The sequence below is a fragment of the Anser anser genome, assembly GCF_964211835.1.
Source record: "Anser anser genome assembly, chromosome: 10".
Taxonomy (NCBI): Eukaryota; Metazoa; Chordata; class Aves; order Anseriformes; family Anatidae; genus Anser; species Anser anser.
In genome coordinates this window covers 20587586-20659674 of record NC_139730.1, presented here as the reverse complement: position 1 = coordinate 20659674, position 72089 = coordinate 20587586, and the positions used below count along the sequence as shown (strand labels likewise).

General features: G+C 36.9%; 2 protein-coding genes across 5 annotated transcripts in view; one reads left to right on the top strand and one right to left on the bottom strand.

The window, feature by feature from the left end:
• Positions 1–20846, bottom strand: part of GLDN (gliomedin) — a 26833-nt gene extending 5987 nt beyond the window's left edge. Inside the window, exons 1-9 of one of the 3 annotated variants that reach the window (XM_083850096.1) lie at positions 20332–20846; positions 18394–18445; positions 17844–18038; positions 13538–13645; positions 11256–11402; positions 10377–10496; positions 2494–2574; positions 2280–2405; positions 1446–1596 (exon numbers count right to left, since the gene is read on the bottom strand). In XM_083850096.1, the coding sequence (XP_083706222.1) occupies positions 1446–1596; positions 2280–2405; positions 2494–2574; positions 10377–10496; positions 11256–11402; positions 13538–13645; positions 17844–18038; positions 18394–18445; positions 20332–20661 (1310 nt within the window). In that variant the 5' untranslated portion in view covers positions 20662–20846. Of the gene's footprint in view, positions 1–1445; positions 1597–2279; positions 2406–2493; positions 2575–10376; positions 10497–11255; positions 11403–13537; positions 13646–14669; positions 14688–17843; positions 18039–18393; positions 18446–20331 lie in introns of all 3 variants that reach the window. The other 2 variants (XM_083850097.1, XM_083850098.1) reach the window with 2 other exon arrangements.
• Positions 20847–49324: 28478 nt separating this feature from the next.
• On the top strand, positions 49325–69487 carry CYP19A1 (cytochrome P450 family 19 subfamily A member 1). Of its 2 annotated transcripts, none has more exons than XM_083850104.1 (9): positions 49325–49687; positions 51200–51350; positions 54744–54898; positions 56655–56831; positions 57547–57661; positions 59535–59649; positions 60273–60435; positions 63304–63572; positions 66500–69487. In XM_083850104.1, exons 1-9 carry the CDS (start codon positions 49546–49548, stop codon positions 66749–66751), a joined length of 1539 nt encoding a protein of 512 aa, XP_083706230.1. In that variant the 5' UTR covers positions 49325–49545; the 3' UTR covers positions 66752–69487. The 2 variants fall into 2 exon arrangements, with proteins under 2 accessions (XP_083706230.1, XP_083706231.1); XM_083850105.1 differs by having other exon boundaries at positions 49327–49687; positions 63304–63545.
• The last annotated feature ends 2602 nt before the right edge of the window (positions 69488–72089 follow it).

The following is a 72089-nucleotide window of genomic DNA, read 5'->3' as shown; positions in this document are numbered from 1 at the left end:
TGCAGCCCAGAAACAAGGACTTTACTGTAACAAAATTCACAGTGCCTAATCCTGTCTATGCTGAAGGTAAATGAAGTGAATAACTGAAAACAGAGACCATCTCTCAGCAAATTCTTAGAGAGGTTTTGAAAATTCCACAAATAGCTTGTGTTTGTCTGTATATGAAGGCAGTTCCAAATTAGTTGTGCCCAAGCAACAGCAAGGAACTTCTGTCCCATCACTGTGCATTGCTTAGACAGAGATGGCCATTAAAAAGGGTTTAAACAAAAAGTCCTACAGATATTTAAAGGAGGTTACCAAAAATTGAGCTTGTCTTTGGCAGAATAAATATTATAGAATCCAAGCAGCTTGCTCACATTCCTCGGCATCCAAATGAATATAGGAAGAAGGCACTCACACCTGCTTGGGTAGAGACATCAAAGTATAGTAATGTTCTTGGCTCAAACATCAGTCATGTAGTGGAGCTTGAAAGCAGTTGCAATCTTTCACTTGCCCTTGGACTGCCTTTCTTTGGCTCTCCCCACAAGATGAGATTTTGGTTTTGATTTGTATTGTCTGTCGTCAGTAGAAAGTGAAGAAATAAAGGTGTAATTCCCAGTTCAAATTCAGAAAGACGCGAGAGTTACAGAAACTTCTTATTATGAAGGAATCAAACAGCAGAACCACTCCTCCACAGTGGAATGTACAGTAGGTCGCTACATCCTATGCTGATGCCTTAGTGCATTCCTCTGCACTAGCAGCATTAACTCAACTCCTACCAGCAAAGAACAGTGCTATTTGAGAATAAGGCATGAGTGTCAACCCAGCAAGAAGCTCTGGAAAGCCAAAATGTTCCGTAAGTGGGCTTCAGTCATGGAATCCCATATCTGTGCCCCCCAGACTGCAGCTGAACCAATTTCCACCCTGATGCAGGTACACATGCACAGGTTTTCTTCAATTGTGCTGTTTTTTTCTGAGCCCCAAATTCGTTAGTCAGTTCCCACTTCTTTCTGGCAATTATGAACACAGCAAAGAATCCAAGTGCAAGAACACCCAGAGCAGTGTAATGTATAATACAAACCTCATGGACCCCAGGACAGCCAACAGAAAAAATACATTGTCATCTCAGCATCTTTTCAATCTGGAGGCCCAATTGTCCTATATATCTCATGTATCATGTAGCAACTGACATAGAGCTGAACAATGCTTAAAAGAACTGACCTTCACAGCAGAGTAATGGTTGAAGACTACCCTCCCAGTTCCTCTGCCCCCACAGATTCTGCACGCACAGACTGTATGGAAGGCCAATGGCCAACATTCCAGTTACAGACAGAAAAAAAAGTTAGTTGTTCTGTCCTGGAAAGAACTCTGAACCATTTCCTCTATTCTCCCTATTTTTGATGGGACCAAAAAGAAACAAATGGTACAGAAAAAAGGTTGTCTTAATCTAACTATATTTGACTTACTTCAGAATGACGTTGGTTCCTCCCTTTTGATAGTACAGATGATTGTTTTGTACTGCGTGACCACATCCATAAAAGAACCCTGTGATGTTAATGATTCTGTAGCTATCATTCAGCAAGGCATTGGAATTCTCATATTCTTTGATAGAGTTTCCTAAACGAAGAGAAAAACGACTATCATTTGGTTTATCTAGTTTCTGAAATCTCTACTACAATTCAATCAGAATCAAGTTTGTGACAGACAACAACCTTATTTGTGTTTTCAACAGTGATTTAATGTGCTGGAATATGCTAAAATAACCCAGAGACAAACACCAATAACCTACAGAGGTGTTCAAGGGCCTGCTTTCCACTGAATGTGCTGAGCCCTAATTCTGAACATAGTTCGTAAACTGTCAAAATATTTCCTTTTTCCACTTAGGTCCTGGAAATTATCCTGCAATAAACGTAGCTCATGCAGCATCTGATTCATTTTCATGCTTTCCTAAATGAAAAGGCAAAAGTACTAGCTACAATTTAAGGAATTAAAACTATAAGGGAACCATTGAAAGAAAAGAATACAAAGACATGAACAACAGACATTTAAATTTCGTTTAAAAAAAAAATCCTCAAACTATTTTCAGAGTCAACACTAGATCCTGAAAATGTCAGAAAATACTACAGATGTCTATAGCCATATGTATAGTTAAGTATTATATTGGTAACATGGAAAATATTCTGAAAAATATGTGAGTGAAAACATCATACTTTATGAGAAATATTAATTTGGATTGAAAGAATTTAGAAAGCAAAATTAATATAAAATTGACTTTTGATCAGTAAGTACTACTACTATACCTGAAAAATGCATGGTAAGCCAAATCCTTTCATCGCTTACATTTGCAGGTTCTCTCATCCAAGTTCCAAACGTTTGCTGTACACTGACAAAGTGAACAGGACTTCCTACAGATGTTATGACACATTCTAGTAGAGAAAGAGCACACATGCATTATTTGTTAGACTACAAAAACAGTAAGGAGCAGTTAGTCTTACCCCCTCTGTAATAGGTTACCAGCTTTTTTTGAATGATCAAGGGCTCTGTCTTCAGCTTTTCCAGCCAGAGTATCATCATTTGGTACAACACACGTCTCACCTAGAGTTGAGAGAAAAGGTAAAACATGACATCTTTCTATATTCAACATGACAGATATATAGTCACTGTCTTCAACAAACTAAAGGAATAACAACTGGGATTTTATTTCACCTGGAAAAAAGTTGTTCTGGTAAAAAAAAAAAAAAAAAGACAGAGAGAGGGGGAGATTTAAAAAAAGGCATTTGCTCTCACTTCTGCCAAGGAAATGAAGTGTTTGGGCTGGTCTGTTCCCTTGAAGTTGTTGAGCTGACAGACAACTTTGAGCAACAACTAATTCTGCCAACAGATTTAATTCTGTAGCTGTGAATTCCTGAGCAAGTGCTTAGAAAGACTGTGTTGTCCCTTTCCTTAGATAACAATAGATAACTGAAAAAGCTGGCAGCTGGCTGACTTATCAGTAATACCAAAAATGCTTCCTTGAGAATGTGTGATGACTAAACTCAAAAGTTTCATGCCCAAATCTAGATACACCAGCGGAGGGGGTGTGCTCTGTAGGCAACTGTGGAAGTTTTGTACTTGTCATTAATTTCCAGAACAATAATGTACTAACACACATACTGAGCACTTTATGCATAAGAATGCAGGTCAGTCATCCATGCCGTTAAAGTAGCAGAGGGAAGTTATACGCCACATTCCATATAGAAAAATGGTTCACAGAAGCAACAAATAAACACCTGCAAACAATTTCCCCCAGCCCTCAACTATTTTTTAAAGCTTAACTGATTGGGTTTTCTCTAACATTTACTGTTTAATCAATGCCTTAATGAAGTTATTTATAGAACTTCTTCTGTAAACCCTTCTTTAAAAGATCTCTGCTTTAAATCAGTGCAACATGTTTCATTTTACTTAGAATTAGTAATCACAGAGAAGAGTTCTCAGTTCTGTGCTGGAGATATCATGATATCATGAAGGATATCAAACGGGACTTTAGGGGACTGGGACGGTTAGTGGATGGAGTGGGAGTACAGGTGGTGTTTTCATCTATCCCTGCAGTAGCAGAGAGGGGTACAGAGAGGACACGGAAAGCCCACCTGATTAACACGTGGCTCAGAGGCTGGTGCCAAGACAAAAATTTTGGGTTTTTTCACCATGGGGCGCTTTACTCGGCACCCAGCCTGATGGCCGCAGACGGGTCCCTATCTCTAAGGGGAAAACGGATCTTAGCCCAGGAGCTGGCAGGGCTCGTTGAGAGGGCTTTAAACTAGGAAAGAAGGGGGATGGGGCTGAAAGAAGGCCTGTTGGAGCTGTGCCGGGGGGAACAATGGCAGAGCCGGGGAAGATGGCAATGGCCCAGCTGAAGTGCATCTACACTAATGCACGCAGCATGGGTAACAAACAAGAGGAGCTGGAAGCCATCATGCAGCAGGCAGGCTATGACTTGGTTGCCATCACGTAAACGTGGTGGGACCACTCTCATGATTGGAGTGCTGCAATGTCTGGCTATAGGCTCTTCAGAAGGGACAGGCAGCACAGAAGGGGTGGTGGTGTGGCTCTCTATATTAGAGAGTGTTTAGATGTTGAGGAACTTGAGGCTGGGAATGATAAGGTTGAGTCCCTATGGGTTAGGATCAGCAGGAAGGCCAACAAGGCAAGCATCCTGGTGGGGGTCTGTTATAGACCGCCAAACCAGGATGAGGAGACGGATGAGGAGTTCTACAGGCAGCTGGCAGAAGCCGCGAAATCATCAGCACTTGTTCTCGTGGGGGACTTCAACTTCCCAGACATATCCTGGAAGCACAACACAGCCCAGAGAAAGCAGTCTAGGAGGTTTCTGGAGAGCGTGGGAGATAGCTTCCTGACGCAGCTGGTTAGAGAGCCTACCAGGGGAGATGCCCCACTAGACCTTCTGTTCACAAACAGAGAAGGACTGGTGGGAGAGGTGGTGGTCGGGAGCTGTCTTGGGCAGAGCGACCACAAAATGGTAGAGTTCTCTATTCTTGGCGAAGTCATGAGGGGGACCAGTAAAACCGCTGTCTTGGACTTCCGGAGGGCTGACTTTGAGCTGTTCAGGACACTGGTTGGCAGAGTCCCTTAGGAGGAGGTTCTGAAGGGCAAAGGAGTCCGGGAAGGCTGGGCACTCCTCAAGAAGGAAATCTTAATGGCTCAGGAGCGGTCCGTCCCCACGTGCCCAAAGACGAGCCGACGCGGAACTAGACCGGCCTGGCTGAGCAGAGAGTTCTGGCTCGAGCTTAGGAGAAAAAGGAGGGTTTATAATCTTTGGAAAAGAGGGCGGGCTACTCAGGAGGACTATAAGGATGTTGCGAGCCTGTGCAGGGACAAAATTAGAAAGGCCAAAGCTCATCTGGAGCTCAATCTGGCTACTGCCGTTAAAGATAACAAAAAACGATTTTACAAATACATGAACGCAAAAAGGAGGACTAAGGAGAATCTCCATCCTTTACTGGATGCGGGGGGAAACTTAGTTACAAAAGATGAGGAAAAGGCTCAGGTGCTCAATGCTTTCTTTGCCTCAGTCTTTAGCGGCAAGACCGGTTGTTCTCTGGATACCTGGTACCCTGAGCTGGTGGAAGGGGATGGGGAGCAGGATGTGGCCCTCGCTATCCATGAGGAAATGGTTGGCAACCTGCTATGACACTTGGATGTACGCAAGTCGATGGGGCCGGATGGGATCCACGTGAGTGTACTGAGCGAACTGGCGGAGGAGCTGGCCGAGCCGCTTTCCATCATTTATCGGCAGTCCTGGCTATCAGGGGAGGTCCCAGTCGACTGGCGGCTAGCAAATGTGACACCCATCTACAAGAAGGGCCGGAGGGTAGACCCGGGGAACTATAGGCCTGTTAGCTTGACATCAGTGCCAGGGAAGCTCATGGAGCAGATTATCTTGAATGTCATCACGCGGCACTTGCAGGGCAACCAGGCGATCGGGCCCAGTCAGCATGGGTTTATGAAAGGTAGGTCCTGCGTGACGAACCTGATCTCCTTCTATGACCAAGTGACTCACTTGGTGGATGAGGGGAAGGCTGTGGATGTGATCTACCTTGACTTCATTAAGGCTTTTGACACCGTTTCCCACAACATTCTCCTCAAGAAACTGGCTGCTCGTGGCTTGGACTGGCGTACACTTTGTTGGGTTAAAAACTGGCTGGATGACCAGGCCCAAAGAGTTGTGGTGAATGGAGCCAAATCCAGTTGGAGGCCGCTTACTAGTGGAGTCCCCCAAGGCTCAGTGCTGGGGCCAGTCCTCTTTAATATCTTTATTGATGACCTGGATGAGGGGATCGAGTGCACCCTCAGTAAGTTTGCAGATGACACCAAGTTAGGTGCGTGTGTCGATCTGCTCGAGGGAAGGAAGGCTCTGCAGGAGGATCTGGATAGGCTGGACCGATGGGCTGAGGCCAACTGTATGAAGTTCAACAAGGCCAAGTGCCGGGTCCTGCATCTGGGGCGCAACAACCCCAAGCAGCGCTACAGGCTGGGAGATGAGTGGTTGGAAAGCTGCCTGGCAGAGAAGGACCTGGGAGTGTTGGTTGATAGGCAGCTGAATATGAGCCAGCAGTGTGCTCAGGTGGCCAAGAAGGCCAACAGCATCCTGGCTTGTATAAGAAGCAGTGTGGCCAGCAGGTCTAGGGAAGTGATTGTCCCCCTGTACTCGGCTCTGGTGAGGCCGCACCTCAAGTACTGTGTTCAGTTTTGAGCCCCTCACTACAAGAAGGACATGGAGGTGCTCGAGAGAGTCCAGAGAAGGGCAACGAGGCTGGTGAGGGGTCTGGAGAACAAGTCTTACGAGGAGCGGCTGAGGGAGCTGGGGTTGTGTAGCCTGGAGAAGAGGAGGCTCAGGGGAGACCTCATCGCTCTCTATAGGTACCTTAAAGGAGGCTGTAGAGAGGTGGGGGTTGGTCTGTTCTCCCACGTGCCTGGTGACAGGATGAGGGGGAATGGGCTAAAGTTGCGCCAGGGGAGGTTTAGGTTGGATGTTAGGAAGAACTTCTTTACTGAAAGGGTTGGTAGGCATTGGAATGGACTGCCCAAGGAAGTGGTTGAGTCACCATCCCTGGAGGTCTTTAAAAGACATTTAGATGTAGCCCTTAGTGATATGGTTTAGTGTAGGACTTGTTAGTGTTAGGGCAGAGGTTGGACTAGATGATCTTGGAGGTCTCTTCTAACCTAGACGATTCTGTGATTCTGTGATTTCATTGTAAGCTTGTTTTCTAATCTCATTTCTAACACTCATCTCCTTACACATTTTCACTGCGTAACATGCAGCCTGCAAATTCTTTCAGACATGCACTTTCATCGTTGCTTTCCAATAGATTTCTGGGCTTCATGGGGCTGTGATGAAGTTTAAATGTGTAAAATAGAAAAAATATGAAATAACTAAAGTAATATAGTAATATAGTAATAACTAAAGTAATGCTGAAAGGGTAGTGTGACATTGAGGAAAGTAAGGGCAGATTGCACTGCATTGTTGTTTTCTCCTTAAAGTTATATCCTGTCTTTGTTCACAGAGAAAGAAAATATTCCAAGATAGAGCAAAAACAACACACATTTCTCCCATCCGTTTATCTAGGACATTCACTGATATGACATTAAATGTTGTAATTGATCACAACTTATCTCTCAAAAAAGGCACAAACAGTCAATCCAGCTGTAGGAAGATGTATGCCTATAGCTGGAATCTAGCAATCCCTCTAGGTCCCTTTCCAGCTTCTGATCTCAAAATATTCTCAAAATATCTCAAAGAAGGAATCCACTCAGCAGAAATTATAAGTTGAAATGCACAAATGTATTAGTCTCAGCCCAAGAAAACTGATAAAGTTAACTGTGTGAGCAGTTCCCTATACAGTAGTTTATCTAAGAATATGGAATAATCAAGGACCAAGCCTCTGTTTCTGGTGAAGCTGAATGCACTATTCGGATTTGAGAATGTTTGCAATACTCTCTGAGAATTTTCAGCTGCAGAAAACAGTTAACAACTAAGATTGAAAAGACCGTTTTGTTTTGTTTTTAATCAGAGACTACTATGTGAAATTTTCATTGCTTTCTTTCCACCAAAAAAAAAAGATAAATATCCTACTGATTCTCATCCTAAAATATTCTGGATGAGAGTTAATGGAGTTTACAAGATATGAGAACTATTGATTTGGTTTATCTGGGGGAGGGTGTGAAGGACAGATTGAGGGATATTTTGTTTCTTTTAGAATTAGCTAACAGTACCACTGAGACCAAACACACCTGAGCTTGCAACTAATTATTGTATTCTCTTAAGGAAATTAAATTTTGAAAAAAGTAAAACTTGATTTATAGAAATCATTCTTATATTCTTATGCAATAAGTTAATTACAGTTATAAATCAACATGTGCATTCTCTTTTCTTCAAAGGGATATGAAGATTTAGTTACAAAAGATGATTTATTTTTGCATTATGGTGACACAATCTACTGGCTCATAAAATGTAAATGCTCACAGAGGAACACCTCTTCTCTGCAAAGTTATATTCAAATAACTCCTATTTGCACACTGGGATTTCAAATCCATTAGAAATCCATGCAATAAAGCTTATCTCTCCAAAGCACTTCAGTCTGTTTCAACACTTGAAAAGAGGCTACCTGAGTAAATGGTCCGATTATATCTTGTACCACAGTTCATGCATTTCTGAATTTCAAATAGGATCAGATTTCTGTTCAGCTATCCACTTTCCACTGTAAAGAGACTCTTTGGGCTCCATTCTGATAATTCAGTACCCAGCATCTCCCAACTGAGATTCTCACATGCTACTACATTTACAGTTATATTCTACATTAAGAATAAGAGGCAGAAATCATTGGTGTATGTTCCATCTAGTATTAAATATTCTCTAGTTAACAGCACTTATAAAAAAAAAAAGAAAATTTTCTTTTTACCAAACTGGAGAGTGATGGTTAAGGGGAAAAGATGATGCTAATGCAGGTACTAGTCTTAGCTCACTTGAAACTACTCTTAGCTAAAACAGACATCACCAACAGCTAATCACTAGTTATCTCCTTGCAGTAGACAATGTAGGTGCTAGACATCTTTAGTGCTGTATGCTGCTTTGCCTGCAAGATGAAGGGCTACTAGTGTCAAACTGGAAGAAGGGAGAACTATTTCAAGTCCGTTACAACTGAATCCTTTTTTCCCAACATGGAGAACTGTGCTCTCCCTCTGCAACTTTACTATCGCAACATAAGATCAATATCACCCTATTAACGGTGAGATAAAAATCAAGGTGCATGTTTTACACTTAATAACTGCATGAATTTCTTGGTCGATTCCCTTTTGATATGCCTCTCAAGAAGCCACATTCCCAATTACAAAAGAAATGCCACTCAACCAAACACTGTCACAGAGAGCTGCCTTCTTTTATAGAAATATGAAAGAAGAAAAATTAGGAACTGAGACATTCTTTGTTATTCTTTTGTTGGATCACTATGACCTCCCTGGAAACAGATTTCTCAGCTAAAGGGAAAATTCAGAACTGTAGGGATAGTAACAGTCATTGAAAGCTACAATCATCTTTGACATCAAATGTAATTCCATTGAGGGGTAAAGGATAAGGACAACAGGGGCCAGATCCAGTATGTAGATCCAAGCCCAAAGGTTTGCTTCCATTCTCAAGCTAGAGTAAGCTAGAAATACAAAAGCTGTTCTAGCATGAGCTTCTCTTTGCATTTTATTATCAGTTAATAGCTTGAGCCAAATTTTCCAGTTATCATAATACAACAGTGTTTGTAGATCCCGTGTTCCAGACATCCAAGGCCAGCAGCTCGTCTCACCTCCCCTTGTTTCACTGACCAATAAGAAATGCTCTCAGATAACATTTCTGGTCAAAATTTTCTAAAGTTCAGACATCCATCTTGAAATACTTATAAAACACAACTGCTGAGTTTTACAATAAAATGAGTGAGAACATCCCTGATTTCCAAGCACCAGCGTGTCCCCTTCCCCTCCTCCCCAATATAAAAAGAAGGGAGGAGAATAGAGGAGAGGAGGAGAGAGAACCGGATGGCAGCTCCTACATTTCAGCAGACGATCTATGAATTGGCATTCTAACCAGCTGAATGGGTTCTAACAGTATTTGCTGTGTAATTTGCAGCCAGTCACTGCAGCAGTTTGAAGGAAGTCTGCTCTGTTTTTAATTTTTACTTTCTGTAGCTCACCAACACAGATACAGTAGAGCAAATAAGAGAGTCATGATCATGAATTGGGATGCAATAATGATAAGAAGCAAAAAATGGAAAACAAGTCAAGATCACCTTGCTCCAAAAACTTCCATAATCAATTAGACATGAAGCCTTTTGCCTTCCTCCAGCTAGTCTGGCTTTCATTGGTTCTGCCAATAACCAGGCAATTTAATTTTGTAGAATACAGTGAAATGCAGCCTGGTTAACAGGTGTTGTATTTACACGTAAAATTAAAATTTGCCTTTAAAAGCTAAAAAACTCAACACCACTTCTCTTATTTTCCAAATACATTGGATACAAATACATAGAGGTTGGACGAGGTGATCTAGAGGCTGGACTAGGTGATCTTAGAGGTCTCTTCCAACCTAGATGATTCTGTGATTCTATCTAGCAGAAAAACCCATTTGTAAACACTTTGTTTTAGCATTGGAATAGTATGAGTAAAAGACAAATATTATAGATAGCTTGCTGCCTTACCAAGGGTGCGTTTCAACAAAATATTTAAGTACATACGCAGCTTTAAGTTTTTTCAGTTTTACTTATGCCAGGAGAATAAAATACATGCTTGTTGTTTCATGAGTCTTGGAGCAATGGGTTTTGAACTGGCTTATAATATCAAAAAGAACAATGGAAAGAACTAACCTGTGCATTTGTTGCTGTATATGTTCTCCTGAAGCTGTGTTTTACCTTTACGTTTTCTTGGAGGTCCTGGGGGTCCAGGTGGTCCAGGAGGCCCTGGGGGTCCAGGTTCACCTTTTGCACCTATGTAAAAAATGAAGTACAATGTTGCAGACCCTGCAGGCAAGCAGGCAATCTGCAGAGAACCGTACGTGTCCACATGATGGACTTTTAGAGATCTCTGAAAGAGCCTCTGACTTCCTAAGAGGTTTTTGTGTGATCAGTAAACTCCCTGAAATGCTCTTTCTTAGAATGTGAGCCATCCAGAACTTCACAAATTCTAAGACATGAATGCAATTTAATCTGTCTGGATTACAGGCACATTAGAGAGTTATAAAGCACTATTGCCTTTTATGTAGTGTTTTTTAGGACTTCAACTTAAGAGGCTACAGTGTTTAAGAGGCTACAGTTTTAGCAACTTATAATGTGGCTGCCATGATGCTTCTTTCATATATTCATGAGCGGAAATCTGCTCTCATTTTCTAATACATAAATAAAACTACACTGCAAGAAAGAGCAGAAGGAGATCAACTGTCTTGAATTGTACTGGAAAGGGTGGAATTCATGTACACCTCAAACCAAAGACCAAATAGAAGAGTATTTGTGAGGAATTGCATTATAAATGAAACATACTCCCCTAGGCAGTCCTTTTAATTTTTGGAGCTGCACACACCCTTGAGACTATTACTGACCAATACTAATATATAAACTGTAGCAATACCCAAAAACTTCACTGTGGATAACATGGTTATGTTAGTTGGTCCTACTTTTGCAGAAGCAGAGTGTATCTTTTTCTGTCATGTATGCTATTGCAAGAGAGCTCTTAAGAGTACTTCTTCTTACCTTCTAATACTACATCATTGTTTGCATCCCCCTTTTCACCCTTTGCTCCTCTTGCGCCTTTTCCACCTGGCATACCATCTTTGCCAGGTAAACCCATTTCTCCAGGTTCTCCTTTCTGTCCTTGATCACCTTTTTGTCCTGGCACGCCTAGAAATAAAAAGCATTTCAGTACCAAGAATGTTGTTGAAGTATTAATCACACAGTTCCTAAAATCAATGCATTTTGTTGAAATACAAAATGTATTCACCCTTGTTGTTGGTTTTGTTTTGTGTTTGTTTGTTCTTTTTCACTTGTATTTTTCTGTATTGTTGTAATTTGCTTTGATTTCAAAGCAAATTTATAACCAAATAAGCAGGGAAATGGTGTACAATTCATTAGGTGTGAAAAATATTTTCTTTACCTAGTAATCTCTGAGTTTAGAACATGAAACATGGAGACCTCAGCCTTGCCAATGCTGGCTAGAGCATTTCTGGACTAGGAACACTAAGGAAAAAATGTGAAGTCATTTATTTTACATTTGTAGGGCATTAAAGAAGAAGTGCATATTCATAGCTCCTCTTTTCTTAAAGCCATTATGTACTAACATTACAACACATTGTACTTTCAACATTTTCCTGTGTCCCAGCAGAGCATAGACTCAGCTACCCAGTAACCTTTTCACGTGGCTACTATTCCCTGCCCCTACACTTGTTACAAGCATGATCAGTCCAAATATTTTTTGTGCTTTATCATTTAGCAAAGTAGCATTTTTAACAGGACGTTCGTTTGTCCTGTGTAATCTCAGCTGGAATATTTTGCAACAAGGAAAACAATGCTGTGTTTGTAAAACTGACATATCAAAACTTTCCACCCTCTACCTTTGCGTCAGTTAGTATTTTCATGCTTTAGGAGAGAAGCATTAACCGTCATAAGACTGGAAATATAAGTGTTCTTGCAGGCATGGGTTTCAAATACATTACACTTGTAAGTACTTGAGAAGAAAGTGCTTGTTCTTCTACTTAGAGTTTTACTGTTTAAATTGACTCTTTGAAACCAGAGACAATTACTCTTTTGGGGTGAAATCTGAAATGCATCTTTGGCACAATTGCCATGTGAATCCCTGAAAACAGGTTCTCTGTTTCATTTCCAATTTAAAAAATAATTGTTGGGTAATAGTGATGTGACAGACCATGTACTGTCTCAAGCAGTCGTAGATGGTTGTCCCATTCGTACGTGCCAGCAGGCCCATGCAATAGGGTGCAAAAGCCAGACTAATAGGTGGGCCACTATAAATATCTATGTGCTAGCATCAGCCAACCTACTCATTAACATACACTTCTCTATCCTCCCTCCCCCCCCAAGTATTATCCCTTCTGATGCCCTTCTGTCTCCTTACTCTCCTACCATGTGCAACCCAGTGTTTTGTCACTCTGCCTTGAAGAACCAATTATCCATCAGTGTTTTCAATTAGCTATGACGCATCAGATATTTCTGTAAAGCAATTACTGTTTTACACCTTTACAGTAATTTACAGCCTCAGAGCACAGTAACTGTCACCCACCGCACAGTGATTTGTTGAATCAAGCATCTGAGAGACAACAGCACTTCTCTGTGTTCTTAGCAGAGACATGTCATGGTGAAATCAGTAAGTTAGGACAATTTCCTTGACCAGCACAGAAAACTGCTTGTGGACTGCATGCAGTCTATGGGCTATTTAGCAGAGCTGCTCTATTTGTGTAGATTATATTAAAATAGTACCTAGAGACCCTGCTGCATTACAGAGTCCATCTGCAACTCAAAAAAAGCTGCTCCAAGAGTTTCCAGCCTAAACAGACAGTTTAGAGAAAAAAAAAGAAAAATATGGAAATATACTTTCCCCACCATGATTATTATGTATCTGAAAGCAAAACTATGGTAATGTGAAACTCCCACTCCCAAACTCTGGCTCTGCTGGTTGGGTTTTTTAAGCCATCTGAAGTCAAAGCGTACTTCAGTTGGAAGGTTGAGGAAATGGAAATATTCTTGTAAAGACAGTATTTAACAGCAAACTCAGAATACTGAGATGCAATTAATCTCATTCAATAGCTTTAATTTCCATTATTCAATAGAATATATATACACTATGGAATAAGTCTGAAGTAATCTACAAAAACTTAGAGTAAGAAAAAGAATTTTACAGAATTCTGCAATGTACAAATTCTTTGTAAACATTAAAACCCTTCTTGTAACAAAGGTCTAAAAGTAACTGCATTTGAATATAACAGCAAGAAATGATTTTTTAACAGAAAAAAAAAAATAAATACCTATTTTTCCTCTTTTTCCATTTACTCCGGGTTCTCCCTTTTGACCTGGTATACCTGGGACTCCATCTGATCCATTGTAGCCAGGCAGCCCATCAAGTCCAGGAGGCCCTGAACAAGCCAAACAGCATAATTGAATTTTCACTGTTAAATGCAATTTAGCCTTAAAATCACTAAATCTATATATACTATGTTTATGTGTATATATTCTTTAGAAATACAAGATCCTTTAATTTGCCATTATGCTCTCCATGCCAATACAGTATCCTCCAAATAAACACCCACAAGCACAAAAAGTAAGTGAGCATTTGTCCTGGCCTTAGCATAAGAAAACTGACTGAACTGAATGCTGCACATATTTTGCACAAAGGCCAGCACAGATCAGCCTTTTAGATTCCACTTGAAGGATCAACACAGTGGAACCCATTGTTACAGTCACTGTCAAAGTCAGAAATACATCTTCCACAAGCCACAGAAGCTTTGACATTGCTTATGATACAGGCTAGACTAATCTAACACAAGAGGAGCATTTACCTACTCATCCAGAATACCATAGTACCAAACTCTGGCTTGATACAGAAGGTATCATTCCCTTTGTCACTATTGAATCCCCGCAAAAAAAAGTACCCAATACTTTTCTGACAGAATTATTCTAAGCAGACCCACAGCCAAAGAAACCTGGAAAGCAAGCAAGTAACCATTCATATAGGCTAGCAACCATGAGTGAGAGCAGAAAGAAACAAAAATTATTAGGGAATTGGGGGGGGGAGTCAGAAATCAGTAACCAACAATTTTTAAGAGATATTTATAGTGTTATATTAAAATATCAGTTTGCTCTTTTATATATGTTCTTCACCTAAATGCTACTTAACATCTGGTTTTGACCACATATGTTTCAATAAACATTAAACTATTCTCCTCTTCCCTCTGATACAAAAGCCTCCCTCCCACCCCTTAAAGGGGCATAGGTTGATATAAGTATAAAAGTTATAAAGGCAGTCATTCAACTCTCCCCTATTCTAATAGGTAAAGAAAGACAACTATTCTATAAAGATACATTTCTATATTTCAACATTCATACCAACTTCTGTTTCAGTTACCCAAATACATTACTGCAATTGTCAAAGTACCTTACCTGGTGGACCTGGGGGGCCTACATCAAGAATATGCAAAAGAACACAAGAAAGAGGAAATGGTGAGTTTCTCCCAGCAAGGAAACAAAAAACAGTTCCAAATAGAACTGATTGGCATTAGCTCAGGACAATAAAAAGGGGGAAAAGTCCATCAGATTTCAAAATGAACACCTATGGTTTTAGCTGTTTTGTATTAAAAATAGACATTTGAGTATGAGCACAAACTCACCTAGACTTACTGAAAGAGTATCCTTAAAAGCAGTTACATATACATACATGGTCTGCCTTCTACAAATTTCAATTGATAAAGATTTGACAAACAGCCACCTCTACAATATAACCTCACTCGGTTTAGGTGCCTTTCCAGTGCCACAGACCCAAGCCATCCAACAATTATTACATTTCCTTTATATAAGTTTTTTCCAAAATCTTCTTACACTAGAAAAATAGCTTAATAACACTGGTAAATGGCATGATCCTGTTACACACCATGCTTCCTTGTGTTTCTCAGATATTCCATTACAGTTCAGGATTCAGACTATTTAGATAGGCAAAAAGGTCTTGTCATTCCTATGAACTACATCTAAACCACAAACACTATTTTTTACATGTGATTGGTCTCCAGACTGGACCAAGCTTCCCACAGAACCTGGTTAGTGAATTGGTTGGTGCACTAGAAATTGGACTTGCTTCAGTTATTCTGCAACATGTAATACAACAAAATCTGTCTTATCCTTTCTGACTTAATTCAAGTTTAAGGCCTTAATGAGAAGAAAGCATAGCAGGCAGGAGTAAAGCATTACCTGAAAATGTTTCTGTAACAAGATACATCTTATGTGATTCCCAATACATATTTTAAAAAAAAAAAAAAAAAAAAGGAAAGCAGGTTAGGAGAATATAAAGAAAAGTGGGGTTGTTGCAATTAAAGAACTAAATTAGTGCTGTGAACACTTTATTCAGTTGTGTCTTGTTTCAACAAGAAGTCTCTAAAACAGAAAATAACAGTAGTTGCTGGATTTCCCTAAAGACGACAGTCTTCAGCATTAATTAGAAAGCACTACAAGTAAAGGGAAAATCGTTTTATAATACCATTACAGTGATTATTCCTTTTAATCAGTACAGGCAGTAACGTCACTTAACAACTCACTCCCAATTTTCCAGTAAATGAACATTTTTTCCACACTACAATGTTATGTGCATTAGTACCTACAATTACTTTGTCATCTGAAACTAAGGATCTTGAGTATCCTTGTATAAGCATAAGATAAATGAGAAAGGTGCTCGAGAAGTAATAAGTATCACAGAGGGCTACAGCAGAGAAAGCCACTACTAAAGAAACAGTGTAGTAGTGTCAGGAAAGCAAAAAGCTGCGCTAAGTAGCATGAATTCAGAACTCTGGAGCCCAAAGAAATAAATATTTAGATTGCCTGTGGTTCGGCCTTAGTTGCAATCGGAACTGGTCAGCAATTTCAGAAGTAGTATTTCACATCGGTGTACATTACGGTAAATCTCTTGTATGCTGAAATCATCTGAGCCAGTTAAAAATATGAACAAGACAGCAAGTGAAGTGTTTTATAAACTCCTAAGAAGTGGCTTATTTCTAATCTTCTCATTTCCAAAGTGAACACGATTGAGTCTGTTACAGTCTTCAAACTGGACCATACCCCTTCAGTTGGCTAGTGCCTGATGTTCTCTTCAAGACACAGAAATTGCTCACATCATCTTGTGTCCCAGCTGTTCTAACTCCAGACTGCTAACAAGTGAAACCCAGCGCCCTGTTAACATGTTCCTAAGGCAGGGTAGGTTAGCACTTTGCTCTTCCAAGTCCCACTACTCCACAGACGTTACAACGATGAGAGAACACACATTTATCCCATGGTAGCCTGGAAGTGTGGGGACACATACAAAAAATACCAAGGCTAAACCTCAATTAGTATTTTCACAGAATCACAGAATTGTCTAGGTTGGAAGAGACCTCCAAGATCATCTAGTCCAACCTCTGCCCTAACACTAACAAGACCTCCACTAAACCATATCACTAAACTCAACATCTAAACATCTTTTAAAGACCTCCAGGGATGGTGACTCAACCACTTCCCTGGGCAGCCCATTCCAATGCCTAACAACCCCTTCCATAAAGAAGTTCTTCCTAATATCCAACCTAAACCTCCCCTGGTGCAACTTTAGCCCATTCCCTCTCCTCCTGTCACCAGGCACATGGGAGAACAGACCAACCCCCACCTCTCTACAGCCTCCTTTAAGGTACCTATAGAGAGCGATGAGGTCTCCCCTGAGCCTCCTCTTCTCCAGGCTAAACAACCCCAGCTCCCTCAGCCGCTCCTCGTAAGACTTGTTCTCCAGACCCCTCACCAGCTTCATTGCCCTTCTCTGGACTCGCTCGAGCACCAACATGTCCTTCTTGTAGCGAGGGGCCCAAAACTGAACACAGTACTCAAAGTGCGGCCTCACCAGAGTTGAGTACAGGGGGACAATCACTTCCCTAGCCCTGCTGGCCACACTGCTTCTTATACAAGCCAGGATGCTGTTGGCCTTCTTGGCCACCTGAGCACACTGCTGGCTCATATTCAGCCGACTATCAACCAACACTCACAGGTCCTTCTCTGCCAGGCAGCTTTCCAACCACTCATCTCCCAGCCTGTAGCGCTGCTTGGGGTCGTTGTGCCCCAGGTGCAGGACCCGGCACTTGGCCTTGTTGAACTTCATACAGTTGACCTCAGCCCATCGGTCCAGCCTATCCAGATCCTCCTGCACAGCCTTCCTTCCCTCGACCAGGTCGACACACGCACCTAACTTGGTGTCATCTGCAAACTTACTGAGGGTGCACTCGATCCCCTCATCCAGGTCATCAATAAAGATATTAAAGAGGACTGGCCCCAGCACTGAGCCTTGGGGGACTCCACTAGTGACCGGCCTCCAACTGGATTTGACTCCATTCACCACAACTCTTTGGGCCCGGCCATCCAGCCAGTTTTTAACCCAACGAAGCGTATGCCAGTCCAAGCCACGAGCAGCCAGTTTCTTGAGGAGAATGTTGTGGGAAACGGTGTCAAAAGCCTTAATGAAGTCAAGGTAGATCACATCCACAGCCTTCCCCTCATCCACCAAGTGAGTCACTTGGTCATAGAAGGAGATCAGGTTCGTCACGCAGGACCTACCTTTCATAAACCCATGCTGACTGGGCCCGATCGCCTGGTTGCCCTGCAAGTGCCGCGTGATGACATTCAAGATAATCTGCTCCATGAGCTTCCCTGGCACTGAGGTCAAGCTAACAGGCCTATAGTTCCCCGGGTCTACCCTCCAGCCCTTCTTGTAGATGGGCGTCACATTTGCTAGCCGAAACACACCCAAATCTGTAAGATATGATTACAAAGGAAATATAGGAAATTTCCTTTGGAAATTTAGGAATTTTTTTTCCATACATAGGAAAGTAATAGCGCCAAGTAATATAAACTGAATTCCTTGACTTCCAGCATTTATAATAAGTAGGTATAGGTAAGCCCCCAAATAGCACCTGTTACTTTTTTTTTCTTTTTTTTTCTTTTTAATAAATAACCCAACTGATTTATAAATTCTGATAAATACCATAATTCTTGGACATTTTAAACTCTATCTACCTCAAGTTCTTTGAAAACATGAAAACTTTGAAAACATGGTAAATCTGTATTCTTGAAGGTGTAAGTGTAATGTTTATAGTAACAAACATACCTGTTAAGCACACCCCTTTTGTGCTGTTACATAAATCCACCATCACCCGGACCTAATATTGCAAAGAAAGTAAAGTTTGAAACAATGCATGCCATAATGATTCAAAGAAAGTTATCTGGTTTAACTTTGACCACAGAAATCATTTTCCTTCTGTCATAAGCCTTTCTGTCAGTTTTGTTTTCATGTTGAAGTTTCAAACATTTTGTCCCCTGAGCAGCCTGATCTGACATCAATATCAGCCCTGATCTGAGTGGGGACTTGGACCAAATGACCTCCCTAGTCTCAGACATTCTGAGAAGTTTTAGATCAATTTAATGTAGCTGAGAAGAGCTAACTGGTTTTGAATATCAGAATTTGATTGTTCTCTTTTCCTTCATCTCTCAAAAATTTTGGCTTCTACACTGTAATTTGTAAAATACACCTTTCCCGAGTGTTCTCTAATTCAAACTGCATTTTAATCTAAATGGTTTTGATGAGACTGCTGAAAAGATTACAACTTGCTTTGGAGCCCTCCAATTATCTCTGCATTGTATTTGCCAATCAGTGCGATACAGCTGACAGTTAAAAAAATATGGCATTCAAGGGGCGTGTTGTAGCAAACAGCCTACATCAGAACCACCAGCTTAACTATGAAAAGATTAGCAATACAGCCTTCCAATCAGCCAGCCTCACCTTTGCCAAGAAGAAAAGCTACTCATAAAAGTACTTTGTTTAAATGCTAAAGGCTTAGTTTTCTTCAGAGGGAGAAAGGGGAGCAGGGGAAAGACGAAATAAAACATGAAGTAACTTCTCAGGAAATTAGAGAGTGATACGTAAGCCATCAACTTTTGCGCAGTTTTAAATCTCACTTTCAAACTTGGTGCTTACAAAATTATTGGACTGTTACTCTCTCATCAGTCTTTCTACACTAGTATATGTCCTAATTTCCTATTTTAATTCCCACACAAAATAAATACATATGTTTATAAATACATAAAAATAAACAAACAAATGCCAGAACCTAAAATATACTCATGCTATTAATGCTAAAATAAGATTTTTGATGCCTAAAGTTATTTCAAAGATTCTTGAACAGTGGCCATCCACAAAACAGAATAGGTTCCCCCCAGCCAGCTGTTGTGCAGAGCAGTAGGATATTAGTACCCATAGCACCCAACCACAAAAATCTGTGCCTCTACTGCAAGAGAAATCCTGCTTAGACAAAACCTCCAGTCAAGGCCCACATTCAGCAGAGACCTGGAACATCATAGCTGGGAACACCTATGCCCTACAATCTCATTAGCTCTAACATTAATGCAGATGTTATCACTGTAAAGTTATCACTGCAATGACTTACTGACAAAAACATCCATGGGACATTACTGAAAAGGTATTTCCTGTGAGAAGTTTTTGGAACCAAAATCAATAGCCACATCAGTAGGAGCCTTTTCTGCTTTCTTTGTGGGCTTAAACCTGCAATCTTTATTGGGACAGACTTTCCATTAAGGTTCCTTCAACAATAATATCTTTCTTGCATTTCTTCAGACTCGGAACTTAAAAGCTTCTAAATCAATCAAAAGTTTTCAGCTATTTAACTGTTCCTACATAGCAAGGATAATTTTTCACTGAAGTGCAAAAAGCTATGCCGTTTTGCCAGATAAAGGGCATTCTCTTGCAGTTACAGTTCTCCTCTTCTGACCCTTCATGTAATACCTTGAATTTAAAGCTCACTAAAAGGGCACGACCTATTTCAGAAAAGCACGATGTCAAAATAACGCCTGGTAGCGTCCTGGTGAGACGCAGGACAGAAAGAACACGGGCGGTTCCACCAGCGGAGCAGAGGTTTGAAAACCTGACACCTCCAAACCTGGCGGGCTGACCTTTTATTCCACCCCTTTTTGCAGGAGCTCCACTAAACCTACTAGCGTTTCAAAGTCTGAGAGCGCCCCTCCGCCCTACCGGCACCAGGGAGTAGGTGAGCATCATCAGCAGCTCGTCCGTCTCGGCGCGAACGTGCCCGCGGGCGCGCTCCCCGCGGCGGCTCCGCTTGCTGCGGGGGGCGCCGGGGGGCGCCCGGGGAGGCCCGGCAGTGCCGCCCAGCAGGTCCCGGCCGGAGCCGGGGGCCGGGGGGGGCCGCGCCGCCTCCAGCCCCAGCTCCAGCTCCCGCAGCGCCGCGCCCAGCTCCCTCCACTGCGCCAGCAGGAAAAGCGTCCCGGCGGCGCTGAGCGCCGACAGCAGCCCCACGGCGGCCAGCAGCGCCCGCAGCGCCCGGCCGCCCGCAGCCTCCATCGCCGCCGGGTGGCCGCTGCCGGCGGGGAGGGCTTTATGGCCCCGCCGCGGTGGGCGTTGTGGCGGAGGGGCCGGCACGGGGCAGCGCGGCCGATCCGTGCCCCCTCCCCGCCCCCCCCCCGGGGGCACCGGTGCCGGCCGTGAGGCCTCCCTCTGCGGTCCCCGGGAGCGGCCCTGGGGCGATATCCTCACTGATTTCCTTCCCGGAGGCCGAGATGCCAGCCGTCAGGGGTCGCAGAGCAGGAAGATCCCTCCCGGTGTGCTGCCAGCCTGCAGCCCCAGTGGGCTCTTTGCACTCTTAAGAACAGTGTACACAAGAGAGTACCAAGAGCACTACCTACAGCTTTAGATGTCCAAGCGTGGCTGGAATTTTTCAGATTATTCCTTGTGTGACACGGGATATCATGTTCTCTCTCTGATACAACCAATTTCGACCCTCATTAATTAACAGTAAAGATAAGAAAAGAATTATACAGAATTGAACTGTTGTGAGGAACAGCAGAATTTGCCTGAACACAAAGAGTTCATGAAGACCACGAAAGTTACACAACTCAGAAGAACATTTGTAGAAAAGCTGTTTAAAATGATGAAATCTGAAGTTCAAAGACAAAGTCCTTGTGCTTTCTTTTGTTGTTGCTATGTCAAATCGATCTCAAGAAATTCAGACACTTTAAACGCCAAGTTCCCTACAGGAAAAGGTTCTTGATTCTCAACAACAGTTCTCTGCAGACTTCTGTAACTGGTTGGGTATCACAGTTTGACACTATTCTGACTATGCCCTTGACATGCTATTCAAGTTAATCCCATAGTGCACTAAAGAATAAACTATTAGGTCAAATCAAATTTGAATTTAATATATGTAGTTCTGTTCCATCCAGTTAAACACAGAAGAGATACCGAGAGGAAAACACCTCTATTACATTAAAGTCCTCATCTCTCTGAAATAAAAGAAATACTACAGAAAGCATTGGTGTCCTCAAGCATCACACTGGAGACGGTTTTCTTCTGAAACTCTCCTGATGGATTTAGGTAGAGAAGGGTAAAAGTAGAGGGGACAAAAACTTTGTTCCACCTCATTCCACAATGACAGATGAGATATAAAAAAAATTACCATACAGCCAAAGGAGCAAGGCTCACCAGCACGCTAATCTCTCAACCTTCTCAGCAGTTCTCCTGGACTATCACTGCACAGTCATAGAAGTCTACTGTGCCGTAGTACAGGATAATAGGGGTCTCTCTGGTAGCTCATACATATTGCAAAAATAAATAAATAAATATAATGCCTTTTTATCCCTGTAGGTCAGACAGATTTGGAAATTTGGGCTTACTGTGTTGTGTAAATATTTCCTACCTTGTGATTTAGGAACAGGTTAGACCACCTCACATCCATTGTGCTCAGCTTCTTCCACATCACAATAAGTTTTTCAGCTTTCTCTGTTTGACAAATCAGAACAAGGAATTTGATCCCCTTAATGAACAGGTATTTTCAGAAACCAGCACACTATTTAAAACTTAATTCATCCATTTAAAAAAAAAAAAAAACTATGATGGAACTGCAGCTTCACTGTCTGATTCTATTTATATTCCTACTACTAGCCTCCAATGGAGCATTCAGCAAAGAAAGAATCTCAGTGAAGTTTAAATTACTGCTTGAGCTCTACCTTAGTTTTGCAGATAGTCTGTTGTAGAAAAGACAATTAGTGTCATACAGATGTGCATACCTTTATGCAGGATGAACAGTCTTAGAATGTGCTCCATCAGTAAAATAGTGACATTCTAAGGAATAACAACACAAGCAAACATTCATAACCCCCCTGCAAATCACTTCAGAGGCTTTGGCCCTTGGCAGACTATTCTAAAGTTATCAGAGAATTAAACATAGATAAAGTGTTTCTGATGCCAATGAATTTACAAGAATAATCGTTCACTCTCCAGTTGATATCCTAGCTTATTATAGAATTACTTTTTTAAGTTTTGCTTATACTATTAAACTTGGGAAGGAAAAAAAAAAAGAAAGAGAGAGAGAGAGAGAAATATGGCCTTGCACAGAAATTCTCAGAAGACGCTATATCTTAAGCAAGCTTAGTTTATAATTTCATACCTATAATAAAACCAGTAAGAATCTATCATAAGAGCAAACTAAAGCATTTTTCTGTTTTAGAAAATAAATAGAACTGCACTCCAGAGACCACAGAGCATAACAGTTATCCTTCCTCTTTATTGTCCATTCCAGAGTATAATGATCAAGCAAAAAGAATATAATAATCATGAGCTACCATTTGGAGAATAACAGAGGTAACACAGCACTCTGTTTCTCCACCTGTCTAATCTTGTAGGATTTTCTCTGTATTATGAATAAAAAGAAGCTGAACATTGTTCATTAAAAATAGTGGGCCATTGGATCACTGTGAACACCCTATCCGAGGCTGTGATATGGAAGCTGCTTAGCTGGCAGAGCTGCAGGACTCTTCCCCAGCCTGTTAATTGCTCAGAGCTGCTATCTATAGCAAGGGCCGTACAGCAGTCTGTGCTGCTACAGTGCTTAGCTTGCTAGGACACAGGGAATTTCACCTCTGTCAAGAAAATGCCCTATTTTTGATAGTCTGGAATCAGTTGAAAGCACAGTTTTGTGGTTAGAGGGCTCCCAAGCATAGGCTGCTTGGAAAGTCCTATAAGCTACTCCAGTGGCAGACCAAGCCATCTTACTGAGCTGTGGACATGCCTTTCCTAGCTTTCTACTGCATCTGTCTCCATACCGTATAATCAGCACTCCATCTAAAGGTCTCCAAATCTGCTCATGCTCTACTACCCCCAGCTTAGGGCTAATTCTGTGTCTTCATCTAGATCTCCCATCCCAGGATAACACACCTGAAGTATTGGTCCATCCATACAGCGCTCGTCACCAACTGCAATGCATCCTCATGCTTGATGACTGTTCCTTCTTCATGATGAAAATCAAAGATCCCTATGGTAGACTGATGAACAGTGAAGCCGACTGAAGGTTTGGGAGTCCTGCTGATAAGTTCTGGAGACATTACTGCAATTTCCTTATCAAAAGGACAGAAAAAATGTCCTCAGCAGCAATCTAAACTAACATAAGAAAACTATTGTCCCATATACCCATTTGGTCTTCTTATCCAGGTAGACCAGACAGATGCCAACAAGTAACACTTCAGTTATTTTCTGGCATTTCAGGATTTTTTGATTTTCTAATGCATGCCCTAATGCAAATGTGCATCATAGCTTGATGCAGAGAAGCATGGCGTATAAAGATGATGTAGATCTGCCTAATTTATGTGTGAAGTAGAATCAAACTATCAATATATATACACAAACTGCAGAAAAAACATCACATTTATTCTGTTCACAATTCCAGCTTAGTCACAGAGTTGAAATAAATTGTTAGGAGATAAAACATAGCCTTACCACAAGAGCTATTTTTGTATCCAAATTACAGACCACGCATGTAATAAGGAATATCACTTGATTATTCTGAGGCAGAGAATGTATTCAGATGGTGTCACATTTAAGTAATGCTACCACTGATTTTTAACTTTGCAAAAAATTGTCATATCTGAAATCCCAACTATTTAGGCAGCTCTCACAGCTGCCTAAATAAGAATAAGAATAAGAATAAGAATAAGAATAAGAATAAGAATAAGAATAAGAATAAGAATAAGAATAAGAATAAGAATAAGAATAAGAATAAGAATAAGAATAAGAATAAGAATAAGAATAAGAAAAATGTCTTTTTCACTTGGATAAGTGATGCTGAAAGATGGACAGAGTTGCTGAGGTTATGTTGCTCTTAAAAGACAGATAACCAAACACCCTCCAATGATGCTATTACAATGAGGATGCTAAAACAGACTAAAATTTTTATAAGCACTATTAGAAAGAAAGTAGCCTCTTTCCCTGAACTAGTTAAAGTGGGGGAAAAAAAAAAAAAAAGTTTTTTTAAAGCTTTCATAGCCACCTATGATAACTGTCATATAACTGACATATATTGAATCCTCTTCTTATCAGGAAATATGGTATATGCTTAATATTTTAGTTTTAGGATTCCAAACCTACTCTACAAGCCTACAAAGTAGGAGGGGAAGAGGATTTTTGAGCTCAAACCCATGGAGAGTTATGCTTTTCAGTGAGTTCTTTGTGCTTTCCTTTGAGATATTTGATACTGATAACCACTGCAACTGTAGGTTCAGCATGGATATAGTCAGGAAGGCTAGCAACACTATAAGCCATGAATGCCCTTTCTCTTTGTCTCTTATCACTGCTCAAATCACATGACACATTAGCAGCCAAGCAGCTGTAGAGTTCCTCCATCCAAATCACAACTGCAATTCAATATTGGCACTGAAACCAACATTGTTTCACTATAGCCAAAGCCTATCTTTAGAATGTTCCAAGGCTTCTGACCACATGCAAAAAAAAGGCTTGATTTTGAAATTCATATTAGGTTCTATTCTATTCATGTTTGGAAAAAAATGGAATACGTAGGTTTGAAATGTTTGTGCAATAACTGTATGGTCAGCGACAATGGCAGACTTGAGTAATTTAGACTTTGCGCTAAGCTTCATGATTAACCTCACCCCACAGAACTACTCCAGACTTGTATTGATGACAGACACCAGAACACAGCCCACTCCAGTTCTGCACATACATTCCACATGCATGTAGCATATTGGATACACAAGCTTTCAGGGAGAAACAAAAACAAAAAAGGAAAATAAAATATACAGTAAATAGTAGAATTATGTTCATTTTGTATCAAAATAAGTCCCCTCTTTTTTTTTTTTTTTTGTGGGAGAATCCTTGGATGCTTCTATAAAATATTGCAGAATGGTTAATGTTTTATGCAGTTTTATTAGTAGTAGAAAGAAATTTGTGTAATTTTTTTTCACTGCTATACTTTGGCAGGATTAATAAATCATGAATTCATGAATTCAGCTCCAGCAAATGGATGAACCCTCAACAAATGTACTTTATTACCAAAACAGCAACCAATTAAAAAATGCCACAGATTGAACAGTACTGGAATAAGTACTTTTGTGGAGGGACTCTTTATCAAGGAGTGTAGTGACACGGCAAGGGATAACAGCTTTACACTAAAAGAAGGTAGGTTTAGATTAGAAGTTAGGAAGAAATTCCTTACCATGAGGGTGGTGAGGCACTGGACCAGGCTGCCTCGAGAAGCTGTGGATGCCCCATCCCTGGCAGCGTTCAGGGCCACCTGGATGGGACCTGGGCAACCTGGTCTAAAGGTGTTGCTACCCATGGCAGGGGGTTGGAACTAGATGATCTTTAAGGTCCCTTCCAATGCAAACCATTCTATGATTCTATGTGAAATTAATCACAGGTAGGACAAATGGTATTTAGTTGGATTAGGGTAACATTATTTTAAGCAGTATTTTACATATTTAAAAATATACAAATTCTGCATGGAAAGATTTGGGATTGTTAGATAATTCTCAACAAATTACCGTCTAAAAAAGCTGGATCTATACCCCAACCCATTCTAGCTTCCACTGTATATTTTAGAGGCAAAACAATATAAAACTCCTTAAAGCATCAGCAACAGATACCTTAGGAAGTTCCCCTGATTTTAGGGAACTTAGTACAGAGTGGTAAAAATAAATACATTTATGCAAAGGATATACCAGCTACTACTTTGGAATATTCGGTCAATGACAAAAGTAAATTTAGAACCAACAGAATCAATTTCTTACTAGGTCAGCCAAGCTGGTGTTTAAAGCACAAAATAAAACCCACAAACATCTGCAAGTAGTGCAGCACAAAGAGTACTATTCAATGGCACCAGCAGAATGTTTCATTGTCTTACAATGACCATTCAATAACCTTGGCAGAAGATGCCTTAGAGATGCATTATTAGGGCACTGTCAGCTAAAGAAGACTTTCCCAGAAAAATGCTCAAAATTCCTCTAACACACATATGTGTGTTAGAAAAATCAAAGCTGAATCATAGACAAAGATGACTTAAGGAGCAAAGTCAAACAGAGCAATTCAAACACCATGGCTACAATTGCTCATTCATAATTTAAACTACAGGAATAAAAAACAACTGATCACAAAACACATGACAAATGGTAAGTGACTCAACAGATCTATCACATTCTCGTAATACCACCAGGATCTGAAAACAATAAATACAGCTCAAAAAAATCCACAAGATAGCTACCATTGAAAAATAGTCCTGGCTTTTTGCAAAGGATCCTGCGGTTCAGCAAGCTATCAAAGCAAGAAGGGGAACTCCCCAACCACTCCAAAACCCTGCCAGGAATTATATACTAAATATTTATTACCAAACAAATTTTATCAAACCTGAATTGCTTCTAGGTTGAGAGTGAAACACAAAACACCACCAAAGAACATTTTCTGATAAAGGCATTCCAACAACACAACTCCCAGAACTTTAACCCAATTCTGAGTTGTATGCTATAGACACTCACTTCATCCACTTCCCACAGATCTGTCGACGGAACCAAAGTGAATGTCACTGTGGCCCAAAGGTACCAGAATGGAAGAAGAAAAATAGCTGGATATCAAGTAGAGCAGCCTTAAGGTTTCCTCTCTACTTCAGACATTTCTCTTTCTGTCCACACTAGATTGGGTGTACATTGCATCCATTCCTCTTACTGCTAAGCATCAAGCACAGTGCAATCTTACAAAAAGCCAATTACAGCTAGCTGTATCTCTTGGTAACTTTCAATCAGAAAGGACTGAACACCAACAGAATTCTGGATTGTTTCTTCTCAGTATTCCATCATTCATTTTATTTACCATTATGATTCACTGGAAATTAAAACCGTATTTTCCTATTTGAACACTTCTACTTATTCATTTGTTATTGCACGGTACACACTTTAAACATGTATCTTAATACTATGTATAAAGCCAAGAGAGCACTCAATAGTCTGTTTAACAAATCACAAAAGAAATCTCAAATCACGTATTTACTACATGTATCTACCACTTTCAGAAAAACAATACCAGTAACAATCACAAAGACAGCTGCAAGAGAAATGCACCAACTGCACTGGAAGATTTTATAAGTGGAGGAGATGGCAATGTGATTTCAGAACATTTGCAAGTAAAGAACTGCTAGGTGTATTCGGTAGATTATTATATGTACTATATATTAGCTTAAATTCAAACCACAGAACAGATCCTTTGAAGTCTTTGTAGTAAAACACACTGCACTTTTAAAGATTAAGAGGGATAACTGAAAGGCTATATTAAACATGGCTGTAAAAATCACACATTAGAATGACACTAAAAAACAACTGTCTTAATATAATGTGCCGTTTTCATCTTCAATGTCCACCAATATCCTAGAATAAGATTTTCTTTAGTCAGAAGCGTAGTTTCTATTAGTAACCAAATAATTACCAACTACATTTCTACCTATAAACAGGACAAAATCATGTACACTGGACCAACTAAATAGGAATTTTAAACTAACTTATCCATAGCACCTGAGTGCCTCTTACAGAGGGATGCGGAAACTAAGTCACCACACAGACTTCTACACAAGACGAATTGCATTCTAGAAATGATTGCCTTTCCTCTACTGCTAATGGAGCAGATATAGATAGTCCAGATATACCTGCCTGAGGTTAAGGACAATGCACCGTGCACACAGTAATATTGCCACTCAGGGAGAGGGGGATATTACAGTAGTCCTTATTCAGACACACTTCATAAAAGATCATCTCTATTTCAAAGATTTCGTAATCTCATCTCTAGTCAGCACACAACAGGAGTAGGAAGCAAATGAAGATAGAGATGGAGTGCTTTTTATTAGGGCTTTATTACTAGATTTTAAGGAGATTTTTAAAATAGATTATCTAGTCCTACAATTTTCAGTAAAGCTACTCATGTAACTTAGTTACAGAATGTACACTCATAAAACTATTTTGAATATTTTGCCTTATTTTGGGAGAAAGTGCAGAAGGCACTGAGGTTTTACTGGCAACAGGGCACCCCCCACCCCCAGACACCCTATTTTCAGAGCTCTATACCTCTTCATTTTCAGAATAAAAAATTTGCAAGCCCATGCAGATCTCAAAATGGCACATAGCTATGACACAACATTCAAATTGTTCTGGGAATAAAGGATGGAGGGAGCACTCTGGCAGAATACTTAGTGCCTTTACAGGCATTATAGCTACTGCCCACATCAACAGCAAGCAATTTCGCACATTCCACATCTGGGAAGAACCCTCTCAGCTTGCACTGTCTGAATTTTTGTTCCTGGTCTCCATAGGAAAAGACCTGAAGGTACAACAAAGGGCCAAGAAATGCCACAAATCATGACTTGAGAAATAGTACTTTCATAAACAAGTAGATTAAGTCAGAAAGAAGAAATATTTAAAAATAAATAAAAAAGAGTAATTTTATCAGACTTTTGAATGTGCATGACAGACTGGATGCTATAGGACTGCAGTCTCTAAGGTGCTGACTATCTATACCTTCTGCAGGTGCAGAGGTCTTGCAATAACCAGATCTAACAATATTCTTCGTAGCTGTTAGATGTTGTACTGGCAGGTACATTTTATATTGCAGATGGTATATTTGGGCAGCTGAGCTCAAACTTTTCTACTATACAGCCTTTTTTTTTTTTCCCAGCCTTAATCTAACAACTTTTGTTATGTCATCTATATTATGTTAATTCAGAGTTTCCAAAAAAGAGGAACCATCGAGCTAAGTATAGTTGCCAGTTGTAGTTCAGCGTCTCAACAACCAATATGTAAAAAGGATGTATTTACTGTTTAACAAAAGCTATAAACTAAGGATTTAACCTCAGATAAATAAGTGCATCTGGCACAGCAACACAGTTTATGTTGATTTCTACCTATATATTTTCTAATATGTTAGTCAATTAGTAGGACATTCAGGAAACTCTTTAGAGTAGAGCTCACTGCAAAGTAAGTTTAGAAACATATTGGTAACTTGCCTTTTCTTCTTACACCTTTTTTTGTCACATGAAATTGCATGTTCAGTCCACTTTCGTTCTTCCTTCTAAATCAAGATCTGGATCTTTATGTCCACAATGACAGGTAGACCTAAAAAAAAGTATTTTGCTCTCAGAAACACTTTGTAAATTCCCAAGGCTCTTTTTTATTGCTTGTCTTTTATTGATTTTTTTTTTCCTTGAAGGTGCATAAAAAGAAACTGCATCACAAGCAAGAAGTGCTCAGGACATTCATCCCTTCTATTTGTTTCCTTTGTTTCCCAGCTTTATTACTCTGTGGTTATTTTTGCATTGTGACTTTGAAAATTTTGTATTGTTCCTGCATTAACTAGTTTACTCACATATTTCAATAAAATTCTATTTTATACAAGCTTCTCCTCATCTACTCTCACTCCCACCTCACCCTAAAACAATAATAAAAAATAAAGAGAACTCTATGGGATGTGGTACTAACTTTTTGTTGTATCAAAGCAGCTTTATTAAGAATGCAGAAATAAACGGTACTGACACTGACCCAGGGCCTTGTATTTGTGTCCTGCACTTTATAAAGAAAGCAATTTGAACTGCCTATTCAGACTAAGTTTTTTTTAGAACCCTGTATTTATGTGTCAGCTATACCTTGAGGAGAGTTTAAGAATTCCTCCATGACAATTAAAAGGACTGCTAGGAAACCAGACCAAATATATATAACTGAGGATTTGGCAGAACAAGGAGACATCTTTCTTAAAGCATTGCTATTCATTTGCACTCTTTGTTATGTTTCAACTTCAAATAATATCAGGGGACATTTTGATTCAAAATTGACTCAACTGCCCATAGGGCAAAAAAGCTTCACATCCTTGTCTCCGCATATCATATCCACATTTCATAATGAATATTATGAAAATAAGCAAAATGGGAGTTTAAGTTGTAACAGTATTGATTTTTATTTCCATGAAAGTTTTGGATTATATTCCCCTTGTTACACACTGGCTAAAATAAAATAAAAAAGAAGAAAATCACTGCACTTCTTTAAATGAGTTGTAGCATTTCCTCCATAACAGAAAAAGCACAGAATTTAATGTATTTCAGATTCAGATTTTGCAACTAACATTAGCATATGTTTAATGCCAATGCAATCCAATGTGATTATACAGTTTCTTTCAGGTGGGAAAGCCAGGTATCAGTACTTAAATTATTTGGAAAAAGGAGGTTTAGCAGTGAGAAAGAATTGCAGCATCCCCTCAGGCAAAACAGCTGTTGAGGTTGTTTTTTTGTTTGGTTGGATGTTTTTTGTTTGGTTGGTTTATTTAGGTATTTTGACAGTTCTAGAGTAATTCACTACAATACATTACTCTTCCAGCAGAGAGCAGATGCAGCATGATCTTGGGCTAATTCTGAGATTATTTTCATCATTCTTTTATTGACAAAATTTGGAAGTTGATGAATACGTTTGAATGCTAAGAAAAGCTGTCTATCTATTTAGATATTATTTTTTAAATTAATGATCTTATGCATGAGTGATTTTATCATTTTTGACTTGTAGAATTAAATCAGAGTCTGTTAAAGGTCAGTAAGGAACCTGATGTCATGGAGAGATGAGGATTACTCAACAATTTTTATATGAAATAGAGCTACAATGACTGGTTTGCTTATTCATTATAAAAGAACATTCATCATTTACAACACTCATAACCTGATTTCCCTGCTTATTACTCAAGCTTCTAATCAATTATTTTTATTTTTTTAGTAGAAGATCTACTGAACTTGACATCTCCTGAGCCTAAAAATATAAAAAACATCATGAAGAAAAATAAGGGCCAGGAGATTTCCTCTTGAATACATATACCAGCCATTTCATCTTTAACAACAGAGCCAATGGTTTCCATCATACAACTGCAGCAGAGAAATTTCCTTCCAAGATCTAAACAGCAGAGTAAAATACCCCAGGCAGAGTACCAAACTACCATGGTCATTCTGCTAGCAGTTGCCAAGATATTTCCTTCAGTTAACTTAGGTATTACTGAGGAGTATGGCACTGAACTTTGCAGTGGTGTGAGATAATCTACAAAAACTTCATCAAGAACTGCCAATAATCCTCAGTGTTTCAGATATTAAAATTGACTCAATCCCAAACAACGAATCTGAGAGGATTCTGCAAAAATTTTTTCCATTATGCTGTTTTCTTAAACAATCTTCAGCAAGCATGTCTCTTCAGGGGAATAAATTTCAGTACTGCTAAAGTTTGGGCTTATCTTGCTATAACTTGCTCTTAAAAATACATTGCATTTTACTTGTATACACACAACACTAATTGTGAGCAGCTACATAATGGACAAGTTAACATTTCATTCTAGGGCCAGCTGCTAAACTTAATTACAGATGATTCAGAGGTCTGACCTTTGTAGGCTATGACAAATTCTGCTTTGTCTGCATTTCACAGCTTATTAGGACGTACCCAGATTAAGCATATTTACTTCTCATAACTTTAAAAGTCAAAAATAATATTAACAATCACAGCTTTGGGGAAAAATTCTGAGTCACATGCTGGATTCCCACAGAACTCCTGAATTCTGAGCTCTCAGCTAAAGAGGAATTTCAGTTGCTCTAGTCCATAATCACACACAACTATGTTGCTTTTGCCAGCAGCTTCTTCTGCAGACAACTACAATTACTGCCCAGTGTCGTGTAGCATGAAGTTGTAATATTCCATCAAACACTTACATGAGAGAGCTTAAAAAGAGAGCATGGTTTCTACATTTCTACACAACTGGCTTGCAGGCCTTACAAGATGGAGGAAATACAGAAGCTTAGAACAATATATTATTTCAACACAGAGGGAATTATTTTAAAGGAGCATTTCCAACCTGAAATTCTACTTAGCTCTAAATTGGTTTAAGCTAAGACTTCTGGCATTATTTCTCCATGTATCGCTTCAAAACATTTGCTTCTTGTATTTGAAAAAAAAAAAAAAAAAAAGCACAAACAAGGGAGAAAAAACAAAACAAAGAAAAAAACCACCATAACATTTTAAGAGAAACTGATCAGTCACAAAACACTCCATAACTTGGACAGATATACAGGAGAATTTATATAACTGTAAAACTCACTTTCTGAAAATCCTTCTTCTTACATCAGCAATCAGTCCTATGCACAGAAAATGTTTTTTGCAAACCTGCTACATCTTCAAGCAGTACGATGGTTAGAAAGTAGGTGCAGAGAGACCTCTCTGAATCCTGTCCACTTCAGAGCTTATGCAGTCAAGGCCACTGTCTTGACTGAGAAATCGGTACCATTAGCAAAATAAGCAACAGCACTTGAAGAAGCAGTTTAGAGGATTCAAAACAACTACAAGTGGTTAGTAGAATTTTCATTTGATTATTTTGTACCTTCTTGCCAAGTTAAATTTGAGTATTGTGTATTTTAATTCTTCTGAATACTGAAATACCTTCAGTACCTTCAGCATTGAAAATATTCTGTTCTGTAAGCACTCTTAAAATGTCTGTTTTCACTTTGGGGATTGCATGCACTAGAGTTTTGGCTATATTTTCCTTTTAGCAAAAGTTTAATATTTTTGTTCCTATCTTTTTGTGGAAAACATTTCTATTTATTTAAAAACACTTAAGACTTCCTCCAATTTATGCAAGTGACCACTAGAAAGGATTCTATATGATACAACAGTACAGTGGAACCCTCTTCCCGCTATAATTACCAAACACAAATCTGCTTGGGAAAGTTACGTGGATATTAGACAGCTTGTCTGCAAGTGGCACCAAAAGACAGTAAGTGCGTTCAAGATGCTGAAGGGAGAACATGGAAGTCCATGGTGGCCTTAATGGACCGCTGTCTCCTACCATACCTGGAATGATCCCAAGGAATAGGAGGGTAGTGCCTGAACCTGGCTAGCACAGTGATTGTCTGGCCAAACAGCAAGACATGAGATCTCAGGATTCCTGCAAGATTGCAAACCCATTTTTCCCCTTTAATAACAGGCCAGGCAACTGGAATTACAGTACAAAGAAAGCTCAGAGAGGGAGATAATCCCAACCTTCCCTAGATCTCTACAGAGAGAGCAGACATTGCAAACAATTGAATATTAGCCTGATCAATGCTCTCAGCTAAGACATGGGATCAGAATGCAAGGCAATGAAGTACCTCACAGAGAGGGGATGCAAGGCACCAGGAGAAGACTGGAGAGGTCTCTCCTGCAAGGGTTTTCTTCCTGTTCATTGAGAGAAAGAAGAGCAGAATACCCAGCTGATTACTCCTCTCAACAGGTTAGCCCACTTCTTTTTAGATCATTGTCCTATAACTGTTTGGGGGTACTTGTGACAATAGTTACAGGAGTTACTGCAGTGGCAGGAAGAGGGGAAAAAAATGGTAGGAGTTAGGGAAGAGAGGAGGTTTCTTCAAATGTCCTTCAAGTAGGAATAATTTGAACAACAGAAACAATGCTTAACAATTTAAGCTTTCCAAAAGTTAAGGTGCAACATACAACAGAATTAAGGAAAATCATAACAATGGAAGAAAGAGAGACCTAGCTCCAATGTGTATTATCTTTTTGGGAACTTTCCCTCAAAGAAGACAGAAGAACCTAAATTCTATAAAAAGGTTGGGGGAGAAAAAATCAAGCTATGCATTACAGAAAAGGAGGGTGCAGTCATTTCAGTGGTCACATTAGTTGTATTAATGTAACACAGATCAGTTTTGAACATAAGTATATATGTACTCACATACACGTATACCATTTTTATAGATGAAAAAAGTTGACTATAAGAACTAAAAGTTCTAAATAAAAGATTTTACACTCTTGCAGTTTCCAACTGCAATTTGAGGAATTATTTGAAACTTCATTCTGTGCAAAAGAGGAAATCAATTTGCTGGTATGAACCGCTCAAGCATTTGAGCAGTTACAATGTAAAGTAGTCAATATTAACCTTGAATCAATGTGATAAAATGCTGAGTGAATCAGCTTCTTATAAACCATAATACTTGTAGAATGTGCATATTACTTCAAAGAAATTAAAATGGGGGGAAATGGTTTAAGTTCAATAGGGTGTGCTCTTCCTCTGCAGCTGCACTTCCAAATGCAAGTTCTCTATCAATTTTATTGCAGTCACAACATTAGGGAATGCTGTTCAAGACTTGCTGAGGTTATTAAAAAAAAAAAAAAAGTATTTAGTTGTCAGATAAGTCTATAGAAATTTGAAGACTCATGCTAAACTACTGCCCATTTTTCAGGTACAACGGAGCAGATGCTCTCTTGAGATGCTTTTACCCCATCCTGAAAAGCTGCTCTCAAATTGCATTATTATATCCATGGGCAAACAGAGAAAATCTGAGATAGTCCTCCCTAGTTTCTGCACATCCAGAAGGGGCAAAGAAGTCTTCACATACCTCTACTTTTTTTCTCGCCAGCTTCAATACCAGTTCAAGAGAGGGGGAAAAAAAAAAAAAAAAAGTAAATAAGTTGAACAGCTAACAAGCTAAAGAAACTGTAGATGCCCAGATAGTTAATACAGACTTAGTTTTAGATGGCACATCCATGACCTGTTCCTGTTATATTTCATTACAGCTGCTTCTGCGTGTGACAAGAACACACTGTCCCCATCTTCAAAATCAGAAGCACTTCTTGAATTAACAAGTGTAGTCTACCATAGTCTGAAGATCTGAACTTATGAAGAGAGACTAATAGGAGAAAAATACCCATATTGTTAACTTTTTCCATTTTGACTTTCACTGGCTGTTTTTAATGCTATTTTATCAATCTTATGTGGACAGAATGGGAAGAGTGTTTTGGTGGGAAGTCACCAAGAAACTACAGCTCAATTATTTTTTTCTTTACAAGGTTTAAATCCTCTTAACAGGCAAAAGCAGTACTTAATAACAGCTATCTAATGCCTATTGCAAATGCAAAAAAAACCCTGCATTTATTATTATTATTATATTGCTTCAAGGATCTCAAAGCCCAATACATCCATTTAGCCCTAGTTCATGCAGTAACTGTTGAGGTAGATGACTGTCATGTAACAGTTAACATGATGATATTTACACAGTGCCACTGTAAAGTACACATTTTTATCAGCAACTAAAATATCTTTGTGCCAAAACCACAAACTGGTGTGTGCAGCTCCTCCTCTAGGCTTAGTGATAAGGGTTTGGGGTGATGACAACCCTAAAAGTAAAGCTGAGCTAGTCCACTCTCTCCACATGCACACATATATATTCTTCAGGGAAGGAGTGGTTTTAACGAAGCACAGAGCATACAAACACCAACTGAGACCAAATAAAAATGGTTCCTGAAGAAGCTGCAGTCAGCCACAGCACTCACTAGTGAGCTTTTCTTACAGTTGTTCCAGACAGACAATAAAAATTACTGAAGAGATCTTTTTAGGTATTCAAGCCCACATAGAACTGCTTTCATAAAGATGTTTCCATAAATAAAATAATAATAAATAAATAAATGAAACACACAAACCAAACCAAGAAGACTTCCAAAGGTCATAATCTCTGAAGATTTGTATCTATCTCAAGATCGCAGTACAAGCAGAGGCACTTTTTGACTGTACCTGAAGGTATAATGAGCTTATCCCAAAGCTCTTCTATCTTTTGGTAGATAAAAAAATATCTCCCTTTCAACATTTCCGAGGAACTTGCAGCAAGCAGATATTCTGAGGAAGTACCCTGTAGCTGGTGGAAGCATGTGGAAGACCTCTTTAAGAACAAATGCACTAAACACACAGATGTTTGATTTTCACACGTAATGTATTATCGGAGTAGCAGCCACCCCATTTACTTAGCCACATTGCATAGCAGCATTTAGCATACAAGCTTATACACAGACTTTCTCTTTCTCAGTTAAAGAGGCAGGATTATGACATGGAAGTCAAATTTCTTGACTAAGTTGAGTCCTGGATAATGGCTGACAGAAAAATGGAATTTAAAATCCTAAATTTACAGGACAACATCCTGGAATCATGCACGTTGTGTCTAATAAAGATGGATCTAATGACAAGTCAATGTTATACACTTGTGACTATTTTCTTAACTGACTTCTATAAAAGCTCATTTTCTGCATTCCCACCATAAAGCATATTTGCCCAGAAGGCCTGACAGGAGGTGGTTACGTGTGACTCACTCACAGTTAATTTAGTAAGCCAGGCAGAGAAATTCCACCAAGAATGCTTTCCATCAGAATTTCTCAGTACCGTTAAAGCAGGTGGCTTGATTTTGATCATGTTTGACAGAACAAGAAGAACTCTGCTGGCTTTCTACCAGATCACCTGCTCTCCTTCAGGCCTTGACAGGAATTGACCTTGTGGGCTGAAGCAGAGCAATACATTCCTTAATCTAGAGTAAGCTACCGCACGAACTGGCCCCGATTCGGAGACCCTAATTCTTTTCAGCAGAGCCCCAGCTGGGGATTTTGGAGTTTACTGAGAGATGGAATTCCCTACAGCTACGTTATGCTCTAAAATACATGCCTTTATTACTCTGTTCACCCTGCACTAAAAATAAACAAACAAACAAACCAATAAAATTCATTTCCTAGTACCCAACATCCAGAATAACAGCTAACGTACTTTGCTGAAAAAGAAAGGCAACCATGACACTCTGGATGTTGAACACTGTTCCCAATGCCAAAGCACGTGATCTCTCTCCCTCAAGCCAGCAGAGTTCTAACAACATGAAGCTGGGGATAGCAATTAAATTTAGACCTCAAAGTTACTCTAAAACTTGGGGCTTTTGGAAGATACCTGGAAAGTGAGTTGTGAAGAACCGAGAAGCAGAATCACCAAATTAACCATGGTGTTAGAACTGACAGCAATACAGGTCTTCTGAAGATAGTCTTAAAAGAAAAACTCTCTGCTAGTACCACATACTTCAACAGTGTCCTGAAAGAAAATCAAAAGAAACTAAAAATTCAAGCCACTCACTCAATACAATTTTAGGGAATTATAAACTTTCTTGTATCCAAAGTATGTTTTGTTGAAAAAACACTTTCTCACCCGTGAGAACTTCACACTTTTAATGTATGGCTGATACATACTTTTAAATTAGAAAGCAAGAAAGGAAGCACTTGAGCACACAGGCACTTGCAGTAGTCTTAGCTCTCTTAGCAGTACTTGACAACTAACTTGTTTAGGATAACAGGAAGACAGTACATATGAGAAGTTAAGAGAGAAGGCGTGAGTAAAACGCCTCAATAAAAGAATTACAAGGTCTTTCTTGAAGTGTCTAGAAAAGACAGGTAGCCATTACTGCAAACATAGGGATGGAAAGGACTGTCATTTTAAATTCTTTTATCCTTAAATAAAAGTAGAGGAAAGTACTACATATATTTGTCCAGTGCTTATACTCTGCACTTAGCAGCTGGTTTGGGCCACTCTGTGAGGTGCGGCGCTGAGCTAGATTGTTCTTTAGCCATGCCCTGACAGTATACATTCATACAGATATCTCTGTTTCCTTCTATCCTAAAATAACATGTAGTAGATTAGGGACAGATTTACCAGTGGCTATGCACTGTTGGTATAGGGAGAGCATTTACCTCATACCCTAACAAATGCACTGAAACCATCAGGCTGTAAGAAGAATTAAGATCTGAGCCTGATCCCATCCTACTAGTTTCACAGTACTGATGTTTATATCAGTATTTTTGTTTCCACTGATTTAATTGAAGTTATTTTCTTTTTACGTATGCAGTTGCTACATCAGATCCAAGCCCCTAGTAAACCAAAATTCTAATCGATGTTGTCATATGAACCACAGGGACCCTACAAGATTGTGGACCCTTCTGCTCAACTATGAAGATCATTTTGCATCCTCTTTTCACAAAAGGCTATTGTAAAATATTTAGAAAAAGCCCATGCCTTATTTTTAATTGTATAAAAAAGAACTTTGTTAATTCACTGAATGCCTACTCAGCCACTGAAGAATTTGTAGTATTCAACTATAGATCTTTGTAGCGAACAACAAGTCCAATCATTTTGGTTGCATTATATGGAGTTCCGGGAATTCTTTGGCATGAAAGAAACTGAAATATATTTTCTCTGGTATATGGAAATAATACTTGATTTAAAGATATATCCCACAGAAGTCGGACTTGACAAAACCTAATTTAAATATAAACAAGTATTTACACGTAATTCAACTCTTCTTGTGCCCTCTTGATGACCAATTCAACAGGCCTCTTGCTCCTGAATTATGATTCATGCACTAATTCTTTTTATTACTGAGTAGATCCACAGTTCTGTCAGAAGAAGAAGCCCCAACAAAACATTACCAGATTTTCCATTTTTAGAAAGCAGTCCTTTTGATTAAACAAAGGGATCGTGGTACAAGGAATCAAAACATCTATTGGTTGGAACCTGGCTAGATCATCTTTGACTCCCCTAAAACTCAAGCAACTCATGATAACAAATATAAATTGTATTGGTTTCACCTTCCTTACATTCACTTCTTGTTGCACCAAACTCTTAATTCTGAGACTTTTAAAAAATGTATGAATACTAAAGTGGTTTACTCTTATCATTTGCGCATAAAATAAAGAATATCTAAAGATATATGTGCTTCTAAATTGAGTTAATCTTTGTTTTAATTGTGATTTAGCAATAATGATTGTGATGCCTCCCTGAGCACTTTCTCTAATTGCCATGTTGTTTTCCAGTGCTTCGAAGTGACCTACATAATATGCCGTCTCCAAAGTCAGTGAGCAACAGCTGCAACCACTCAAGAGGGGTGAGGTATTAAACCTTACCTTCATGGAAAAAGATGTTTGCACTAGCACCAAATAATGAGTTTGACTTTTGCTAAAATACATGATGAACTCAAGGAAAAACACAGTAAGAAAATTAGCAAGTTCAACACAAGCTGTTATTCTTCTTGGCTACTAAAACAAAGCAACACTGAACTCAGTAAACCAGATTAAAATCATGGGAAAGAGATGGAAACTTTCTATGGTAACTTCTTTGTACTGATATATAAAGCTCTTTTCACTTGGTACCCATGGAATAATCCATCACCTTCAAAACTGACCATTCGTATGAGTTCAACCACATTTACAACGTACAGGAAATATACCATGAAATGGATGAAAATCAGCCTCAAAACCTATCTCCTCCAGAATATAAATATCCTTAGTTTACAAGTAGTAAGAACATAGAATCAGCTTGTTAAAACAAACAAAAAAAATATTAATGCATGATTTCCCTGTGAATTTTTAATTAGGCTTAAAAATTGAAAACAGCTGTCATCTCTTTTTAAAATAAATAAAAAAAAGAAATATTTTCAGAACATAAGATACCATGCATCAGAATTTAATCATTATTGTGACCAACTCTAAATACAGGACACAATAGAATTGCTCACTAAAGTTCTGACCATTCTGCTTGTACTTTTGATTCCAGGAAAATTATACAGTGAAATCATTCTGTAAACAAGTCTCTGCATAATAAATAGATGTGGAAGGGTGTATGCACATGGAAAAAGAACAAGAGTTCAGTTTTCAGATTGCAATTATTTTGGCTTCTGGTTGTGTAAGCTGTGTACCTTCAATGAGGTCACAGTCATGCCGGAAGCATTTCCCTATGAATTCAGTCCTTATTCTCCCCAAAATGCCTGCATTCTTTATTTATTTATTTATTTAAGAAAGGCTTCTCAAAAGAGATTTCGCATTCAATAAAATTCTAGGCCTCTTCCAGCCTTCCCCTGAGTTAAAAATATTCTATCACTAGAACTATTGTACATAAGTCTTTAATACGTTTGTTCCAAGTGAGATCATAGTCCTTTACATATAATTCCCTTCCACCCAGTTGATGGGTTTTCTTAGTAAAAGTGCTTGCTTACTTTTAAATGCTAATGCATTGAGTGAATTCATAAAAAGAAGAAAGAAAACATTTTGTGAGAAGATTTCACATTTGTGGCCTGACAGCAAGAGACAAGGATGCATAACATCTTACCACCACAGGACATAACATAGCCTTGCTGAAAACAGACTTGAGTGACTGGATTTTCTAAACTTGACAGCATTGAGTAAAAAGATGATTCTGACTTATTCCACAAAACGCTCCACTGGGAATCATAGAGGTAAATTTATAGAAAAGGCAGCTGAGTCAGGATTTACCATAGCAGAAACTGAGACAATTTATAATTTGGTGATTCAAAGCAGTAACAGGGACATATACTTTATTCATACTTCTGAGTTAGTCTCATCTTTTAATAACATCAGCACCTTTTTCTATAGGACTTTGGTCATTATTTCTGTTTCCTATAATTGCTTAATGTACTTCTTAAAAACATTTGGATCTTCATAAATTAAGTTTGTTTAAGTTGCTCAAAGCTACGGTAATAAATAGATGCATCACAAAGCAGAGAAGCCACCCTTCGGTATGTACATTAGTTATGAAGAGTTGCTAGACCACCTGGGAATATAAAGGAAACAGTATAAGCAAAAATATACAGGACAGCCATTAAGACCTTTGTAATGTCTGTGCAGGACTGTATCTTACAAAAGGTCATCTACAACTTTGGCAATCCCGATGTCAGAATAAAATGCTTGGACTTTTCTTCCTTTCTGTTGGAAATCAATAATAGATTTAAACATGCTAGGCAAAGCATTGGTATCATTTCTGATAGCTGCACCTCCATTTAAATGCCAAATCTATTTTCTTGATATTTAAAGACTTCAAACATGATTAAACTTTGTTTACTTTTCTGTTTTGCTACCCCGTTACAATTCTAATCACCATTAGGCATGTGCATCTCTATCACTGGCAGCTGATATACTGAGCTGAGGTAAAATTACAAAATTCTCTTTCCAGTTGCAATGGCCCTTGATCTATTACAAAAAACAAACTTCCATCTCTAAGCAACTGATCTCTTAGCAACAAGAAGCACCTGCATAAAAGATGCCACAGAGAGTGATCACCAGAAAACCTATCCAGATCTTTAAAAGAAGCACATCAGTAAGAAAGATAGCACTCTTCACCAGTAAAATCAAGAGGAGAACACAGGTAATTTTTTAATTCATATGCTACATTTTTTCTTCAGATAGTATGACTGGGACATAATGGAAATATTCTTTTATTTTTATTTTTTTTGTGGAAGAATTATGCTTTCTGGAGCTGATTTGATTTGAGTGACTGTAATTAACTTTGTGTAAATGATATGTTGTCAGTATCTAAATAGATATTTTTGATTAGAAGATCTGTAGGTCTTAAACCAAATTCCTGACATTAAGATAACAACAAACTGTTATATATTTTGTGATTATTTTAAAAAGTTTTGTTAAAAAATGGCACAATGTTCTTGCAGAATAATTATCCCTAGAAAGTGTTCACTTCATTCAGTCTTTCAAAGTGTTTATGTTATGTCAAGCAATGCTGAAACTTTTTAGGTTATTTAGATACAAGCATCACTGATTTAAAAAAAAAAAAAAAGGAAAGAAAAGAAAGAAAGAAAAAACTTTCCATTGTTTCTGTGGTCTCTGATTTCAATCTACTCTGAAGTGTCGTGACCAAGTTAAGATAACATATGTTGGTTTGTATTGTATGTCCAACATAAAAAATGTTGGACAAATCAAGCATTGTTGTCACAGCAGGGGAAAAACTGAATTATTAGTGAGGTTATATAAAGGTCATCAAGTGGAACAAGTCAGGAAACGACCCAGAAAATTGGTTTGTTCTATCATGACTTGATGTATCTCAGTAAGTGCTTGCTGTGAGGAAGTGCAGTCTTCTTTAAGCTGGTACATCTTAGTTAACTATTTCTTGCAAAGGAAGTCATTTAAAAGGAAAATGGGTTGAGAATATTCATGCATTCTTGTTTTTTTCAAAAACCTAAATTTTCCTCAGGGTTAATTGACATACTTTAATGGAATACTTGGTATTTATAGCCAGAAAAAGTCAAAAATTGTGGAGTTACTTTTCTTACAGAGTGGTCCCTTCTATGTCAACTTTTTGCTTATGTTGGTCAAAGTGTTTGCTAGGAATAGAGGTACCACAGCAAAGATGCAATTATGGCAGAGAGAGCTGTCTTTCCTCTCCCATATCACAGCCAATACCTCCCACGTGGCAGTAATAGCAACCTGATAATAGTTATATACAAAAAAGTCTTCATATAGGTCTGCTTTCCCATAGTCATAACACATCTGATGTGTTAGCACATTAGAGAAAAATTGTAACGTGCATTGCATGTTAGAGAAAAAGTTGTCTACCTACAACTCATTTTCCAGTTAGTTTTGAGTGTAATTAGAGCTTATAGTGTTCTTATGAAACTTTTGAGGTAGAGGCAGTAAAATAGAGCCTTACCAATACTGCAGAAGTTTATCTCCACAGTTCTTGATGGCATAGGTGCACTGCCATACTTATTCTCCCTCAGGAGACGTATGTTTCAGATGAAACCCTTTTACTGTCTATTGCGGATAGTACATTTCATGGACATTATGTTGGTTCCTAAGCAACAATGAGACCCTTTATGAAAGGTACTAAAACTGGCAAGTTATTTTTCCAAATCATATGTCAGACTGCAATTAAAACCTCAGAGGAGGACATCGTCCAAGATCTAATTTCAGATCATTATTCTTCTAAAAGAAAAATCACAATTCAAATAATTACAGATTGTTCGGAAAGCAGAAACCCTCATTGTACAGTCATTTGGGCAGCACAGAGTGTACCTTGCTTCACATATCCATGTTGTATAAATAGCTACAAGAAAATAGTATGCATACTGCCAGAAAGAGGGAGAAAGATAACCCCCGACTTTTAAGTTACACAGGACAGGTTATCACTCCAAGTATTGCCCACCACAAAGCAATCATAGCTTTAAAACTAGCTAGTTATTTTGAATTCTTAACACACTAGTGGAAAGTGATTTTTCAAGGTGTGAGCATTCATCCTCTGAAGATCAATTCAGACATCCAAAGTAACTAGCAGTTTCTAGAAGGATGCATTTGATTCAAGATTTTCAGATTATTAGGACATTCCCTGGCTTGCCCCAAAGGTAATATCCAAACTAATTTGGCAGTATATCATAAAGACTTTATTTGGAAAGCTCACTAAGCTCTGTGATCGATAGCAATTCAAAGAGCTCAGATAGCTACTTCAGCAATAATTTATCAACTTGGTCAGTACTTAGTTATATAACAGCAACATCAGATCTCCCGCACTAAAAACTACTAAAAGGATCCAGTAACTTCTTTGGAATGTTTAAAGGCAGGACTTACCGCTCTGTTGTACCAGAAGTGTCATTTACATAAATCACAAGGAGAAGAGCAGCCTATAGGATACTATTTGACAATCACTTTGCAGAAATCACAATACCAAGCTCAATGCAGTGGCTTCAAACAGCTCCTCCACGACACCTAAGTGTCAGTGACACCATTTGATATGTGACAAATTCTGATTTAACACAAAGATAGTAAGCTCACAAAATGAAGGCATACAACTACAATATTAAGGCTCATAAAAGAGGCATTGTCTTTCACATAGTTATCCAAACACATAGTAATATTCAAATAAAAGTCCTACATTCACAGAAGTTATTTCTAACTTACTTCTTTCCCTATCAATGTGTGTTCAATCTGCATTTACCAATTAAGTCCCAGACATGCTAGTACTAGTAAGTATTCAGAAAAGTAACTGATCAAACAGACCCAAAATAACAGGAATGTCAGTATTTACAATAGTACTTCAATTAAAACCTTCTCTGCACTTCACAAACTTACAGTACACTGAGTAGGAGGGGTGACAAGAAATGGAGTTCTGTGCTCACTGAGGCAGGTAAGAAAAGCCAAGCATCATTTATGGTTGTATTTATGGTGGCCTCCACTAACATAAACAACATACAGTAACATTTTAGAAGGGATATTGAAGGCAGCTGACAGAACTTTAAAATATCAGAGAAATATGCTCTAGGAATCTAGATTCTATTCAGCTGTGAAACAAGGCAACATTGTCATAAGAAGGCTCACCGAGATTAAGAAAACCACAATTCCAAATAGTAGCAGAGGCATCAAATGTAATGATCTTTCTCATCTCTTGGTACATGGGTATTTTCTTTCAACACCACTACGTCATGGACACATTCTGCATTCCTGTTTCTCTCACCCTCAGACACATTAGGCTCCATTACTAGTCAAGAGCCCCTTTAGATAGCTAGGATGATTGTTATTAAATTTCCACTTCCAAGCTTCTGCTGAAAGTGTAACCTCTTCTTCCTTCTCTAACCTTAACAACAGATTAATTCAGTAGTGCCATTTAGATTAGGTTATGTAGTAATCAAGTGGCACAGGATTAGTCTACAGACTGCAATAATCATTCAGCATTGCTAGAATACATTTCCATAGCAATTAGATGTGACAGACCACTACGACTGCACAAATTCTAGCCTGCTGATTCAAACTCTAGAAATGGCTGAAAAAGGTAACTATAGGCTATGTATTCATTTCTTGATGTGCACATTTTGCTATAATTATCTTTCTCTTGTAGTTCAAAAGGATTGAATAAAAAGTAGGAGACATACCTAAACGAGCCAGAGTGCTTTCAAAAGCACATCTAACTTTAAAAGATCTGCTCTACACAATCTAATCGGAAATGAAGTCAACTGTCATAGGACAGATGACATCTGGAGTATCTCTTATGCAGAGGATTACTGAAGCACAGATTCAAAGCAAGTGAAAAACGAATAAGAAAAATATTATAATTGAAGATAAAGAATGTCAGGACGAGTAACAGCATCAGATGTCCAATGAATTGTGATGAAAATCTGTCAGTGACATCCCCACTGCATCTGGAGAGAATTACAGAATTAGGAAAATGCAGAATATCAGGGAGCAATTTCTAGTGTGGCACTAAATAAACATGCAATCAGATGCTTACAGAATAATTTTACAACTCAGCTTACAAGGAACGGTAAGCACTCTCAAGTTTAAAAACATCTTTTAATGTGTTCTCAACTTTAAACTCCATGGCCTTTCAAGAGAACAAGACAATCCCTGTACCAAGGTTTGTGTATGTCATATGTGTTACACATCTGGTGATAATTACCTACTTCAGACTAATTCTTCAAAAGTACCACAGCCATGCAACAAAAAGGTGGATTATTTTTAGTGGTTCTTAAAATAGTTTCCCTGTAAATGCAACTAATTTTACAATAGTTCCACAAATGACTTTTTATTCAACAGCTAGGATAGTAATTTACTATTTTGCAGTAAAACCCACAATTTGAAGGCAGTGTTAAATACATGAACTCCTTCATCATGAGTTCTAGTAAAGAAATCTGATATGCTCTTAGGGACAGCTCTCGTCCTATTTTAAGTGCTATCATCCCAATACTGCAAGATAGTCATGGTTAAAACCAATGAATCCAACTCTTCTATTTGTTAAAAGGTACTATGTTCCTTTTAAGCTATGCCAGCATTGGAAAACACTGTGGTCCAATGGAAGCAGATCTGTTATTAAAAAAAAAAAAAAAGGCAAGAAAGAAAAGGTAATTGGTAGTGATGATCCACTCCCTACATTAATACATTTCAAGAGGGTTTATTTCAGAATAGATCTAAATTGTTTTTGTCATTTGAATGGCCATTAAATTTGGTGTGTGTGAGTGAAACACAGCTTTTGAGTACAAGAGCTGATTTATTTTCATCCGAAATGGCATCCAAAAAGTTTGCATGCTCTGAGATAGAAACACAGGTATGGCAAATGGGAATGATCTGTAGTTTTGCTATCAAAGCAAACCCCTGAAAAAGCTGAAACACCAATGGAGACATACCTTGAGCCACCATCCTCCTGACTATCACACATTCAGGGAGCATCCACAGAAAAAAAACACAAGACAGACGCCACTCAGCTAGCTAGATATTAGCCTTCTAGCTGTGAAATGCACTACAAAAGCAAAGTATGTACTTACATACTAAGTATGTAGAAGGCTGAAGGTTTACAGTCTGTATGAAATTGTCAATCTTAACTGAGTGAAAACCAACTAGAATCAGCGTCTAGTAAAAGAGAGGAAGGCTACAATGTTTTATGTGGAAAAATGAGTACTTCCTGGAACTGTATAATCTAATAGTTATTTTTGTGTGAAATCAGTCTATTTAAAATTCCATTTTTCCAAACTGCTTAGTTAAACCTAAGTCAGCTGATTTGGATGCTATTATTTGTGCACTAATATTTAGAGATTTATAACAAGCAGCAGATTTTTCCCCATGCCCCTCCTGACAAAAGAAATACTGCCGAGGAAAAAAATCCAGGAATCAGGAATGGCTCTTTGAGAGTTTTCAGGCTGTCTTATTAGCTCCTGCTCAAAATTATCAGTAAATTTCAGCCATTTGGATATATAACATTCTATATTCTGCAAACTATATACATAGTTGGCACTTCTGTTGACACAGCTATTAAATACAAAGCTCTAGCTGAAAGGACTGGGTTCAACACAGTTGTCACTTGGATATATGGACTTCTTCTTTATTGTGGGACCCTGTCATCATTCATCATAACACCTTTTGCAAGAAAGCATTTAACAGAACCTAGAACTTTCTCACAGTACTTCAGTCAGGTCCCTCTGCTGGCAGATGCTTTCCCAGCTGTTAAGATCTACAATTACCTGTGATTAAGAGGCCTGTGCATATTCATTTAATTTATGCTACAAAAACACTTCCTTATAAGCCTCTTTCCACCTACTTTTTTAATTTAAAAACCTTCCCCACCCGCACCCCACCATATAAGTAACAATCAGAACGAACAAATCACTCATCACACACACGCTTCAACCAGCTGCAAACAACTTGTAGAAGATTTCAAGATGAAATAAGCAAGAATAGTGAATGCTTCTTCCATGCACCACAGCTTTGTTCCATTTCTAAACATTTTCAGTCTATTCAGTAACTATTTACTATCAAAGTTTACTTGCTGATTTTTTTTATTTTATTATTGAGTGATTTTCTTTTTTTTATTATTGAGTGAAAATTCTTTAAAAAATAAAATGGGTACAAGCAGGATGAGTAGTTCAGCTGAACTGAACTTATATTTTCAAGGTGATTTTTTCATGGCTCAGATGGCTTTTCCAACAACAACAATGTATTAGAAATGCCAAACCTGTCTGCTTGGATCATATTTATTAAAATAGGGAAAAGAACTTTTCAAAACAAGAAATGTCTGTTGTTTGTTTTAAGAGCTATAGGAGCCACATTTATTAAAAAAGCGACTGCTTCAGATAGGTTCCAGAGCATAAAAAGTAAAAATAATATTCCCTAAGTGTAGTCGTTTCTATATACTGTAAGCTCGTATGGTGCAAGGGATTGAATCTAATAAAAATATTTACATATACATACAGGCACATTGTGGCAATGTACTCAAGACAATTTAAAGCTAGCCTTTGCATATTTATCTTTACAGAAACATTACCATTAGTGTGTAACAGTATGTTAATTTCACTAGTAAACACTGTTATGTGATTAAAAAAAAGTTTCTGATTACAAAATCATTTTTCAAAACATGCAAAACGGTACAACAGCTGAACATGTACAAGAGCATCCATGTACATATCATAGCACATTGTGTTTCAGTCATTTTGGATCACAAAAATACCAGAGCGCTTTCATAGCAATGGTCCAAAACACTGGAGCATTACAAACACTTGCAGGATTTTGAGCCACTGCTTGCTCCCTTCCCCGTGGTTTTGTCTGTAGCCTATACATTTTCTATTGTGACTGAAAACACTAATTTCTCACTGTCTAGAAATCATCTATTACATTCTTGACATAGTTTAATACAGTTACAGCACTGAGAGTTACTACAATTAAACTGTACTTTCTTCTGCAAGACCAAATCACAAGATAAAAGATGAAACATTTGCTGAAAGTAAGCTGCAACAAAAAGTGTACTATTAAGTAACTACTTCCTTCAGTTTTGAAAAAATGCTGCAGGGAGGAAAAAAGAAAATCTATTCCTACTGATCTTCAGAGCAGAATTAAGGCCACGTTTTATTACTTTACTGCTGAGCAGATGCAGGCAGTATCTTTCTGTGGTTAAGTGGGTTTTCTCACTCACGTAACATCTTCCTTCTCAGGTACAATCATTTCTCATATTTTACGAATTTTTGATTTTTGAATTTACAAAAACTTGCAAAACAACTTCAGAGGAATCCTTCTGATTCCCCTATGCACAACAGACCTTTCTCTTTGCTTGTTTTTTCTGTCCTGTTTCAAGCCCTGGTTACTACCTGAAGTACCAGACAATTCATGATCATGTTTGTTATAGCAGACACTAATTTTTTCAAAGTATTCATCAGCAGAAGCACCAGAAAGAAATGCAATACTTTTTCTATTACACTCAAAGGTTGACTATAAAAATGTACATTGCATCAAACAAAATCCTGAGGTACACTGTATCTGCAAAACTAATGTAGGTAATTCTGGAAATTCAAGGACTAACACTAAAGGCATGCAGGAAGGAAAAAGGCTAAGTAACAGAGATAAAAGCTTACAAGTGAACTCATTCAATGCTTCCACATGTGCTGAGAGTTTAATTTCTTGTGTTTTGGTTAGAAATTTGCAAGGAGTAAACCTCAGCATTGGCCAGCCAAGCCAATATCAGAGATAAGAGGTCTGTTAGCCAAAGCATCTAAAACTATGCTTCAATATCAAGGTCAGAAAAGCTTACTTATCTCCAAGCCAAAAGAGTGTCTGCTGCACGTCTGTTTCAACTTGTGATGTAGCTTGTCCTGGCAAGCAGTCCCGACAGTCAGTCTCATTATAAAATAAAGCTACCTCAAGAAGTAATTTGCTCATTTACAGGACCTCCAGAGGGTTGAGAGGTACCAACTAAAGTTGCATGTATCTTAAAGCTTTGTAAACCTCTGCCTCTTTCCCCATTCTCTCTTTCTCTAAAGCAAAGCAGAATCTCTTGGAAAAGATGGTATTGGAAACTCTGAATCCAATGCACTACATCACCAGCCTAGTACCAGATGTGATGCCAGTGGCCACAGTGCCCATACTCATTCTTATGTGCTTTCTATTTTTAATATGGAATCATGAAGAAACATCATCAATACCAGGTAAACTAACTCTGCGGTATCACATAAAAGCTGTCAAAGTATTATTTTTGTGTGTGTGTGTGTCTCAAATTTAAATGAGAGGGGAATACTGAATAATAGTTTAATGCAACAAGAATTATTATTAATTATTATTAATTAGTAATTATTATTAATACATGTTTTTAAAATAACTGATAAAATAAATCAGGCTCCGTTTAACCTCAGCACTTCCATAATAAACCTGGCTTAGCTATATAAATATATGACATTCAGTTTTCCTTTTTGTTGTGTATATCATAGAAAGATATAATACTATTTTATGAAATCTAGATGTTCATATATTCATGTGCATTATAAACTTCTACATTTTATATGTTGTAAGTTTAAAGCTTCCTGAATTGTCTTTAGGAGAGGCAAACAGTATCAATTCGGAAATTATTTAGATTTTAGTAAATTATTAATTTTCCTCACCATGTTTGCCACTGGAGACCCTCCAAAACAGAGCAATATCAGAGAAAAAATATTTGCCAAATTTCCTTCCATGTGCTAAAATTCTCCAAAAGTTAGAGAACAGGCAAAACTATGCACAAAAGGTAATGCTTTCTATTTGAATTCTTGATGAGATTGACAAGAAGATACAAATAAATTAATTTGCTTTAAGATTACAGGTATTTAAATAATCTGGGTTTTTGTGATTTCTATTAGTAAACAGTGAAGTCATATGCAACTTGTAAATCTTTTAAACAGTATAAAATACAAAAGTTTTTATAAACACTTGTTTCATTTTATGGAATACGATTTATGTTTTTACAGACTTTGTAAGGGCAAGTTAAGCTTTCAGTGAAGAAGGAAAACCTCCTTTTAAAAATAATGCAATGACTATGCAAATTCTCTCCTGTTCTCTCCACTTTCTCCTTTTTCTTGTAAGAGGGACATTTGATGATGGGTTATAGCAAAAGGTTTTAGTTGAGAGCTTTGATTAAATGTGTATTAATCCAGTTTACTGCAGCATGCTGTTTTCCTAAATTCACGGCACTAAAATACTTTTTCCTTTAAATACCTATTTTTTCACTCTGGTATTAATGACTAAGAGAAATGTAACTAGATTACATTAAGAGAGATTAATTATATTTAATTACATCAAAAGGTAACTTTTGATGGTGTTACTATGACACTTTACCACAAATTTAGCCAAGATCACTCAAAGGTTTTGTTAAAAGCACAAATGAATAAAAATTATTTAGCCACTGTTCTTCCAAATGTAAACAATCTCAAAGCAGCAGTTTGAAGTTGTATAAAATAATGAATGTCATTTATTGTATCCATATTGAACGAATTGTAGGCTTTCATGGATAATAAATGAGGTTTCAATGATGTAGATGCAAGTTTCTGTAAGACAGAATTTCATAATGGGATTTTATGTGGTGCCCAGTGCAGACATTGATGTAAAGTAAAGAAAATGTCCTTTCCAAAAGAGTGATATATTCTTGCCAGAGAGCACTGACCACAAAACTTGTCTTTTTTTTTCCTTAGGGCCAGGATACTGTATGGGAATTGGCCCCCTCATTTCACATGGGAGATTTCTCTGGATGGGAGTAGGTAATGCCTGCAACTACTACAATAAGACATACGGAGAATTTGTGAGAGTTTGGATCAGCGGTGAAGAAACATTTATAATCAGCAAGTAAATCTTTATTTTCTATCTTTAATAATATGAAGAGCTTTTTCATATTTTTACAGCCTTTTTTGCTACTTTTTCAAAAGTAGAATTTAAGTTATTATTTTGCAAAATTATCCTAACATAACAGTATTAATTCCTAGCGTTCACAAATCCTTTTTTAATCTTTTGTTTCTTTAAAGACTACTATTGAGATCTCTACTAAAGACAACTACTGAATAGAATATCTCATTTTCTTAGTTGAAACAAAGATCAAGAGTTATGGCTCAATCCTAAAAAAATGTTTACAGTTTCGTCTTATTCCATTTAACACTAGTATTACATAGTACATCAAATATCCTGACTGGCTGACTGCAGTGCAGGAGTAAATCAAATTTTAGTTCCTGTGTTCTTATTAAGAACCTCCTTAAAATGAGAGTAATGCTTGAAGATTATGGCTCCAGTTCAGCAGGGCAATTAAGCAAATGCAGCATTACAGGATCATGAGTAATTCCACTCCAGTTACTGGGTTTACTCAGAGAGTTCAATTACACACAGTATTAAACATAATACTAAAATGCAGTCAATCATTTTTATTAGTTCCAGTTGCTTACATTGGATCTTCTGGATGATCATGAGAAAAAAAAAATAGTAGTTAAAGTTTTACCATGTAAATGGGTAATAAATCACAATATTTTTATTAGCAATATCAATCAATGCATATCCACCTCTCATTATGTAAAAGTTTATGAAAGATAATGCAGTAAGGAGGACTATTACAGGATTTTCCATTTGAGCAAGTCTGCTTCATCTCTATCTTTACCTATGTAAAAAGAGGTAATTGTGACAGGAAAACTATTTATATTCCTACTCTATGTAGATATTGTAAATATTAATTCATGTAACATTGCATATAATGTTTTGATCGTATAACGTGCTGTGAACTCTTATTGCTTTCACTTTATGTATTACCAGTTCTTCAGAAACAAACCACTAGTGCTGGTAAGAAACAAAGCGATAAACCTTAGCATACCGTAGCATCAGACTTCACAGTCTATATATCACTTTTCTTCAGTTTTACTGAAGATATTTAAAATGTTTTACTTAAAATCATAGATATCATATGGAGAACTAGTATTTAACTTTTTTACAAAACAAAAACAAAATAACAAAAAACAAAATATATTTTTCAGAGTGCTTCATAAATTCACTCCAAAACTAAACGTACCCCGACTTCTGAAAAAGTATACTGTTTCCACTGTTGTCATCTGAATTTTTACCATCAAATCTAATTATATTGAGACATTGCAGTCTTGGTTACAAGAAATGTTGTCTTTTGGAGGACTTTAGTGAATAGTTTTATAAGAAAAATCTGCTTATAGAAGGTCATATGTCAAAACCTATCCTTAAAATATTATTCTATGTCCCTTGAGTAGATGCATGAAATGGAATGAGCAAAAGGAGCTTCCTGCACCTTTCTATTTCTGGGCATAACTATCTTAATTCAATACCATCTTTTCATGTTCATGAAACATAGATGATGTTCCTTGATGCATAAAAAACATTTAGGGAAACTAGCAAAGAGAACAACTGTTGGGGCATGTAGGAAAGAGTATGCTCAGTTCTTTGGAGGGGCTGGAGCTTCATGCATGCTGCATAATCCACGTTTGTTTGCTTGTACAACGTAACATCTTACATTTACCACTGCTCATGTAAAATGATGGTGAAAACCTAGCACTGATGAAGTTGTGAAGAAATAATTCCCATTTACTTTACTCAATTGAAAATAAATAAATAAATAAATAAATAGCCCATATAATAAATCTGCAATTTGGCCCACAAAGAATGTACAACTGTATAGAAAATAGCTTATTGTTTCATTTCAATCTGTGCTCTGATTTTCCTTCTTTTTTGTTAGCTTTCACTTAATCAGGTTTTCATCGCACTAGCATTTCTAAAATGCTAGCTCCCTCTAAAGGAAATATCTTAAAGCAATAAAGCTGATCACAACCTGTTCACCAGAATGTGTGTAAATAAATCTTGTAAACTGTAAAAAGAGAAGTATATATATGCTGGATTTCATTATATTTCTATATAGGAATACTCATCCCACACATTTGATTTTATAAAATTTCTTTTTCAGTTTAATAGATTTATGTATGAGTAATTATCCTTGATAAAATCATGATGCTGCATAACCAAAAGTTCCAAGTATATTAATACTTTGTAGGTGTGTTTAGGAACGACCAAAGAGCTACCAAAGTATAGGTGAAATTTAACACACATCTTAATGAAGTTGTCAACTGTCTGGTTATTTTTAAGTCACCAAAGGAAAACTCTGAAGTCTTCCATTAAAAAAAATAAAATAAATACATTAAAATAAGCAGAATTTGTCTTCACTCCTTAACATACTTGAATTAATTATATTTCCTAAAATCTGCCAAGTTACTGCCTTCAAGTTATGAAAAATAATTTTTCTTACATAATGAAGTAAGAGATGTCATACTTGGGGTGGATGTGTTGAACTGTTTACAGAAAATCCCAGTGTATGAATTACATGGAATGATGATTGGAGGGAGGGAGGCAGGGATGGATAGACAGGCAGACAGAGATATACATCTCTTCCCAAAATATTTGCCAAGGATTGTGGAAATTGGTAGGATACAATGATTAATACTTCTGAAAACATAGGCAATCAACTGCAATGAGTGCTATCATAGACATATTAGAAATGTACATGGATGTTAAACACATTGCCTTCAGTTCTACCACTTCATTCTTTACAATATGTACCTTAGCCCTCATAGTTTTGCTCAAAATACAATCAGAAATTTTTGTAGGGCAGTGTTTTCCTGCCTCTGGTATAAACTTGAGAGTCTGAGGAATACTCCTGTAGTGATTTTAAAAAGCACACACCGACTGTCAGTAGGATTGTATTATATAGTATGTCAGAAATTTTTAAAGGAAACAAAAATCAAATATCAAAATAATAAATCAATTTATATCATTGATCTAATGTTAGAAAAAAAAATATTATACAAGAATGTATGTAACTCATTATTTTACCCCGTCTTCTGAAACATCTGACATTGGTCATTGCCTGAGAGTATATGTGTGTATCCCTATATATATATACACACTATTCAGATTAAAATCATTTGGTCATCATTTGTATTTTAATTGAAAAATAGGTTTAAATCCAGACAGAATACATTATTGCTCTAGTACAAATTCTGAAGCCATTTTATCATCAAGTTTTTTTAATTATGTAATAGGCGCAACATTTAGTGTCAAGCATAGTACCTCCTGCTAAACTGAGAAAGAAAAGCAGCACTTCAGAGAATGTCAGAAAAATGTTTTGTGTATAATCTATGAAACTGTATTTTAGTTAGATTTTTTCTCCCCCCATTTCCTTCTCAGATCTTCAAGTGTATTCCATGTAATGAAACATTGGAACTATGTTTCTCGATTTGGGAGTAAGCTTGGATTACAGTGCATTGGCATGTATGAAAATGGGATCATATTTAATAACAACCCAGCGCATTGGAAAGAAATTCGACCCTTTTTCACCAAAGGTAAATAAATCAGTTTGCATTAACACACTGCATCACTCTATCACACAGTATTTTTTTCTGAAATGTTGTTTGTCCTTTGCATAATTAAATTAGAAAAATCAGTTCTCTCTTTACGTCTCAATATATTTTCTTGCACGTGTTCCTTCACGCTTATTCTGCTTGGTATGCTATTTGAAACAGTCTTCACATAGTTTTACAGATGCTTAATCTCTTCTGCTTAAAAAAAAATAAATGCCCACAAACCATACTTAAAATTATTTTTAAATTTCAAGACCAACATTCACATTAACTCAACTGGCATTCCTATAAATGTATTTGGAAGTTCCTACCCCAGCTTTAACTGGGTTCAGACTTTTCTTGTTCTAATTAAAAAAAAAAAGTTTGTATACTTTCGAAATTGATTTAGAAGATCTGCACAGCAGAACTATTTACTAATCCATTTAATATGCTAGAAATCAATGTAGAAACAGAAAAATCTTTTTCCCTTGTAGTAATGAGAAAAAAGGTTGTTGTAATTAGCATCATTAGCTTGAAATCAAATAAGAAAATACACAAAGTCAAATTTTACTGTTTAAAGAGTCTGTAAATTTTGGACTCACCTTCTTTCCACATACAAAATTTTCAGTGTTTGTATATCATTAGAATTAGTTATTTCCAATGATCTTACAGCCTTCCTAACAAAACTACCACACTTTGTTGCCTTCTTGTTCTGCAAGCTTTACAGTTAAGAAAAGAAATCATCGGTTAAGTCTTCCTTACCATTTTGTTGATATCTGTACTTCTGTATGACACTTAGGCCTTTCCTAAGTGGTCTTGCTGTTGAAAAGTACCAGCAACTTTGTACTGGTTAAAGATAACAGGAAAGAAATCATTTTTTTTCTATTTATTCCTAGAACTACCAGTTCTCTGTATTTACAACACAGACAACCTCTCTTCTTAATTACAAATGTACAATTACTCTCAACATGTATTTGATAAAATAATGTCCTTTAGGCAATTACAGAAGTTGTTATATGGAAAAGTAATTTACATAGAATAAATTTAAATAGAATACCTAGGGCAAGATTTCCAAAGTCATTCAAAATTATCTGAGTTCATTCCAGATAGAGCCTATCATAAAAATTACACAGCAACAGAACTGACCACTGCTTTTGTTTGCTTTTAATTTCTTAAAATGGAAAAAATGCATCAGGACACTATTTCCCAATGTCCACAGGTGGACAGACTAAGATTTGCTAACACATCTGGACTACTACTAGATTAAGCTTCAGGATGTCTGCAGCAACACTATAGGCTGTGGGGAGCTTATTGGAAATCTGTCATGCTGTTTAAGAGCACCCAGGAATTGTTTCCAAAAATTCCTGTCCTCCTCCCTGTGAATCCCCAATCTAACTTCCCTGCTCACCATCCTTGCAAGCAAGGCAGGACATCCACAGTGCCTATATTGCAGATGAGGATATGGAGGATATATACCTCCAACACTGAAAGATAGCACAGATGAAGCCAAATACATTTCACTAACATTGTGTGAACCTATCATGAAATGTGTGCCTAAAATACAGAGTGACTGGACGCAAGGGAAGTTTGGGCCTTGGGTTCATTGCCATTCTAACTCAAAACGCTTATGTTTTTCTCTCAAAACCATTTTGTTCCAGTCACTTAAGTTATACAGATTTTTATTGATGTTATTGCGAATAAGTTATTAGTAAGGTATGAAAGCTAATCTTTTTATCCTTTTGCACATATCTATTTACAGCCCTGTCTGGTCCTGGTCTCGTGCGTATGATAGCCATTTGTGTTGAATCAACAATTGATCACCTGGATAAACTAGAAGAAGTGACCACTGAAGTAGGAAACATCAATGTGTTGAATCTTATGAGACGGATCATGCTTGACACATCTAACAAACTCTTTCTAGGGATCCCTTTGGATGGTACTAACAGCCTTATTTTTATACCTTATGATGAACCTTAAGTGCATAAACAAGAAAAACTCATTTATATCACTCAACTATTGTTTCAGAAAATGGAACAAGAACATACTGTTATATTACTAAATAATTAACTGAAATTGATTGATAAGTGATTCTAGTTATGAGAATTTTATAAATTCAAATACATATATTTAAATTGTCACAATCAAGCAAATAGCATGTAAAAACATTTTTATGTACTAGGCTGCTACAGCCTCAACATTACATACATGTAAGAAACAGAAATCTTTCCACCAAACTAAATGATTGTATTGAAAAGTTCACCTGACAACTTGTCCGGTGAACTTTGATGACTTCTTCACCTTCAAAACCATTTGACAGAAATAATATCCTGATGTACAAATTATCCCATATCAATACAGTGCAATAGAGTTCTGCTCCTTCTCTCCTGTGGAAAACTGGCTCTAGTTGACACACAATCTCCTTTTAGCTAGCTACCAAGAGTTTCTACAAAGAAATGTATCTTGTCTGCAGTGTGCCACAACTGTTTCCTAATGTTATCTACTACATATTAAAAACAAAATGGTTTTCAAATACCTGTCAACTTAGTGGGAGTAGGGAGTGGGGACTCATTATTAATTTTCCTGAAATATTTGTGCTATTTGACTATTGAAGCTTAGATTTTATAGAGCTGTTTGTTAACATCTATTTTCAGAAAGTGCCATTGTACTTAAGATTCAGAACTACTTTGATGCTTGGCAAGCACTTTTATTAAAGCCTGACATCTTTTTTAAGATTTCTTGGCTGTGCAAGAAATATGAAGAGGCAGTGTAAGTATCCATAGTTTTTACAAATCTTTTGCATAAGATTCTTTTTTTTCTAGGAAGATCTTTCCTTACATTTTTCTCTTCCTTTTAGAGAATAAAATGTGAAAATTTCAAAGGTGACTGGCTGAAGTCCGCTATCTGCAGACCCAAGATAGCAATAGAATAAGATCTGTCAGTGATGTTACAAGTGGCTGAACTCAGGGGACCATTTAAGGCCCATGTCTATTCAGTCCATATTCACTCACCAAAACATTAGTTAATGTCATATCAGATATGAAACTGAGTTGAAATCATTGGTTCAGTTCAAAGAGGAAAGAAAAAGCCATCTTATGGGGAGAAATTACTTTAACTATCTGTTTAAAGACAGTCAAATATTACGCCACAGACTGTCAGTTCCTGGACATAAGAAATCATGTCTACATTCATGGAATTATCCCAAAAGAGAGTTAACCCCTCAGTATAATTCTACGTATTGGTGTCCATAATGTGCATTTTTGAGTAAACAATCGATTTTTTTTTTGTGCTAAAAGTTGGTGTTTTGCATGACAATCCATTTCAAGATTATTTTTTCCTTTAAATAAGTGGTTTTTGCCATCTTCCTGTTTGTAAAAGCACATGATCCCTCTTCTATTTTGATGCTCTCATTTTCTGTCTTCTGCCAAAAGAAGACCAGCTATAAAAAGAACTGGCAATGAGTTTGTTCATTTTGGATTTGGAGTCCATTTAAGGAGAGAAAAATACTTTTTATCAAGCGCGTGTAATAATTTGTTTTGATAATGATATATAGTATAAAGGCTTTAAGGGAAAGATGGAGGTTCATAACTGACAGCTCTCTTACAAACTAGATACATACAAGTGGTGTTATGGCAGTGATTAGTGCTTTATTCTCTGATTCTAATAATAGCTAAATGCAGTGGCCCAATTATTAGTAGAAAGTCCTTGTGGGCAAATATTAGTGTCTCAAAAACAATCTCATTAAAATAGCCATATTAATAAATCTATACTGAAAAAAAAAAAAGGAAAAAAAAAGATGTAGATAAAGATCTCTGAATTTAAAGCAATGAAGAGGAAAACCACAGGTTATCACCACTTCTGATAAAGTTGGGTTGCTCTTTCTAACACATAAAAATGTTATATATGAGAACCCTACCAGGTTTGAATTTTAGGTTTATTCCCCCTATAAAACCAGCCTTTTAAAAAGAACATTGCCTTCAAATCTGTAGCTAACTGAAAACGCCAAATAAAATAATAAATACCACTGAACTTCACTATTTTTCCAACAAAGAGATACGTACTGTTGACACAGTATGTCTGATTATAGCTTTACAAAACAATGAGATCAACTCTACCATCGAGATAGTACAATTTTTCTTGCATTTTTTTAAACAATTATTCCTCTTGCTGGTCTCATTGCTTTACAAAACAATGAGATCAACTCTACCATCAAGATAGTACAATTTTTCTTGCATTTTTTTAAACAATTATTCCTCTTGCTAAGTTCATTTTATTCACTAATAAAATACAGTGTAAAATAGAAGGGAATAAAAATGTTTGGAAATATTAATAAATCTTTAAAAACTCTATTCACTGTAAGACAGGTTTCATTCCTTTCAGTTCTATAAGAAGAGAATAAGATTTCAGGCCAAACAAAGAAGAAATTATTTTTATAAGAAATAAGAAGAAAATAAATCTTCCCTTAATATTGCTGCTTTTGTATAGAACCATATAGCCATTCGTAAGAATACTAAATTTCTGCCTTTCTTAGGCTTTTTCATTAGTATAATCTTCATGTTTCTAAACATATCCTATCTATATCTAATCATATACTAAAAGGCTGTAGATATTTATCAATATATTGGATTTTATCCACTTTCAGCAAGGATTTGAAAGGAGCAATGGAAATCTTAATAGAACAGAAGCGACAAAAGCTTTCCACCGTTGAAAAGTTAGATGAGCACATGGATTTTGCATCCCAGCTGATTTTTGCACAGGTATTGACAATGTACCAAATTATTGCTAACTTTTTTTTTTCTTCTGCCGGTCTCCTTTCACTAACAATACAGACTTTACAACTCAGACTTCATGTAACTAACAAAGTCTTATCATCATGAACAGATACAAATTAGTTGGTTTGGGAGAATCCCCCAGGTGCTTGTCTAATTTTGTTTTTCATGGCTTAAACAACATCCTCAAAACTCTTGACTCTATCCCTGAACGTTCTTCAGTCTTTCCCTAACTTTCAAATTTTATCTTGATATATTACCTTTTGTATGCAAAAGCTTCAAAAGCTGTGTAAATCCTATCTTGCATAATCTCTGACAGCTCACAGATTCCACGGGGAAAGGTACTAAGTCAACAAGAATCTGAGATAAGAACAAACCCATGCTTTTCTGGAAGATCATACACAACCCCTAAAACATGGATTTCCTATTTTTTCTCTGAAAAAAAAATAAAAAATAAAATAAAAAAAAGCTTTTTCGCATATGAGACTGTCAGGATCTTGAATTTTGTTTAAGCAGATATTCTAGGTCCATCCAATCCTACTGCTATAAGATCTTTCTTGGCATCAGAGTTCAGCAATCAACATTTTCCCCAACATTTCAAATTTTTCCAGAACAGAGGAGATCTGACTGCTGAGAATGTGAACCAGTGTGTGCTGGAGATGATGATTGCTGCTCCTGATACTCTGTCAGTGACTCTCTTCTTTATGCTAATATTGATTGCGGAGCACCCCACAGTGGAAGAGAAGATGATGAGAGAAATTGAAACTGTTATGGGTAAGCAGGACCTGCAAAGTCACTGATGTAGGAATATAATTTTTTTGGGCAGTGATCTAATTTTCATTACTCAAAGTCTAAAAATTCTAAGGATTATTTTCTAACACAAGTATTTGTTGTAAAGTATATGAACTATCCCTGTCTGTAAACAATTTTATTCAAGGTCAAGTGAAAGATTAAATATTTTTAAGACAAATTAAAACAGGGTTTATCAGAATTGACAAGCTATTAGAAAAAAATGCACTTATTCACCCCTCAACAAGAACAGTGCAAATCATCACTCACCTCATAAGCTCCATTGAAATTATTTTCTATTTCCCTTGCAGTAGCAAGTGGAGACACTCATTTCAAATACTTCTAATCATCAACATTTCTCTACACATGTATAGAATTAACTAAGTTTGACTATGACTGCAGAAAGAAAACATTAAAGAAAATTAAACTTTTTTTTATCATTCTGCTGTCATCCATTTTGATTTCAAACCGTATTAAGTATAATATTTAAGTAGTAATGATGAGCCACTCAAAAGACAATCAAAATATTCCAAATCTATATTCATCCCTTTCTCTAGCTTTCATTCAAAGTCTCAATCCTACTGAACTTTATAGAAACTAATTTCAACCACTCCTATTCAACATTTACTTCAAACAGTTAAACAGTGGCACGTGTATAACAAATCCTTTGCTCTTTTTCTAAGGTACTTCTAATTCAAGTTTTAAATACAAAGCAAGAGCTGTGATGTTATCTCAAACCTTTTTTTTAAATGTTTTGGCATCTTTCCGCCTCTTGAGCTAAGAGACAGCATTTCTCTTTGTCTTCTTCATGGCCATTTTTCTGACTGACTGAAACACTGGAACTGAAATAAATCGAGCAAACAGTGAGCTTTGGTATCAGTTTACTGACTAACAAAAAATTTGAATCCTATAAGCCATAAAAATAGCAAAATCTTCCACTAGTATATAACTCAAAGGGTTTTTCTCATAACTATAGTTGGCTTCTCAGTGGCACCTAGATAGAACATAATGCAAGAGGTTAGCCTCTGATCTGTCACTAAAGAAAACCTCCATAAAATCGTTACGTGCCAGAGTTTATCAATCTTGAACTCTGCTAAAATAAACGGTCGTTTACCCATACAAATGAGTGTTTTCTTCATTAAGTATTGTGACGTTTGAAGAGACAAGCACTAACTTACTAAGTTACAAGTCTTCAACATTTAACTTCCTACAGTAACATCTGACCTTTAGTGTACAGTTGCTTTGATGAAAAAATATTTCTGATTTTACAAATATTATTTGAGCAAGCATACAATTGATTCCACATTACATTAAATTCTTTTTACCAAGTAATGCTTCTATCACTGAGTAACAGACAGAAGGTTTTTTTTGGTTGTTTTTTTTTCAAGTTCAGATTTCAAAACATTCCAGAAACCACCAAGATACATCCTACTCTTTCTTTATATTTGAAAATTATTACTTTACAAGCCAATGAAAGGTAACAAAGCAGTGGAAAAGTACTAAGATGTCACAAATTCATCAACTAGCTACAAAACATCTACAATTCTATATCTTTTGTCTATAAAATAGCTAAAATTGCAGTTCCTTGAATTTAAAACAGCAGCGATGTCTGGAGAGCATTATCTACATTTGTGGAATTTTAAAGAATTAATTAGTGGCTTCAAGTTTTAATTTAATTCTGATTCAGAATAAAAGGTATTTTCAGTAACCAATACAAAGTAATTACTGTTTGGTATTTGGAAATCAGAACCCATAGAAACATAAGATAGAACCACTAGAAATGCAAATGTGGACAAGGCAAGCATTGAGAAATTTTCAGAAGAAAACTTAGCAGCAAGGTGTTTGGCTGATTATTTTTCAGCCATCACTAGGAAAGAGACTAAAAATTTCTGGAAGATTACAAATCTTACAGGGAGACATGCATGTAAATCATATTAATGGCCAGATTTATATAACGCATATTGATGTGAAGCACATCAATGTGTAGGCTTAAGAGTGATCTAAAAGTGGGTGATTCTGAAGAGCTGGCATAGCAGAACATTATTGCTATTTTCCTTCAGAGTAATAAATCATATTTTACTGTGTTTGTAAGAGTTGAGTACTCCACTATTCACCCTCACAATTTCTTTCTGAAAGCCTTGATTTTGGGAAGGCAGTAGTATGTTGTTGACTTTTCCTTAAGCAAATGACTAACTGGGTTAGCAAAGGTCCCTTTTATGCGGGAAACCTACCATTGCAGTGGTCAAGCTTTAGGTCTTGAGCTCCTTGTGGCTTGAAAGTTCAAGGCTCCCACTGGGACTACATTGTGGCACTGATACTGCTGCTAAAAAACAACTAGGAGGATGTTACTCATGGTAATTGAAATTATTAATTTCATTCTAGGACCTACCTGTACGTCCATCCAAAACCAACAACACAATGAAAATGTAAGGTCTCTACAAAATTATCATCTCCCATCCATAAACTATTCCCAGATTCCACTTGCTGTCAGTTTTCATGGGAAAAAAGAAAACTTTTTTTTTTTTTCTTGTTGCTCTCAGATATGCGAAGAAATTGGTATTTGGCTCACAAAGTCAGAGAAGCGCTTTCAGAGTTTTGTCACTTAAGAAAGCAAGATGAAGATTTGGTGTATTAAGAAGAAAATAAGGGGAGGATATCATATATTAATAAATCAGGGCTTATGCTGATATACCATATTTCCCAAATATGTAAGAATGCATAGAACTACTTAGATGATGTTGGATCCTTCCTACCATTTCAGGAGTTGAGAATCTTCCAAAATATTTTGGCATTTGTATGGTGAACTTATTAAACTCATAACCAACTTTTGCACCATTTGTTTTATTCCTGAAGGTGACAGAGATGTACAGAGTGATGACATACCAAACCTAAAAATTGTGGAGAATTTTATTTATGAGAGCATGAGATACCAGCCTGTTGTGGACTTGATCATGAGAAAAGCTTTACAAGATGATGTGATTGATGGCTATCCTGTGAAAAAGGGGACAAACATTATTCTCAACATTGGACGTATGCATAAGCTTGAATTCTTCCCAAAGCCAAATGAGTTTTCTCTTGAAAATTTTGAGAAGAATGTAAGTTTGCCATCTTATTTCTTACAGGTGATTGGGTATTTTTATTGACAATATATATTCCTCTTATTTCAATCAAGACCTTTGTGACCATAAGTCCATTTTCTCTTTGTCTAAGTGCATAAGCTAGCGATACATCCTGCTTATTACTGTTATTATTAGAGTTAGGTGGGCATTTCCCCATCAAAAGTACCTTTTAATTCAGAAATAATGATGTTATTGAAAACAAAAAGTTTCTCAGACGTCTTAATCTTGATTAAAAAATTCTGCTGAAGTACGTCCAAGGCGCACACACAGTTATCTCCCCTGATACTGGCCAAAATAAAGAGGCTTTGGGGAGCTACAGCCATGACACAAGTACGTAGAGCTGAGGTAGTGTAAGGAATCAAGGAATCTCTGGAGAGGTGGAGCAGTATGGCAATTTCTGACAGACAGAGAATCTAGCACCCATTTTATTCATACAAAAAAAAAATTAAGTAAAAATAAATATCTTTTTTAGGCTGAAGTGGCAATCCTAAACTTTAACCAGCTCAGTACTGCAATTGCTAGGTAATTCTCTTCAAGTTCAGCACAGCATTTAAGTTTTAGTCTTACTCCCAAAAGAATTAGAATTTTCTTTAGCCTACATTAAGTCCTGTATCAACAGTGTTATGTGAACTTTTGTTTTCTACATGTAAACCCCTACTACTGGGAAACATCCTTCAGATTATTTGTTTTCATTCAGAACTTTGCTCTTCTGATTACTGATGAAACAAATCGTTTCCCAAAAATGTATTCGTTCAGCAATAATCACATGGAGAAATTAAAAACATATTGAAAGAAGATAGACCAATTCTATGGCAAGCTTGATTCCTTGTTTTTGACTGTTAACCAGTGCAGATGGAAATAAAAGATATTGCTGTCCAAGAAACAGGGCACAAAATATTAAATATTAATTCTTGGTTAGCACTCCTGTGAAGCAATTAGCTAGATCTCTGGAACAAATAGCTATGCAAGAGTGAAAGGCATAGTCAGCTTAGCCCTGTGAAAGGAATCTCAAGTGCAGAACATTAGCCTATTATCACAGGTGCACAGGCTTTCATTGTATACACACTTTATATTGTCTAGTGGCCTGTCAAATACTAAGGTTGCATAGGGCTAAAGCTAAAGGGTTAATGATCACTGCAGCTGTCATAACTCTCATTGTGACTAACCGAAAAACAAATGGAAATAAGTTTTATTACCTGGCAAAACATTTTTTTCCTAAGATGTTAGAAGCTGCACCCATAAGCATCCACAGAGAATATTTTCAGTTTTAACAGAATAAGTAGAAGATCCACTTCAATACTTCCAAAATGGGCATACAAAGAAATAATTAAGAAAATAAGGACACAAAAGATATGTATGTTCAAGCTAGAAATATGTCTCCAAGCTTTACATTCTCCCTATCAAAAATCCAGGACTACTACATATGCCACATACAAAACAAGAACTAAACATGAAGGATAACGTTTCTAAACTGCTAGCTGATTACCCACAGCAAACTCTGCACACAGTACTAAAAACAACAGATCAGGGAAAAAGGCACTAGAAAATTCAAAAAGGGAATAAGTGATTAAGTTTATTGAAATAACTATTCACTATGAATAGATTTCACTTTGCCACCCATTGTCTTCATTCTAGATATTTCTATCAAAATGCATTTCTTGCTTATTTTATAAGCACACTTTGCTTCTAAAAATATTTCCCCTTGACCAAATATTTAACCACACATTTTCTAACTGACTTGATGCATTATGTTTGCCACATAATTATTCTAGCAAGTACAATTTTCACACAGTTCTCTAAGTGAATAGCAACCAACACCATTATTTATAGGATGACATTGTTAGAATCTAAATATTTTTCCATTTTCACCAGCTGTGCATTTGCCATTGTGTTATGCTGCCAGCTGCTGCATTTGCTTTGTATTATAAACATTCTTATTTACCTATAATTCTTCAAAAAGTACAGCTGTTTGAAATAATTTAAATAGTAAACATTTTTTAGTCTGAAAATGAGGAAAAAGGGCACTTTTCTAGAAAATTTAATATAAAGCATCCTTTTCTATTCTTGGAATAAATAGGAAATCAGAACAGAGCTAATGTGTTCTTTTTTTAAACTACACAAATGATGAAAAATTGTCTATTTCCTTGGTGTCTTGGTATACCATAAGCAGTAATCTTCATGTTTTAGGGACTCTTTTTGGATAATTGATCTGTTCAATGTTGATAAAGACAGCAGAAACTGGTTGTGAATTCTTCAACAGTTGTGGGAATCCCACATTTTACATTTTATTTGATAGGACAGGAGACAATCATTTATAAAATGTTCTGTCTGTGTTAAATACCAAATAAAAATATCAACAGTACATTTTATGACAAACTGATTTGCAGAAACACTAGCTTTTTCATAATTGTAGTAGGTGTATAGTGATGCGATTAATGTTAGTTAAGGCATCAGTCTTTAGCTTAGACTTTCATGAACATTGTAATGAACTTTTTCTGAAAAAGTTGTTAATGAACTTTAATGTACATTAGAGTGAAACTTTCACTACTTCAGAGCCTATGGTAAAATCCCTATAGTACACAGGATGAACAGACTGAAATATATGGCAGAATTCAAATGCTTAAATTTTACATTTGCTGCTACTTTAGTATTTGAATTGGCATACCTCCTGTATTTCTGTAGTCATTTCTGGTTTTGGACTGACTTGAGCAGGACGACTGTTCGGCGTAAAGGGTAACAGAAAAAGCAAGAATACATGAGGTAAAGATATAGCTTGGGTACAAGGAAAGAAGTAATTTTTCCTAAGAGATTCTTTCACACTTTTTTTTCCCTCCAAAGAATATATTTCCTATAGATTGCCATAATCTTTTTAGCTACTTTTGTGAAGAAAAAAATGCCTTAAAGTTTATTCCTCGTGTTATTCTGTGCAGGTTCCTTCACGCTATTTTCAACCGTTTGGATTTGGCCCTCGGGGCTGTGTAGGAAAGTTTATTGCCATGGTAATGATGAAAGCAATTCTGGTGACTCTTCTGAGACGGTGCAGAGTACAGACAATGAAAGGAAGAGGACTTAACAACATCCAGAAAAACAATGACTTATCCATGCACCCAATAGAAAGGCAGCCTCTGCTGGAAATGGTTTTTACACCAAGAAGAAACACAAACAAGAAGCAGAGTGACTAAAAAGAATCAGCATTAAAGTTAGAGAGCATTCTCAGCCAGTCACTTTAAGAAATGCCCCTCGTTCCTAGGTAAAGATATAATGTAAAGCATTTTGTTGCCCCTAAATCACTACAGCTCCAAGTGACCACCTGTTCCGCCCATACAATAGAACTAAAGTTCTGGCCATAACTTCAATGTAATAAAATAAGAACAATTTGCAAAATAGTCCTGTTGTCAGGTGACACCACACTATACACAGGACTCCTGACTACTTTTTAAAACTGTCAAGTTCAGATGAAGTCACATCTCACTTTTCAAATGGTGCAAAGTCAGACCTTTGGGGGTCAAAATCACATGCCTGATGCGTGCTAAATTCCAGGGGTCATTTCTGGGTTTGTTACCTTCTGTTCCCAAGTTGAACTTAGCAGTACTTACTTACTGTGAAAGTTCTAGTCATCTGTTTTCAAACACATCTGAATAATACCAAATTTGACTTTAAGAATATGAAACAATTTAAAATGCATAACGCTGTCACACTAAAAAAAAAAATACATGTATTAACATATCTGCAATAATGTCCTCTACAATATTTAGAATATATTTAAGTTCTGAAAAAAGTTTGTAAAAAGTCATTCGAAACATTTATTTACTGTGTTTTGCTGTTATATTAAGCAGATACCAAGGACTTGGTGTTAGATAGACTGATTGTAATTTTCAGAGAACCAAGAAATTGAACAGTTGAGAAAACTGTTCTATACCTTTAAAATCCAGTGTTCTGCTACAGATTACGTTTAAGAGGGTCTGTAAACATTTTAGGAATGACCAGCTTAGAATAAAGTAATTAATATGAAACATTACCATTAGTATCATACATGGAAGGAGTGGGGCAATGCCCACAGCTCTATTTCTGACTAAACTTCCCATCTTGCTTCAGTCTGGGGAATAAGTTCAAACTCTCCCTAAGCTGCTTAAGTAGTACCAAATACTGTTTCAATCTGTTTTTAATTGCAGTTCTACTTCATAGTAAGATTTAGAGTTGTTCCCATATCCCCACACTACACAGCAGGAGTGAAAATCCCTCCCTAATTATCCACATAGCTCTTACTGCTTCTCCTGCTCTCAAGCATCTTTCTCCATATACTCTTGCTCAAGAGCCAGTCTTTTTTTTTTTTTTTTTTTTTTTTTAAATACAGTAAGGTCAAATGGGTGGGCTGCACTCCTCTACTCAAGGTAAGATGCAAGTCTCACAGGGTACTGCTCAGAGTTTTGTAGTAGCAAAGGAGGAAAGTTCTGAAGCAACAAGTAGATTTTTCAAAACACTTTTTAAAATTTGTGGGTTTTTTTTTCCTTTTTTTTATTATTACTAATATTAAAATTAGGCTTAGTTTTATATGTGGTCCTTTACAGGAGAACTAGATAACTACCCACATTTCTTCTTGAAAATGGAAATTAAAATATCTTGAAATCTGTGGAATATACCTTGTCATTTATTGGTATCTCTACTAGCCTAATGATAAGTTGTTTATTTGGTGAAGAAGGAAAAGACCTCCCTGGTTTACTGACAACAATCCTTGAAAGAAACTTTCGATTTTTGGTAAGCTTCAGTGTTCATGCTGTGTAACCTAAAAAAAGGGGGTTTCAGGATAAAGCCTCTTGATAAAACCAAGCAACAAACAATAGGTTTATATTAATCTTTTTCTCCAAAGTCACTTAAACTATAAACAGAAAAAAGAAAAATTGTTTATGTCCTTGCTTAGAAAACTTAATAATGTTAATTAGTCTGATCCCTCAGACACTGCTCTCAGGTACAGGTCTGGCAGAAGACCACCTATTCAGTAGCATATAAAAACTACACACAACCAACAAATAAATGTTTGTTCCAGCCAAGGGTAATGAATTAGGTCAGGTTGGAATTGGTGATCAAGAAGAGCTGAACATCTAGGTTATTTCTGAAACAGCACGGAAGTTTTTTACAGGATTTTATTATTTTTTTTAATCAAACTTGAAAGTGGAATAATTTATTGTAGGTAGGTTACTTTTAAAGCTTTCTCTGTAGCATTGGCATAGTACCCAAAAATGACACAACAGTGAAGTCCCATACCACTTGTAAATACAGACAAAATTGTATATTTGAACATGCATATAAACAAGATTTCCATTTTTTTAGTCATTAAGTGATTGAGTGGCATGAACATTTGCAATACCTAATGTAATCTCTATTTCTACATACACTGTAAGTTTTAAACTAAGAAATATAGTTGGTTGGAAAAAAGAAGCAGGTGGAGGGTAGCATCCAAATTAAACCCTATTCTTCCTCATTCTGTATCATAAAACACCAAAAAGAGTGCTTTGATGGCCATGAATTTCTCATCTGAATAAGAACTTTAAAAAAAAATCCACTGAACCTTCTTTTGCTTGGGAATAAACTATCACTTTATATACACTGTGCATCTTCATTTATTTCAGACACAAACATTTAGAATAGTGATAATTTACTCTCTGGTTTTCCATCTCATAATTATAGGTCTCTCAGAATGATTTTTTTTCTCAAGGTTGGAACTAATAAACTATGTTTATCTTCAAATTTTAAAATAATTATATGAAATCATGTAGACAGGAAAATGCATGCTGCTTTGATTTCTTTAATATATTATATACTGATGGCTTTATAGGCTGGAATTTCATAAGCATGATTACTGTAATTAGAAGAAATTACAGAAGAAACGAAGGAATAAAGCAGTTTAATTTTTTACCTTTTGTAAACAAGCCTGCAGAATTATTTAGTATTGTATTTTAAGTATATTCTTTCTCATATGCTTTGCAAATAGTGTTTTTGGTCCTCTAGTTTCTACAGTACCTTATTTTGCCCACTTTTGGGCAATGGAGCTGTTAGTTAATCTGAGCTGTTAGCTAATCTGAGCCCAGTTCTCCGTATCTTTATTATGGCTGTTATGCAGTGGTCTATTTGCATGATAAGGCCCATTTCACTTCCTCATATACTTAAATACGTTTGAAAAGAGTAATTGATGAAGCAGCATTTCAGAGATTACCATGTGGATATAAACAACTTAAATCTTTCAGATATGCATACGCTATTGTATATAACTCTGATTTTAAATGGTGTTTTATTACCAGGCACTGTAAAAACGTAGGTGACTTTTGGAATGACATCAAATCTACTATCATTAAGTGACTATTCTATTAATGTTCAATCTATTCACACAGATCAAACTTGAAGACTGTTTAATACATCACGGTGATTATGGGCTGCTCACAGCACATAAATGTGGTATGCTGTTAGAAAATAAAACAATCATCAAATAAAATCTGTATGCAAAAAAAAAAGTTTAAAATTCTGTTTCATCATGTTTTCCCAATCTGAAGAAAAATCACAAAAAGGTATTTAAATTTATAAATGTGTATGGATGCATAAACTGATGATTAAAATATCAGATACAATGGATGAAATGCAAAATCTGCTAAAATCAAATTTTCCACTAATTTCCGAGGGTCTAAAATTGCACAAATGTTTTATTAATACAAAGGCAGAAATAGAGTAAATAATTTAAGTTCATATGAGACTGCTTGTCTGTAAAGGCATTTCTTCAAAGATTTAAGAGAAGGGACATTGTTTTAGTGATTCTGAAGATAATAGGGATTTGTGGATGTAAAAGGAAAAAAATCTTGATAACAAAGGGCTCAGCTACTTGTAAGAAAAGTATCTAATAAAAATGAAACAGAACAAGGAAATAAACAGAATACGTGATTCAAAAAAAATCTTTTTCTACTCATATCATGCTGGCATGACAAATTCAGTTTGTTTCTGTGAAACTAATTTCTTTTGCTTTCTAAAGAAAGCTTTAAGAGTGCTAATTCTTGTATTTGGATAAGTTACAGAAACAAAGGTAGTAAATGGCATACAATAAAAATCACAAGAAATCTTTAAAATAGCTGCAAATGAATATATCTTTCTAAAAGTAATCTGATCATGAGACGCTCTCAGGAAAAAACATCTATCCTAGAATTTTACAAGCTCTATTAGCTCTACCTTAAACACGAATAAACAATTGCCATTTTACTAGATTGTCTACTTTTTGCATTCTTGAATACAAATCAGTTAATAGCCCATTAAATTCCATTTTTAACTAAACTAAAAATCTCAGTGGAAACTTTACAGCAGAAAGGATTGTAATACTGTTGGATACAGGAAAACAATGGATGTGTTGGGCTATATCTGCTCTGATCCATGGCAAAATAAATATTTCTCTAAGACTGGAATTTTCTGCTGACATACTCATTTTTAAGTGAGTTACCCATGACCTGAGAGGTTAAGAATGTGAGAGCTCAAAACATTATCTGTCTACTATTATAGTAAACTCTAAACTTTGAGGCATTAAAACAGTATGCAGAAATAACCTTGTTTTTGTAAGTCCAATGTTTCTGAACATAGACCTTTAGTTTTATAGCATAGATAAGATATCAACAGTTCTACACACAGTATAAATAATGTCATTCAAATGCAAAAATGTGTTAAAAAATCTTACAGAACTGATCTTTTTAGAGTATATATTGTGAACTACGATCACCCTTAAATAAAACTACTGCTTTCATAAAATGAGATGATGCTACATTGTCCATATATGTGCTATCATCTCATTAGCTGCAGATAACTTTGAGTACGAATTTACTTAAAAGATCCATGAGTCAACATTGCGCTCTGAACAGGGTCCAGCAGATGGCACACACAGAAAATTTATTCATGCAACAAGAACAAATTCACATATTAGCAAAGTCCCTGTTGATGTACAAAAGCTAAACACCAGACTTCTGTGGTCTTATTCAGCTACTAAACACTTCTACAGGAAGAGGTGGAGTCCTTCCAAAGTCATTGAAAACGTACAGGTGGAGACAAAACTAACCACCAATAATGTGGACAGACCTTACTAGGATTATTCCAATCAGTACTGCCATTAGAGCATTATTTTCACATATCAGCTTTTACTAAAACAGTTCTCGCAGTCTGCCTGAGCGAAATCTATATTCATCATTTGGCACCAAGGTTGATAGAACCCTGCTTAGTAAGTTCCAAAATGATTTCTGAGAAACTGCAGAGGTCTGTTGGGGTTTTAAACATAATTCTGCCTAACTGAATTTGATGTCTTTATACTATTTCCCGTTCCCTTAATTTGATGTTTTTATATGCTATTTTACTCTGTTGCTAGGTTAATTTAATTTAGTGTCTCTATGACATTCTTCCATAGTCCACAGTATAACAGGAATCTCTAATGAAACAGAGTCTATGAAGGAAAGTTGATTTTTGTGTATTGATTGATCCTTCAATATGTAATGCAGGTCCTAA

Excerpts from the sequence above, each read along its gene's own strand:
- CYP19A1 (XM_083850104.1), top strand. The coding sequence starts at position 49,546 with ATGGTATTGGAAACTCTGAATCCAATGCACTACATCACCAGCCTAGTA. Across the intron at positions 56,832-57,546 it reads TCTAGGGATCCCTTTGGATG|AAAGTGCCATTGTACTTAAG; the intron begins GTACTAACAGCC and ends ATCTATTTTCAG. Across the intron at positions 60,436-63,303 it reads AGAAATTGAAACTGTTATGG|GTGACAGAGATGTACAGAGT; the intron begins GTAAGCAGGACC and ends TTATTCCTGAAG.